The sequence below is a fragment of the Coenobita brevimanus genome, chromosome 104 (genome assembly GCF_032717465.1).
Source record: "Coenobita brevimanus isolate Jiangsu-jjx chromosome 104, ASM3271746v2, whole genome shotgun sequence".
Taxonomy (NCBI): Eukaryota; Metazoa; Arthropoda; class Malacostraca; order Decapoda; family Coenobitidae; genus Coenobita; species Coenobita brevimanus.
Window position 1 is genome coordinate 16,197,305 of NC_137057.1, and position 72,089 is coordinate 16,269,393.

The 72,089-nt window shown below is 41.6% G+C and overlaps 1 protein-coding gene across 1 annotated transcript; it reads left to right on the forward strand.

Annotated features, from left to right (window-relative positions):
* The first annotated feature begins 2,799 nt into the window (after positions 1–2,799).
* Positions 2,800–54,577, forward strand: LOC145416016 (uncharacterized). Its single transcript, XM_080285116.1, has 7 exons — positions 2,800–2,907; positions 10,212–10,435; positions 12,854–12,976; positions 18,477–18,663; positions 40,051–40,287; positions 51,622–51,729; positions 54,287–54,577. The coding sequence occupies exons 1-7, from the start codon at positions 2,800–2,802 to the stop codon at positions 54,575–54,577; spliced, it is 1,278 nt and encodes a 425-aa protein (XP_080141242.1).
* Positions 54,578–72,089: the final 17,512 nt, after the last annotated feature.

Here is a 72,089-nt window from a genome sequence, read left to right on the forward strand (position 1 = left end):
TGTACGTCGTGAATAAAGGAAATAACCTTCTCCACGTGTCTTATTAATGCCTTCTGGTAGAAGTATAGTAGTATTAAACCAGGAGCAGAAGTTAGCCATCAGGAAAACTGATGGTATTTGGAAGATCATAAATGCAGTAGTTGCGATATATATATATAATTTTTCAATCAGAATTGTCTAAAGAACACACACACACACACACACACACACACACACACACACACACACACACACACACACACACACACACACACACACACACACACACACACACACAGAACCACAAATCTCACCCTCTACTGATATATCCCCATTTTGTTTTCCCGGTTACCATCTCCTTACAAACATCCGCAACAAGGGCGGCACCTGTTGTTATATCAAATCTCAATATGCTGTTGACACAATTATAAACTTCACTTCATCCAGTTTTGATTACTCATTGTATAAACTAAATTGTCAAAATATTACCAAATATATCTGTGTAGTCTGTCGCTTCCCCAATGCTTCTTCTGAACCCAGTGTATTTGATTCCATTTCCACACAGTTGAATAACCTTAACCTTGCCCTTAGCACCGAAATTACCATCTTGGGTAATTTTAACATACATAATGTTGAATGGTTATTGCATTCTGCCAGGACTGACGACGCTGGTCTAGAGTGCGAGCTGTTTGCAGAATCGTTTAATCTCACCCAGCTGGTAAAGCAACCAACCAGAATACGTGATAATCCCGACTATAATGCCCATCTCTTGGATTTATTCTTGACAAATAATCCAGATCAATACAGGATAGAGGTACTGTCACCACTTGGATCCTCTGACCACAATCTCATCAAAGCCTCATTAATTAACCCCCCCCACACACACCTCCCCGTTCTGAACCTGTCAGGGTGACCCGATGGCACTTTGATAGGGCAGACTGGGATGGATTTAGAAATTATCTTGCTGACATTCCATGGCAGTCGCTCTTTTCTAGTGATCCAAATTCCACCCAGTCCCACATTTGCGACGTAATACTAGCTGGTATGGATTTATTCATACCAAGTCAACAGTTCACTAAAAAATCGAACTCTCCAAAATGGTTTGATGGCAACTGTGCCAGAGCAACAGCCCAAAATTCATTAGCATATAACTCTTACATAAAATAAAAAACATCTGAATCACTCTCTCAATTAAAAAATTGCTAGAAATCATGCAAAAGCTGTATTAAATCTAGCTAAATCAAACTTCTTCAAAAGCAAGCATCAGAACTACTTAACAACCCAAATGACAATAGAATATTCTGGTCAACTCTTAATTCTTTCAATAATAACTTTAACAAGTAATTTTCCATTCCCTCAGTAAAATCTTCAGATGGCAACATTACAAATGACCCACGTGGGAAAGCAGATATTTTTGCCAGTACATTTGCCAGAAATTCTGCCATAGACGATGACAGCCAGAATGTCCCAGTACTAGAATTTGACTCTCTCGAAATTGTTCCACTTAAAATACAGACAAGATACGTAAAATTCATCCTAGACAATTTACCTACCAACAAAGCTCCAGGCCTAGATGGAATTCCATCAATTGTTTTGAAAAAGTGTTCCCCTGAACTTGTCTCGGTTCTAGCAAACTATTGAGACTACAGTATGCATACGTACTTCGTTCCCAAATTCATGGAAAGAAGCCAATATCCACCCAATTCCGAAGAAAGGAAGTTCCTCTGACTCCTCTGATTACAGACCAATAGCAGTCACATCTTCTCTTGGTAAGGTATTTGAAACATAATTAACAAGCACATTGTTAAACATCTTGAATCCAACAACTTAATTAGTGATATACAATACGGTTCTCGCCACGAAAGATCCACCATTGACATACTCAGTCTCCTAACTCATACCATCCATCAGTCAATTGACCTACATGGAGAAACTCATGAAGTAGTCCTTGATATTTCTAAAGCTTTTGATAGAGTATGGCACCGCTCCCTGCTGTCCAAACTCCCTTGCTATGGACTAACGTCTTTTGTTCCTTTGATTTCCTCATATCTCAGTGACAGGAAAATAAGAGTAAAAGTAGATGATGTATATTCCAATTTCCACTCGATAAACGCCGGCGTGCCGCAAGGATCAGTTCTGGCCCCAACCCTGTTCCTGGTTCATATTAATGATCTCTTATCTGTCACCCACAATCCCATCCACTCATATGCAGATGACTCAACACTACATAGTTCATTCACACTCAGACACCCATTTACAAAGTCTAATATCTCTGCCTCTCAACTCAGTACAGCCATCTCCATAAATCAAGACCTATCTACGATCAGTGAATGGAGACAAAACAACCTTGTCTCATTTAATGCTAGTAAAACTATATATATATATATATATATATATATATATATATATATATATATATATATTTGTGTGTGTGTGTGTGTGTGTGTGTGTATTGTGAGGATTGCTAAGTGCAGCCAGGATTCTTCAGGGCTGTACGGTGGATGGACGACAGTGTGACCTGTGTCCGTGGATACGCTCTTGATACTTTACCATTTTCGTGCTTTCATTTTCATTTTTTCTGGATCATACAGCACCTCATGATTAGTTAAAGGAATGATCATGATGTTCATAATAATAATGATCATAATCATGCTGACGATGATCGTGATGGTGTTATGTTCTTCTTTTTAATATGGACTTACTTTGCATCAGTAATACAAGAAAGTATATGAAGTTGTACTAAGCAATATATATCAATAAAACAGAAGCATTATCAAAACTAAACCACTGAGAATCCAGCCCAGTGAAAGGCAGCACAGTATGTGGCTGCAGGTGAGTGGTGTGTGGTGGGGCGTGGCCTTGGTGCAGGTGGCGGGGGCTAACGGCACCACCACAGGACTGGACCAGGCAGTGGAGGCGGTCAGAAGGGTAAGACTGTCTCACACTCTCTCACCCCCAACTACTACATATTTATTCTCTCTACACCCTTACCCACACCCTCGCTTTCACCACACCAACACCACCATCCCTTGCATGTTACTAACACTGAATTTATGTGGCAACGGCTCAGGTAAATGAGAGTGTAGACCACTGATCCTTTATCATGTTAATATCAATATGAGGTACAACTGGAGAGAAACAGCACACCTTTGCTTGAAATTCACCAGTATTCTGAAACTGTGTTTGTTCGACCCTCTTGGAAGTCCGATTGAGGCCAAAATTATTTAATTTACGACAATAGCAAGCCTTTACCAAAGACGTGTCCGCACCATGTGGTAAAGAATATATAGATATGCACTAATAAGTATGGCAGTTTCATATATAGGGGCATAAACTAGGACTCATTCACCAATGGTGGGGGTAATAATAATAATGATGATGATAATAATAATGATAATAATAATAATAATAATAATAATAATAACAATAATACTAATACTAATAACAACAACAACAAAACAACAACAATAATAATAATAGTTATAACAAAAATATAATAATAATAATAATAATAATAATAATAATAATAATGATAATAATGATAATAATAATAATAATCATAAACTCCTAGAAATCGGTCTGCCAAGTTTCATCTCCAGATTACCTGTGCAGGTTGGATGGAAATCTCCAGTAGTCACTGCCAGTTTATAGGAACAGTTTTTCCTTATATGCTCATAGCTTGTAAAGTACAGACAATATGGCAATTTTGAATATACGGGCATCATCTACGACACATACGCTATCTTTCTGTGTGAGGTGAAGCCAATCAACCTGGTAGTTTCCGAGATACAGGCTCAGACGGAGACAGACAAAGAGACAGACAGATTTTTCCTCATATGGTCATAGCTCGTAAAGTACAGACAATAAGGCTATTTTACATGTACAGACATCAACTACGACACATATTCTATCTTTCGGTGTGATTTGAAGCAAATCCACCTGGTACAGTAGTTTCCAAGATACAGACTCGGACGGAGAGACGGACAGACGGACGGACAAGGGCGATTCCTATATCCTCACCATATGGAATAATGTTGGTGATAATAATTACGGTGGGTCAGTATGATTTCTATATTTGGAGAGTTCAAGGCACATCGAAGCAAGGTATATAATAGTGATCACTTTATGTTAATTTAAAATCCCTTCATATAATGTCTCCAATATTCTACGAGAGAAAAATAATTTTATACTTATTAAATTCAGGAATTGCCGTGGTTGTCAACAAAGCCCTTGCTTGTATAGAGGGATGCTTGGGAGTGTTTGTGACACGAGAATTGAGATTAAGAAGTGCGAAGGTTTTTTCGATATTGTATTTGTTCTGTACTGGGTAAATCGATGGCATTATAAAAGAACATTAGCAAGAGGAGTACGCTTATGTCAATTTAAGAAAGGTCTCATGCTTTAGAGGTTCATGAAGCCTTATCTAACCCAGTCGTTCAAAATATCGAATGATAAGAGCAAGAATATACTGTAGGAGTGAAGCAATCACAGTGAAGGTGTTAATATTGTTGCTCAAGTTCTCCGTCGCTGAGTTCATCCTGGTTTAAATCCCCTAAAGCAGGGGTTCTCAACCTTTTTAGCACTGCGCCCCCCTTTGGTCAGGACAGTATCCATAATACCCCCCATCCCTCTGACGTCGACACAACGATGTTTTTATCTGTTCCATATGGAAGCTTAAGATGCTAATGGCAACATTACATGTGGTTGCTCGAAATGGCTTATGAAGTTTCCTTATCAAAGTTTCTTATTCATGCATATCTTTGGGAATACCCCGTATGCATTTAAATGGATTAGCCCTATGTTGAACTTTGATTACCCCACGCCCCCCCTAACAATCTCAAACGCCCCCCCAGGGGGGCGCGCCCCCCAGGTTGGGAAACGCTGCCTTAAAGCTTGCCAGATCGATGCCTGGATGGATAGGACACTGTCAGGTTAGAATCGCCATTCTCCAAGGTAAGGAGAAATTCGGTGGGTTAGAGATGTTATTTATAATCTTAAAAGTTTTGCTGGGTCACCATTTTGAAAGGCTTATTTTAATATCAGCAGAATTAACTACATTCATTATAAACGGATTTCTCGTGAACCAATAGATCGTAGATATGTTACCCATTAACATCTTTGATTATTTTTTTCATGTGTTTTTTTCTCAGCTTACGAGAGTTTTCATACTGGATCGGTTTGCTGTAAGTCTCATTAACCCATTTATTGCAATAGATACTCTATCCGCCTACCAATAGCCAGACACCCTAATCCCGAATTGGTTGGCCACAAACTAATCGCCTCCATGTCACCCTGCCCTCCGCCATTTCGATGTCCTCCCCCAAACTTACACCCCCCTTTCTCATATATCTCTCCACTCTATCCCTCCATCTCAACCTTGGTCTCCCCATCGATTTCCTAGTCCCTCCAAATCACTCACATACATCCTCCTCGTCAGTCTCTCTCACATGGCCAAACCACATCAACGTATTTCTCGAAACATCCACATCTTCACCACAACGCTCCTTCACGTTCTCATTTGTTAGTCCGTTTCTTCACGTAGCTCCACAAACTTCTCTCAAATAACTCATTTCCACTGCTCTCACTCTTGATTTGTGTCCCTCCAACAAGGTCTAAGCTTCGCTTCCACGCTTCCATACGTTAGAGTGCGTATCTCAGTACTGTCATGCAGCGACTTTTTCACTTTTGTGCTCACATTCTAATTTCTTATCACTGCTTTCAATGAACCAGCAACCTTTTTTCGCTGTTGTACTCTTTCAAGCACTTTATCCTCCAAACTCGCATCCTTGCTCATCACACTGCCTATTTACGTAAATGCAGTCACATTTTCCATTTCCTTTCCAACCTCACAGTGCATTCAGTGACTTCATTTCTCTCGAAGACCATAGCTTTATCTTTCCCTACATTCACCCTTAGATTCTGTTTTTTACATACTCTCCCAGGCTCATTCACCAAGGCATGTAATTCCCCTTCGTCTTCACTTAACATTACAGTACCATCTGGAAACAAAAAATGAGGAAGTTTCCCTTTCTTAGGCTCGTCCTACATCCACTGCCCTACTTTGTATCTCTATTACAACACCATCCATATACAAATTGAACATCCATGGAAACATGACACATCCCTGTTTCAGTTCAACACTTAGACAGAAAAATTAACTAATTAGCTCACCATCCGCATGCACTGCAGCCCTATTGCCCTCATACATACTCCTCACGGCATTCAACAGCTTCCCATTTACTCCATATATTTAAATACATTCCACATTCCTTGTCTACCTACTCTGTCATATGCTTTCTCAGATCCATGAAGGCCGCATTCAACTTCGTTCCCTTTTCTAGCAACTGTTCCACTAAACATCTTAGGATGGATATCTAATCTATACAAACTTCTCCTTTCCTGAAACCTCCCTACACTTCTCCAACTAATTCCTTGGTTAGTTCTTTAACGCCAAATACATTTATTAGTATACCAAGAAGACAAATGGCTGTATGATTACCATACATTTTTTTTCCCCTTTTCCATTGTACAGGGGAATAATTCTACCTGACTCCCAATCCTCCAGGATTCTACTGTTTCTACATTCTTCCCAGGCCAATCTGCAAATCTTCCATGTCCATCCTATCATTATCTTTCCCCCGTGCTTTAGCATTTCACCACACACTCCATCAATTCCTGGGACTTTCCCCATTTTGACTCTTCATTGCCGTAGTTACTTCCATCTTACTGATAACTTCGTCCCTTCTCATCTCCCTCTTTCTCCCAGCCATTCCCCAGCCACCTATACTCGCGTTACTTTCGTTCACCGTTTAACAGTTCCAATAAGTGATCTTTCCATCTGCCCACTTTTTCCTCCCTTTTCTACCAGTAATCTTTTATCTTTCATTCGCCTACTACCTTCTTTATCTCCCTGTCTTAGTGTCTTACTCCCTTATCCTCCTTCCAGAATATTTTCTTACATTCTTTCCCCTTTACATTCAAATTCCTCCCGAACTACTCATCCAATCTCTTATTCTCTCTTAGTACTCTTTTCACGTCCTGCCTCTTCTCTACATATAGCTATCTACCCCGTTTCCCAATTTCCTCCATGCCTCTGCTTCCCATCCACTCACTATATACTTTCCCCTTTGGTCCCGTAGCTTGTCTGACCTCTTCATTCCACCACGCTGTTCCTTGCAAACCCCTTTCATCTTCTCTTCACTCCACACACCACCTCACATGCAGCACAGATTACTTCTGTGAATATCTTGCACCCATCTTCCACCTCAACCTTCTGTTCTAAGTGATATTTACCCAATCGCTCCTCCATTTCCGTCTTTCATTCTGCCCTATTTCATCCTCCTGTAACCCTCTATCTTCTTTGTAAGTACAGCTTCTTGTCCTCTCCTTTTTATCTTCCGTTGCATTTGTACCTTGACTCTCACCACCATCAAGTGGTGGTTAGAAAGTCCACATCCCCACCCCGTGTATGCTGTCGATTCCAGCACATATCTTCTCATTCATCCACACATACACATAATCAATCATTGTCTTCCGTTCATTCAGTTCACCACCCACCCTTCTCATCACTCGCCACATACACCTGTGGATCATTTTGTGCCTAAAGAAGGTATTGGCTATCACCAATCCCCTCCGCGCACAAATGTCCATTAGAGCATTACCATTCTAATCCACTTTTGCAGGCACATCCCACTCATCAATTACTCCATCCTCTTTCACATTTCCTAATTTTAGATTCATATCTCCTATCAAACAAAGTCTCTCATTCCTCCAGAACTTTTCCTTGCATGCTTCCGCTAATGCCCAGAAATCTTCTTTCACTCTGCACGGTCTTTTATCGGCACATATGCACACACAGTCGCCCATGCACGTACTCCTACTTTCAGTCTTACCCACATAATCCTTGATCCAACTGATCCATATTCTCTTATATTCTTCTGTCTCTGCCACATAGCAATACATACACTCTCCTTTACGCTCTCGTTCACACCTATTTCCGCACATATACCCAGTCCATACTCCCATTCTCACCTCACCATTTGGTTTCAGTCAATCCACATATGTCCACTTTTGCATTCTGAAGCACCTAGACAATTCACTCTCTTTCATCGTATCATTCGCGCCCCTCGCAGTCCATGTAGGAATCCTCAACATATCCTTTATTCTGTCCTTAGTCGTCACTTGTAAGTCAGTCCGAGAAAGATGCATTTTATGTCTTTTTAGTTACCGGTAGCTGTTTTCTGGGGAAGGGTACTAATCCTCCTCCAACCCACTTGTTGACAGGTAGGGACGCATGGCTTGGTCATGTGGTTACCACCCGGCGTAATGAATGATTTCTAGGCTTACGGGAAATCACTTGGCTTGTCACCCAATGTACTGTAGAGTAACCTCTGAATAGCACTACAGTGAGTGGATGACGGGCGCCCCGACCGCAAAAGATTTTTCCTAAGTTTAATATAAAACTCTGTAGAGGGCAAAATTAAATGAAAACACACTATTAAATTCAAGAGGTTAGCTGCTTTCCTGCTTTGCCAGAGGTATAATTCACTTATTTTTCCTTTTACAGTACTGTACATAACTAACCAATGTACTCATTCTTATTTATGACCCTGTAACAATGAAACACTACGTTGTTTGAGTACTGAACTTACAGTGAGGTTTTCTTTAGAAATAACTGCTTACTGTTGCTGAGCTTTGAGTGGCTTGTTTATTATTATTATTACTTTGCTGTTACTTTGTTATTCGTAATTGTAAATGCGTTAACTCATTTTCACACCAAGTGAAGTTGTTGTAACTTTTGTCGGGATGAATAAGGCCGGCCACTCTACCTCTTTTAACCACTTCCGATTCTCATATATCAGTCCAATTTACTGGCTAATAAATGACAGCTCTATAACTCTAGAACGGAGTGGTGCTTAGACGAGGACCGTCCTGGGTGCTTAGTGGGAAGGTGGCGTGTAGTGGAGTTGCGCTCAACGGTACTTCTTCACTGTTTTCCACACAGTGAGTGCGGACATAAAAAAAAAAAAAAAAAAAAAAAAATCTTCCTAGCTGATTCAGAGATGCCACCTACTGATTTAAATATTTATTGAATTAAAACAATGATTATTACCCGAAAAATCGACAACATAAACCTAATTTCATGAGCTTATTTTAGTTTTACATAAAAATTACTACCAATTTCAGTTCTAATAATACTGGACCTCTTTCCGCTTTCTTACTGGAAGGTTCCATGTCAACAGAGGCCAACTCATGGATTTGTACACATGGAATATTAGCTGCCAATCATTACAAGCATTATTTTATTCCACTTTATACAAACTATATAAAATTTTATTGCAGTCTAACTGTCTGTGACGTCAGACAAAGTAGCATGTTATATAATGGCATTTATATTGAATTATTAACCAACAAAAAGTGTGCTCGTTCTTGGGCTTCAAAACCACTTAAAACCATCAAGCCATCATTCTGTGATTAAATAATCTCCTATTTTATGGCAATTTTATATAACAGGTACTGTACACATTTACCTCCCTCATGCTGGACCTATCTCAGTTGAGGGAAAAGTTCGCACAGAAGTTGAGATATACTGTATTGGAGTACACGGTGTGTTTATATGCAAGTAAACAAATTTTAAAATGTGCTTATTTTAGCAATGCATATTAAATACATCCAGGCTCGCCATGCGAGTGCAATACAGATTCCAAGACACGGGGGACTTCTTCATTGCTGAGGATTTGTATACATCACTTCTTAGACTGTTAAATTAGCACTAAAATAATCTCCAGATTTCAGCAGCATAGGCCCCACAGCAGGGGTGGACAGTAAAAGTGTGAGCTGGGTGCGAAATATTCTGGCTAGGACAACTACAAAACATGTCTTTAACCTGAATGAAACAAGTCATTGTCACAACCACTGGCTTGCCACCAGCTGATACACATTAGGAGCGATTTGTGACCTAGTCATACGCCCTGGGTTTATGCTTTTTTTTTATTTTTCCCCCGTAATGGACTGTTGCCATCCCTACATTTTCAGTCATTCTGGAAATACTGGAGTCATGAAATGAAATGATAAGTGAAAAAATACTAAGTTTTATTAATACTGTCATTCAGGGTTTTTTTCTGCATATTTTACACAGGTCACCGGTCCTTGAAAATAATTATTTGGCTTATATAACACTATGCATTCATCAGGTGTGGTATACATTTTAATACGTGTGTGTGTGTGTGTAGATGAGGGCTGCGTGGTGGTGTGTGACAGTGGTTGCAGTAAGCAGCGATGCCAGCTTCATGGACAGACTAGCAGAGGAGGGTAGGCGGGGTCGTCTGCTTGGGTGGATGACTCGGCTGGTGGTAATGACGCGGCTGGACCTGCCCATCCTGCACCGGCTTGTGATGCAGCACTGGATGATGACTATGATGAACACTATCATCATCAATCGCGAACATGACTTCAGGTAAACCTTCACACAGTCACGTAGTATAGAAGTAATTGTTTTATCGATAGTACTATGCTATATAGGCTACATTTGGCCTGACTCCCGTGTCACCTACTGAGCACTGCCAAGCTGATGACATTGTCGGAGTTACATCCACTAAAATTGCTTCCTTCGAATCATCGGCACACTAAATGAGAATAACAAGTATATGGTAAATCACTGTTATTGTTTCGAACAAAATAAAGGAACAAATATATAATGTATCACATGTAAAAAGTTATATTATGATTGATGTGTGGTTTTCTTTAATATAACTGAAAAGGGAACCGTTTGAATTCTGTGATATCACCAAACCTAGTTCCATCTTATACTTGTGATTTTAATATGTAAAAAACAATACTGTTAGACGATACCAGTTACAAATTAAATGGTAATGAAATTTAAAAATCAGCTTGTTAGAGGATCTTTGGGATCATAGCAACTGCCTAAAAGCGCGGCAGTAGTGCATTCAAGCAAGAAATGAAGCATGCAGTGTTTTAGGATTTAAATCACTAAGCTGCAATAACAAGGTTAAGTAAATTAATAACATAGTTTTATTTAGTATTCGTAAGGCCACACTAAGATTTTGGCTTGCAGTTTTGATGTAATCTAGAATGAATGTTTCTTAGTAAATGTGCAGAGATGACGGCAAAACAGAAGGGAATACTCGGAACCCTTAGTATGCAGACGGGAAGAAAATAATTAATTTGCATTCACCAGGAAGATATGGGGTTAGGTGATTACTTGCGGTGTTTAATCGGGTGACAGGAATATATCAGTGAGATACTGAACTAGCGAGATCTTAAAATAACCAGATAGGACAGAATCTCTGATGGATTCAAATGAAATGCATTCCATCTTAGGTAAGAAATACTTTGGTGAGAGAGTAGTTGATGGAATATGCTACGCCGTTATGTGGTTGTTGCCCCTTCCATTTAAAATTTAAGTAAAGGGTATATAGGTATATGTCTAGGAAGGGTTGAATATAAAAGATGTTATAGTTACTGATTCAGTTATTGTTATTATTGTTTATAATTTTTTAAACCTACTGCACAAATCTTTTTTCCTTTTGTTATATCCTGTAAAAACCCACGTCAGGTTTTCTATACTGTGTGATCTTCAGTTTCACCTTTCCGTGCTGGGTCAAGCTTGAGGGTTTGGTGTTTGAGGAAGGGCCATTTTTTATTTAATTTTTTTTATTGTTGTCTTACATTAATAGTTTATTGACAGCACCAGGAGCTGCTTAGAATGAAACATGCTGCCTACCCTAGTTATCCTAATTTCTTATGGTTTTAAGAGGGGTAGTTCCTGAAAAAAAAAAAAAAAAAGTCCAGTAACAGCAAAAACTCTGAAAAAAACAACGTGGACTCCATCAACCTTCACCAGGCACTGCAGAATATACTCTTTTAGCTTACCAATGTATACATTACAGCCAGAGAAACAAAGAAAACATTATACAGTATACTGTATATAGCTACATAACCAAAAACTATGGCGTTATTGCACCTCCTGTCTCATTTCATCCAATTGGAAGCGACGACATAATAGCGGGCCAGATAATTCATTCCCATTTTTCCATTAAACTTTTGTTTGATTTCTCAGTGAATGACCACATTTGTCTTTTCTGCTTGTACTGGGTTAATGATGTCATATGATGGAAAAAGCTTGACACCGAAAAAAAAAGCCCATTAAACCTTGAGTCTTTCTCCATTTCCTATGTAGGAGGCGGTATTGAAATGCCCATTCGGTTTCTTCATTTTTTCAATAAAATTTTAAGGTTGTTCCTCAGCAGCTAGAGGGTGTTTGCCGTCGAGTTAGGCAAGAAAATGTTATCTATGTTTTGCAGAAAAGCGGAGGTAACAGTGTTGGGGAATTGCCGAAGAGTGGGGTTAATGACCCTCGTGTTATTAGGTTCATAACAATTGAACGTGGTTATTATGTTAGTTGTGGAATGTGATATTGCCATGGGTATGTGTGATTTTACTTTGTATTCTGCAGTAGTTATGTTTGTATTTGCCAGTATATTATAGAGGGAAAGCATTACCCCTTAGAAGAGATGAGTTTGACTTTATTCTTGCCACAGACAGCTGTAGTCTGATGCATGGATTTTTAAAAATTCAATTGCTTTTCCTTCCTCTATTCTGTTACTGTAAAAAAAAAAATCAGACAGGCCGTTTTCTTCAACCTGTTTAGACTGGGAGTAGCATCCCATGTTGAAAGGAGTAAACGCATTTCCCATTAACCCCTTCTGTATGTAAAAATCCTGTTATATTCTAACTACTAACAGAGTATTTTATTCATCTTAGGGATGGAACCTCATGCATTAGGTGTTATGATGGTCTTTCCTTATAGCTTATAATCTGTATTCATAGACACAACCACCACTTGGTGTTGCAGGTGGGTGTTGTACCAGTGGTTGCCTTACACCTCAGCGGGGGCCAAGATGCTGCCTGTCGCCATATGGACACCCAGCTTCGGTCTCATCACATCCTCTCCACTCTTTCTCTCAAAATTCGACAAGTAGGTCCCCGCCTATTTGCCTAGTGGTTGGTATAACCTACTTTGATTGATGGTTCTGCTATTTTGCTTGGTTTTGTAATCTTAGAGGAAGCTAGAAAATTTTTATTCATGCAGAGTCGCCAATGGTAGTAAAGAGTAAACCCTTCAGGAAAAATATAATCTTGTCTTCTGTGAAGTACCACAACTTCTGTGGTCACATTTACGAGTATATCACTAGCGATGTTAAAATTTTGCCATCCTGCTGCATTTTACAGCCACTTCATCCCTGCCTTCAGCCATGCAGTCTAAACACCTTAATGCATTATTGCTCACTGTTTGATGTGCGCCTGGAATATTTACGTATTTATTATCCATAGCGCACATTTTATATATATATATATATATATATATATATATATATATATATATATATATATATATATATATATATATATATAGATAGATAGATAGATATATAAGGAGTGTTTTTGTCGTCCAAGCTGAAGCTTGGGATTCGAAGCGCGTCTTGGGGCGCTTGGGTTCTGTCCGCAAAAGCAGTCCAGGATATGTAGAACCGAAAAATTACGTGCCAATCTCCAAGTAAACAGAGGGGTTCGCCGAAGAAGATCTTTTGACGAATATGCAACTTGCATGTAGCCGTTATTTGTGCTGAACTGGCTCTATATATCGTTAATATTGGCCACCTGCACACTAATTTTATGTTCATTATGCTAATTTTATTATATTTATCATTTATGTGTCCTTGGTGGCCAATCTCACTATCCCCAAGCTACACCAAGACTGCTCCCGACCACGCTTGGGTGAGATACGAAGACGGTCTTGGTTTCGATGACAGACGCTTGGGCCGGCTTCGTATCACTTTGGCCGACAAAAACGGGGTAGCTTGGTTTCACCGAAGATGGCATCGATTCCGATACCTCAGCCTGGACGACAAAAACGCGGCTATATATATATATATATATATCATCCATCATCCAATCCTACATTGCCCCATGAGGAGCGTAGGATCCCGGGGATAGGCAGTTGGTCTCGACATTTAAGATGCGAGTGACCAGCCTCACTCATCCCTGACACACACACACACATATCTCTCTCTCTCTCTCTCTCTCTCTCTCTCTCTCTCTCTCTCTCTCTATATATATATATATATATATATATATATATATATATATTTCAATGGCTCCTAACATTCTTCGGTCCCAATACCCCCAGGTTCAACTCCAAGTCAATCATTACTCCGTATCTAATATTCTCCTTGCACTTTCAGTTTTCTCTCCCCCCCCCAAAAAAAAAAAAAAAAAAGAAGTGAGTGCTTATGGCTCCTAGTAATTCGTAGTTACCATACACGATAATTTATTATTTTTTTCTCAGGATGTCTTTCTGGATACGCCTAAGAAACTTATTCGATACCCCCTAGAGGTTAAGGGTATCAAGGTAGAATGTAAGGAAGAGTAAAGTGATGGTGTTCGAGAGAAATGAAGTCAGTGAATGTACAGTGAGATTGGATGGAGAGGAGATGGAGAATGTGAGTGTGTTTCGGTACTTGGGTAGTGTGATGAGTAAGGATGGAAGTTTAGAGGGTGAAGTGCTTGAAAGGGTGCAGCTGGGAAGAAAGGTTGCTGGTTCCTTAAAAACAGTGATAAGAAACAGGAGGGTGAGCATGGAAATGAAAAAGTTACCTCATGACAGTGTTGTGATACCAACTTTAACGTATGGAAGTGAAGCTTGGACCTTGTTGGAGGGAGAGAAGTAAATGTGGAGTCACATGAAGAGACAGACTGACAAATGAGAAAGTGAAGGAGTGTTGTGGATGTGATAGGAAGCGTTAGGAGAAATACATTAAGCTGGTTTGGCCATGTGGAGAGGATGGAGAGTGAGAGACTGACGAGGAGAGTGTATGTGAGTGAGGTGGAGGGGGAGGGGAGAGGAAGGCCAAGGATGAGATGGAAGGATGGAGTGGAGAAGTATATGAGAGAGGGATGTGTGAGCTGGGAGCAGGGCATCACGGTACTAATGCGTCTGCCAATAGATAGGTAGACAGACTTTAACAACACCTGATACACACACACACACATATATATATATATATATATATATATATATATATATAATCATCATCAGCCGTTTGAGTATCCACTGCAGGACCGGCCTATCCCAACCGAAGTGGGGACGATACAGCCAATGTATCTCTACCAAGTGGCTTAGGCTGTCTGGTAGAGATTGTATGTAGGGTGAGAAGTGCTTGTAAGTGTAATTGTAGTGTTGTAGTGGCTTTGGATGTGTGTGTAGTCTGTGAACCAAGTGTAATCGGCCCGCGCAAGCCGACTTTATAGTATGCAACACTGGTTCAACACAGTACCCCGTATGTCCACCAATGCAGTTCGTGGCCGGGTGAACACTCCCAAAGTTTATTACCCTGGTGGGGCGCGAACCTTCGTTCTCCCATGTACGAAACGCACACCCTACCACTGTACCACAGAGGCTCCATATATATATATATATATATATATATATATATATATATATATATATATATATATATATATATATATATATATATATATATATATATATACAGCATACACAGGAATGTAAAAATTCGTGGATGATGACATGATTATGTATTTGGTTATTTCTGGAAGGAAGAGATTATGCCCGTTATCAACTCTGAATAATTCTTTTGCATTTAAAGTAAGGATTTGGGAGGATGCTTTCATGGGTATGTACTAGTAACAAATAACTGGCGGTGTGAAGAGTGCTAAATAAATGCACGGCTAACGTTTCGGAAGCAACAATTTTTAAGAAGACAACACAAAAACAACATACATCCTTATAACACGTAAAGTAATAATTCTTATACTGTAACAAAAATTACTTCCGGATTTGATAAGCGACCAGCAGGGAAAAAAGAAGGAATGAATATACTGTAGGCACTACCGGTACACTTGACACTATTGAAGCTAAATTAGCCATAATACAGTTGAAAGATGGTGTCTGGTCTTCCTGGGTAGTGATTTGAATGGAAGAAAACCGTCTGGTGTGAGCGAAACATAGCAACTGAACTGTCTACACTTTGAAAATATTAAAGTACCAGTATTTTCACTAAGGCTTCTTTAGCTTACTCAGGCAATTTAATCTCCATACGTTAACTTGAATAAACTATTACAGCCTTCCAATTACAGAAGTAATTTAATTTCAATTGTCGTTTGCTTTTAATAAGTCAGGTTGCCATAAATTTTTCATCTATGTTTGAGTAACTTTAGTAATGTCTAGTAATGGTAATGCCAGGTCGTTAGTAAGCCTCTGCTGTCCATATTTACCATGTCCTGTTAAGATAATCATCCAGAACCAAATTAAAAATGTGTTGCTCTTGATGCATTATTCTTTTGTATATAATGAAGCGATTTACATATGCCTTTAACGTTTTGCTGATCAGAGATGTTGGCTCCAGTACGTTGGCCAAAATATACAGTAGGCCACGTCTAATGTTCATCCCATGACAGGGAGATTTAAAATGGCATGACTTGTGAAGCCAGCTGGCGAAGCTAGCAGCCATAATGAATGACAAAGCAATGATTTTCGTAGGTCATTATTTATTCGATATAACGGTATTATTTTAAAACCATACAAAATATTCCTGAAGATGTTTGAAAGTATATAATACGAGTAAATATATTATTACCTGAGGAATAGAAAAAGAAAGGTACCCAGATGGCACAGACTTCTGTCAACGCCATTAAAGTTATGATTTACTGCTGTAATTCCTCTTTTCTACAGAAAGAATGCTTAACAGTCATATATAGTCAATTAATGCTCCGGCCTTTGTCTGCCTTGCTATACAACCGCACAGAGTTCATGCCTCCGCCAGCGCTAGTCAAATATGATTTAATCCTGCCTCCGTCTCTGGATCCACCTCAATATCTAATGCATTCTTCCTTCACCCACCTCCCCCGGCCCACCATATTACACTGAAATCCGATATCCACCTTCTGTGATATCTTTTACACAAAGAAACAAACAGATATAACCTCAATCCAATTTTATCATCGGAGGTAACGAAAAAAAGGAATCCCTTCATTATACTCGTGCACACAGCAGCATTACAAAAAGTATTTCCCAACACCAGTGCCACCCATCCTCACTCCCATAATTATCTCTCCCATCTTCACACTAGAACAAGGGTAATCGTGCCATCGTCCAGTACCGCACAAACACCACCAGTACTCTCTCAAGCAACACTGGCATCAACCGCACTATACCTCACTAGTAGGCTACCATCAGTGCTTCAGTGTAGTCATCACTGCAGAGGCACACCTGCATTTACACGTACATCACCAGACTACAGTCTTTACAAACAACTCCACCACTGTATTCCACAAAATAACAGATGTTTCTTAGACACATAATGACATTTTCTCTGCTCCTTAAACCTTGCATTGTAGGCGACAACTTTTTGTTTGTTTATTCTTGTTTATACCAAAAGTTTTAAAAGGGACAGCTTAAGTGGTTGGGAAAGCTAAATAGAACCATCAGAGGAGAGCAGGAATAAAATATATCTTTGGGCTCCGCGGGTTAATTAAGGTAGCTGTGTTATGCTTCATAGCATTATGACACCTGAGTCTGAAGCAATTCTCAACAATGACCTTGATCATAAACATACACAATTATAGAAAGACAGTTCGTCATATGGCTAGCAAGGGTTGGAAAATTTGTTTCTTGCAAGTATGACTGAAAATTGAAAGCATAAGCTCATAGAAACTCTACTTTCGACGTAAATACATCTGAATTTCCAATAGATATTCTTCTAGAAAAAAAACTTGCCATTTGAGAAACTGATAATTAGTGCAAGTCAGTGACTGAAGTATGACATCACCCGCTGGGTTCAGGGTAATTTAGTGTCGATACGTTACTATACCAATGACGTACTGTACCCTGGGAACTTCACAGATTCTTTGGTCTCTCATAATGCTAACAAACATCTACATTCTGAATAAACTGTGCTATTATAGCAACGTTTGGAAGCAACCACATTACGACATCGAGCACTACGATGAATGACTGCAGCCAAACATTACAGCCTCGCTTAATTAATATTGTTTAACACTTACATAAACAACTTCAAAATTCTCCAGCAGAAGACCAGAGAATATTTCATGTCCCTCTAGGTACATTCATATGCCGTGTAGAATTGCAAAATGTAGACTTAGAACCATAAGTATGTAATATACACGAATGATTGTAGTCACAACAATGGTGTCAGATTGTCAAGCACTTTAAATGTATGGCATCATGCAGGCTTCCTATGAATAAATCTTCTCTTTCCGTTCATATTTGACATTTTCCACTGTACCTAAATGAAACCGCCTTACGGTGGTCTAAATTAGATAAGAAGATACATATAGAGTAGAATGAAATATAGAACCTTGAACCAGTCACTTCTCTGGATACTGCACTTCCCATGCACGAAATCCATCTCTATGCAACTTTTTCTTCTAATCAGTTTTCATGGTGCAACCATACCGGTGACGATGGTGGTGACAAGGCCGCTCTTTATTGTGGAACGGGAGAAGAAGGCGAGTGGAGAAATCATCACCAGATACGATGGCCGTGAGTACCTGATGCTGCAGGAAGTGGCACGCACACTCAACTTTACCCCGAGCATCATACCTACCCCCACTGTCACTGAGGTAACTTTTGATGTGTGTGTGTGTGTATATATATATATATATATATATATATATATATATATATATATATATATATATATATATATATATATATATAAAGCTTCAGCATCCGGATCTTCTTTCCCACCCAAGGGCAGGGTGAGGAGTAGTAATGTCCAGACAGCCCAAAATTGGCCATTCCAATGGATCACGCTTCCATTCACTCATCATTCAAGTCCTCGGAATCCTGGCTCTATCGTATATGCCAAAAACATTCACCACAATCTGTAGATTCACAGAAACGTATCCGATTGAGTCAATCTGGACGCTACCACGTTAAAAAAGGGTGCCAAATCCCTGATCATGCACTTCGCCTCACAACATTCATCCAGCCAGCTCGATCTCTTGTCAGTTCCTTAGCCTCACAGACTTCCAAACCTCTCTTCCTCACGCACTCTTCCACCATATCCCTCCACCTTCTCCTTGGCCGACCTCGCCTCCTCCCTCTTTCAGATTCGCTCAGATGTACTCTTTTCACCACTCTGTTGTTATCCATTCTCTCCACATGACCATACCACCTCAGTACACTCTCTTCGATTCTGGTGTCCACAGACTTCCTCAATCCACATCTTTCACGAATCACGTTATTTCGCATCCTATCACCCTCTGTACTCCACATACTGTACATTCTTCAGCAGTCCCATCCTCATTGCTCTTACTCTTGACTTTTCATTTTCATGCCACACCATAGTCTCACATCCATATGTTAAAGTTGGCACTAACACTCCTTCATGTAAGCCTCGTGCAGCTGCAACACTCAAGCCTCTGTTTCTTATCAAGGCCTTCATTGCACCAGCTACATTTCTGCCTTGTGTCACTCTACTTTAAACTTCTTTTGCACATTTTCCTCTCTTTTCTATCACTGAACACACTCACGCACACACACACACACACACACACACACACACACACACACACACACACACACACACACACACACACACACATAAATCCATCTATCTATCTATCATCTATCTATATCTATCTATATCTATATCTATATCTATATCTATATTTCTGTATCTATCCATCTATCTATCTATTTATCTATCTATCTATCTATCTATAATCATCATCATCATCCGGACCTCCTTTCCCACCCTAGGGCAGGGTGAGGAGTAGCATTGTCCAGACAGCCCAAATTTGCCCAGTCCAATTGGCCACACTTCCATTCACTCATCATTCAAGCCCCTGGAATCCTGGCTCTATCGGATGCGCCAAAAACATTCACCACCTTCTGTAGCTTCACATAATCGTATCCGATACATATATATATATATATATATATATATATATATATATATATATATATATATATATATATATATATATATATATATATATATATATATATATATATATATATATATATATATATGTGTGTGTGTGTGCGTGTGTGTGTGTGTGTGATCATTGATTGTTCTCAGAATCGAAAATCTTCATCCTCGTTTAAACCTGAATAACCCCGCAAAGTTTTAGCTACATCGGATAAAAATCTGCCTATGTTGATCTTGCCACATAATCTTGATCTTTGATCTGTTGATCTAAGCCTAAAGAAACCACAGGTCAGCTTCGTGGATGATCCTCAACTCATCCACTTGACTCAATCCAGGTAAAAACCGTTGTAATTATTTTGTTCGCACGAGTCCAAGTTTCACCCTGCACCGTGACCTCGTCCTTTGACTGGCTGGTCTCCAAATTCTTCATTCTTACCTAGCCCTGAACAATTCCGCCAGCTTGGTTCAAACCATCAAGAGTAAGTTGATCGTGCCGTGCGACCTTGGCCTTTGACCTTTCACAATGACCTTGAATTTTGACCGATTGTAATCGGTCTACAGCCAAAATGCTTCCGATACAACAACAGTCAAACTTTACTGCCTTTGGGTCACTGAGAACGGAAATAAAGCTTAAAATGTCTGACTGGCTGTAGTTTTTAAGATATTCTACTTGCTCAGTATCCATGTCCATTGACTTTTGAGTAGCGTAGGATAGTTGTGTAATAAATGAACTTGGTTCATTGGTTCATATTTCAATCCAGAAATGATCTTAACACGAGCAGATATTTGAATGAATGTAAAAACAAATATCTTAATGGGTTTGTGCAATTTTGGCAGTTTTGCCAAAATTATGCTTGATGCAATCTGAAATTGTTAGTGTCATGCATTGCACCACATCATTCTGAGACGTCACTGGTGATGCAGTTATTACTCAGGTTACATCATTGAACATTTTGCCCTATTTAAACCCTGCAAATCATATGGTATCATTCTCTGTTGTAAACTACTGTTTGATTTTGCAAACAGACTTATTTATGCCTAACCAAAGTGAGCAGTTATGCCTCGTACTTGCATGAACAAAGTAGGTAATTTCTACTCTATCTGTGGCTACGTGACATTTGCGCCACAAAGGCGCAGTATTACTGCCGTGGTAAAGAAAGTCTACCACCTGTATTTTGTCTGCAAACTTGGTGATCAAGACAAGAACTGGGTTCCATTTATATGCTGCAACACCTGTGCAACAAATATTCTCCAGTGGATGTGAAGGAACGTTGTGGTGTGGATGTGGATGTGATAGGAAGCATTAAGAGAAACACATTGAGGTGGTTTGGCCATGTGGAGAGGATGGAGAGTGAGAGACTGACGAGGAGAGTGTATGTGAGTGAGGTGGAGGGGGAGAGAGGGAGGGGAAGGCCAAGGATGAGATGGAGGGATGCAGTGGAGAAGTATATGAGGGTGGGAGGTGTGAATTGGGATCAGGGCAGTGAAATGGCGGGGGACAAGGTGACGTGGAGGCGATTTGTTTGTGGCCACCCCGTATAGGGGATTAAGGCGTCTGGAAATAGACATATAGATAGTTAATAAAAAATAAATAAAAAAAAAGGAAATCTATGCCGTTTGTTGTACCAGTGGTTTGGGGGGAGCCAACAGGTCATAACAGCAATTGCTACCTTTGTATGGTGCCTCCAGTCAGGAAGTGTTTGTCAAAGAAGAAAAAGTGCACTGTACAGTATCCAAACATTATCAGCAATTCGCCCAGTACCCCACGGGCATGGTCTGCCTTCTCCTGCCGCACCAAAATCCTTCTCAGCTGAATTAGACGAGGAAGAGGGGAATTACGAATCATCTAGTTCTGAACCATAAACGCCACTTGTATCAGATTTTGCCCCATCCTCTTCCGCTGAACCACACCTCATAACACAAGGTGAACTGAATGATGTTGTAAGGGATTTGGAACTGCCCAAGAGTAATGCAGACTACAGTAATGGAATCTCTTGGCTTTAGCTCAAGGAAGTACCGTACTAAAGTTATGCAGTGATAAATGACTTCATGACTGGTGCCAGTTTTCAGTACGGGGATATCAAACTTATCCTAGGTACAGCAGTAGAGTACATATTAGTTTGTTTGCCTTGTAGGCTAATTACAACAGAAACTCAGCATAAGATATAATAAGTTTTATCTCTGGTAGTCTCATCTTGTAGGCCTCACTTTTATCTCCAGTGTTAAAGATATTTTTAAATAATGCCACTTTTTGTAAAGCAAAATGATGTTACTGTGCAATTATTTCAAATTTCATGGTAATGTGGCCAGAAACTGATGAATGGCAACTGAAAAAGAGATTTTAGGATAAATGTATTTTATACATGAAAACCAGACGGTACTGTTAAATCGACAGAAAATTAGTATTACGAGAAAATAAAGTATTACTTTTGTATGTATACCATCAAAATATACCTAAGTACTTCCTCACCCACAAAACATACTGATACTCTTGTGTCTCTGACAAATGTCCATTAATCTTAATGAACATTAACATCTCAGATGTCTTATCACTGAGGCTACAGCGTTCATTCGTGCACATCTTCCTTCCAGTATTAATTGTTTAATCCACTGGAGCAGAGAAGGCTGGAACAATTAACACTCGGCTAATCCTGATAAGTATGGGTGGTCAGTCTCATAAACTTTCCACAATGGCAGTAGATTGTTGTCATCTGAGGTGTAGGGGCTCTCTAAGTAAATAATTCTTTAAGTTTTGCTTCCAGAAGTGATAAAGTGGGTAGAACTGGTTGACTAGGTGTGCTCATAATTCTTAACAATGTACTTTTTTTGGGGGGGGGGGGGCTGGGGAAAATCGATCTCTTTTTTTTTTTTTTTTTTTTTTTTTTTTTTTTTTTTTTGTAAATTTACTGTGTCAGATATAGTACTTTATTGCAGCTTTTCAGTTTCTTGCATTAAGACCCTGCGTGTAAAGTCATACAGACATGGATTAATAAGGCACGAATTTAGTTTGAACCTGGGGTCCAAGGAATCAGCTAAAAAGAAGACAGAACTCTGTTCATAAGGTGACAGTCAAGTTTGGACTGACTATTTTACTTTCAGTACAACATGACTTGTACCTTGACTGCTTGTTACTGACCTCAGATTTCAGCCCTAAGACACGTAGCATGACATAACTACTTGTGACAATATTCTGACCCAGAGTGAAATTTTTTGCATCACCAAATGGTACCAATACTGCTACCAATCCAGTATGCACAGACTGACCGTGTTAAATAGGCTCAGTAATCTCTAGTTTGTTCAACTTTTCTTCAGGAATTCCCAACAAGGACTTAATCCTACTAACTTCAGATTTCCATCGTGCTGGTCTTGCTGTCTGAAGTCTGGCCTTTCCCTCTGGCAAATATGTTGCGTGAGTAGATTTTCCGACATTTGCTACTAGTGACTCAGCTTCCCTCATTCCATCTTTTACAATATGCTGCAGAGTGTGTGAAAGACAGGGATCATGTTCTGGAAGGAAACTGATTGCATCATGTGAAGACTTTAGTACACCTAGAAATTCATCATCTGATTCCGATTCATTATCTGAACTCCAGATATCTACAGTAATATTAATGTCTGGGGCAAATTTCGTTATAGAGATAGCACTGCTGGAGCTCTTCACACTTGTTTTTGTGCAAAGTTTTTTTGACTAATGGCTATGGCCTGGGATAACATATCGAGGCTCTAATGTACTGACCAAATCCTTAACTTCCACTGTTGCTGCAAGTGACAGTGGTTGTAGGGCTCCAGCAATGAAGGTGACAATTTTGTCTGTAATAAGCGTCTGGTGTGGGTGTGAAGGTTTGAAGTGTTCTGTCTCCTTCCAGGTAGATGGTATTGTGGATTGGGTAGGTCATGCTTGTACTCGTTGATGTAGAAGGAGGATCATTATCAGACCTTATCAGCAGCACTGATGCATTACTAAGCTGAGGACAAAGAGAACAAACTCCATAATTCTAATAACTCTGATCAGGTGTGCTTCCAGCATGTGTATGTCAGATGTCAGAATCCAAACGATAAACTACATTATGTACTGTACTAATGGAAATTTGCCTAAAAAGTGTAACGGGTGGGTGAATGAAAACAGTACGTCATAGGCAACAACGAAATTGGATTCTAATGAGGGTAAACGTATTGACCGTAAGGATAAATTAAGCTATTCATGTGAAATTCAACGGTTCAGCATTTGACTTAAGAAATCCAGCTAGATCTAGAATTCTCTGTCTGTCTGTCTGTCTGTCTGTCTGTCTGTCTCTCTCTCTCTCTCTCTCTCTCTCTCTCTCACTCTATGTGTCTATCTATCTCTATATACTTAGGCTGCTTCCCCCAAGGGAAGGGAGGTAGCCGAGACAGGACGACACACTCCCCATTTACTCATCCATTCAAACACATTTATTCGCATCTTAGCCCCAAAGGTGAAAAGGGACAGATCCTCACCGCACCACACCGCACGAGGGTCAACTGCTCAGTGCAATCAGTGATATCCACAGTAGGGCTCGACAGCAAAACTGGTTTATATATATATATATATATATATATATATATATATATATATATATATATATATATATATATATATATATATATATATATATATATAATAATGTAATTCTTTGTAGTCGGTAATATTGACCCATTTTGTCAGTTAACTTAGCCATTGGCATTAATTTTCTGCTTGAAGCTAAAATCACAAATTCACGCTCAGAATCCTGGCCCTACAATATCATACTCACTCACACATAAATTCAAGCTCACACATCGTATCTGTCGTGTGGGTGACAGAAGACAGACGTCCACTGACTTCACCAACATCTCACCCGACCGCACTCCGTGCTGATGCATACTAGACACGTTCAGCAGTACCAGCACAAACGTACTGGACAAACTGGATAACACCAGCTTCATACGGTTCACATTACATTTTATAGCAATGCTCTGTCCACCCACATTTCAGAGCATATTGTAACATTTCTCAATGCATTCAAACTGAAGTTAGCAGTCAAATGAATGGTTATACTTTCTTGTAATAAATCTACAACTGTTCGTCAAATTATTCGATGAATATGAATACTTTACCCAAGCAGTCGAATACGATTGCAAATACCTTGATACCAGATAATAATCTGAATAGAAATAAACATAAATACTGTATTCGAATGTATTCAGATGAAGGTACCGAATATGAATGCCTCCAAGTTGAAAAAAAATAAATAAATAAATAAAAACTGAGTTGATTATGCTAAGAAAATTTTTTATCTGTACCAGTAACCTTTCTCTTTGACCTGCTGTTAAAAAATAATGCATTAACTTATAGACACTCCGCCACTATTTCACAAAGTTGCCTAAAATCGGAGAAAAACTGTTTTAGTTATTTTGTTTCTAACACACACACACACACACACACACACACACACACACACACACACACACACACACTAAAGCGTAACATCCATTGTTGCTAGCGATCGCGAATGTAATATCTATTTATCGACTGTGGACGCTGAAGCAGTACTTGCTAAGTATCAAACATAAAACACAAAAATCCGACTACAGTGACTGAGTACGGTACTTACCTCGATATCACTGTACTGGCTAAACCCACTGCCCAAGCACACAGGTATGTTGCTGGCATGGCCTAGTAAAGGCCCTTTCACACGAACATTTTTTGATGCACAACATTTGCCGCAGAGCCTGGAAATACATGCATTGAACCCTTCATTAGCCACAAGCGTCGAATGTTTTACCGTACCAGTGCGGGTGACGTCGAATGGGTGCAAGCTAAAAAAGGGGGAAAAAAAAAATGCAAACAATTACTGGTAGAAAACGAAGGTCACTGGTACGAGTATGTTTAAACGACCCTACTCTTCCATCCCAAGCACTCAGGCAGTCATTGTATCTCGGATGTTTTCACCCATAACTTTTCATGTTAATGACTCATGTGCCGTAATTTTATGAATTCTTCCGTGAATGAAAGCTAATAACAGGATGAGTTAAAGAAAAAAAAAAAAAAACGTTCCCAGGTGCACCAGATGATTCTCTTCAAATTTTGTAAGAAAAATAAATCAATTTAGAACTGAAAAAATGGTCCTTTGGCCGGCCTGGGGTGCACGCAAATTTCTGAACCCACTGCCACTGACGGGTTGAGGCCATTCACATAAGGTGTGAATGGCAAAACTGTCGCCAAGATAGTCATCACTACATGCCTGCCCTAGCCAGGCCACCTCGCGACCGGTGAGCCCAGTGGCTACAGCGGCTGTATGTCCGAGTATACGAGCGTGTCTTGTTGGGAGACAGTTGTGTTTCAGCTGTCGGAAGGGCAGAAGCTACAGCAAAATCTTTACTCATTATGTACTGCATTCGTGTCCATGTGCGTTCATTTTTCATATCCTAATTTTATAATGAAAGTACAATAGTCAACACATATTGTATATCTATCTACTACTCTGCGGCCAGGTTGTGTTAGGAAGAATACTGCCACCGTATTCCCTGCGTGTCGTAAAAGGCGACTAAAAGGGGCGGGGTGCGGGGACTAGGGACCCCCTCCTCTGTTTTTTAGTTCCTAAAAAGAGACAGGCCAGAGAAAGGGATGGGGGATGGAGTTATCCCCGTACCCTGAAGATTGGGTCTATGAATGTGCGTGGATGTAGTACGATTGAGGCTAAAAGGGAGGAGATTGGGAGAATGTTTGTGAGAAGAAAGTTGGATGTGTTAGCTTTGGGTGCAACGAAGATGAAAGGGAAGGGTGAGTCTATGTTTGGAAGTGTGAATGGAAGATTGTCAGGTGTTGATAGAGGAAGGGCAAGAGAAGGTGAGGCCTTGTTAGTGAGTCCGGAAGTACAGAAATGTGTGATTGAATGGAAGGAGGTGTCATCGAGATTGATGTGGGTGAAAGCGAAATTTGAACGTGAGTTGTGGGTGTTTGTGAGTGCATATGGGCCTGGTAGTGAAAGGGATGAACAAGAGAGGGAGTCTTTCTGGAATGATGTTGATGAGTGTCTGCAGAGTTTTGAAGCGAATGTGAATTTGGTAATGATGGGAGATCTGAATGCTAGAGTGGGAAATGTAGCAGTTGAAGGTGTAGTTGGTATGCATGGTGTGCCTGGAAGAAATGAAAATGGGGGACGAATGATAGGGATGTGTGTTGAGCGAGAGATGGTGATTGGGAATACGTTGTTTGAGAAGAAAGATATTTATAAGTATACATGGGTGAGACAGGAGGGTGGAAGGGTTGTTGATAGAGCTTTGATGGACTATGTGGTTGTGTCTAGGAATGTAATAGGAAGATTGTTGGATGTGAGAATTCTGAGAGGGGAGGGTGGAGGTATGTCTGACCACTACCTGGTGGAGGGAAAGTTAAGAGTAGGTAAGAGATGGGTGAGAGCTAGGAGGGTTAGGTGTGGCAGGGAGGTTTTGAAAGTGAGTGAGTTGGATAAAAGAGAGAAAAAGATAGAGTATCAGGAGAAACTGAAAGATGAGTGGAACGCAGTGAAAGATCGGGAAAATGGCAGCATGGAGGAGGAATGGCAGTTGTTTAAGAGTGCTGTGGTGGGGCATGCAGAAGAGGTGTGTGGTGTGACACGTGTGGGTGGTGGTGTAAGAAAAGGAAGTGAATGGTGGTGCGAGGAAGTAAGTATGGCTGTGGCTGAGAAGAGATGTACATATGAAGTGTGGCTGCAGAGGAAGGATGAGATGTCATATGAAAGGTATAAGGAAAAGAGGAATAGAGTGAGAAGGGCTGTGCTTGATGCTAAAGTGGCAGCAGATGAGAGGTGGGGTAGGTGGCTGACAGAGAATTTTCAACAGAATAAGAAAATGTTTTGGAAGGAGGTGAAAAGGGTGTGAAAGGGAGAGTCTGGGAAGGAAGAACGAGTAAAATCAGAGGATGGAAGGATGTTAATTGAAATGGATGCAGTGAGGAAGATATGGGCAGAGTATTTTGAAAGATTGTGAAATGTAGAGGAGGAAAGGGTGGCTGAGATTGTGGCGGATGGAAGGGTGCAAGGAATAAATGTGTTGGGAGAGTTAAATGATTCTTTGATCACGAAGGAGGAAGTGGAGAAGGCAGTAAAGGAGATGAAAACAGGGAAAGCTGCAGGTATGGATGGGTGTGCTGTGGAATGCCTGAAGGGTGGTGGAGTGACTATTGTTGACTGGTTAGTAAGATTGTTGAATGTGTGCTTTGAGAAAGGCATGGTGCCAATTGACTGGGCAAGTGCTTGTGTGGTCCCGTTGTATAAAGGCAAGGGTGATAAGTATGAAAGTACTAGCTTTAGGGGTATAAGTCTGTTGAGTGTTGTAGGTAAGGTGTATGGTAGAGTGTTAATTATGAGAGTTCGAGAGGGTACAGAGGGAGTGATTGGTGATGAGCAGTGTGGCTTTAGGAGAGGGAGGGGATGCGCTGATCAGGTGTTTGCTGTGAGACAAGTGTGTGAAAAGTATTTAGCGAAAGGCAAGGATGTGTTTTGGGCATTTATGGATTTAGAGAAAGCGTATGATAGAATTGATAGGGAGGCTTTGTGGACTGTTTCAAGATTGTATGGACTTGATGGTAGGTTACTAAAAGGGGTGAAAAGTTTTTACGTAAATAGTAGAGCGTGTGTAAGAGTGGGAAATGCTGTGAGTGATTGGTTTCCCGTGAGAGTGGGGCTGCGACAGGGATGTGTGATGTCGCCTTGGTTGTTTAATATTTACATGGATGGTGTTGTAAGGGAGGTGAATGCAAGAGTTTTAGGTGGAGGTCTGAGTCTGGTGAATGTTGATGGTGGAGAGTGGAATCTGAAGCAGCTGCTGTTTGCAGATGATACTGCACTGGTGACTGATTCAGAGGAGAGATTGAGACAGTTGGTAGAGGAGTTTGGAAGGGTGTGTGAAAGGAGTAAATTGAAAGTAAATGAGAATAAGAGTAAAGTGATGAAGTGTACAAGGTTGATAGATGGTAGGGGGATGAATATAGTTTTGAATGGTGAGTTGCTTGAGGAGGTAGATTGTTTTGAATATTTAGGGTCACATGTTGCTTTGGATGGAAGAATAGATGCAGAAGTGAAGTTTAGAATAAATGAAGTAGGAAAGGTGCTGGGAGGAATGAAAAAAGTGTTTAAATGTCGTTCAATTAGAATGGATGTAAAGAGAAGGCTGTATGAGGGTGTTGTGGTACCGACTGCGTTATATGGGGCTGAAACATGGAATATGGGTGTAGCAGAGAGGAAAAGTTTGAATGTAATGGAGATGAGGTGTCTGAGGAGTATGTGTGGAGTGACGCGTATGGATCGGGTGCGAAATGATGAAGTGCGAAGGAGAACTGGAGTTGTTCAGGAGATGGCTGGTGGAGTTGAGCAGAGGGTGTTGCGATGGTTTGGGCATATGGAGAGAATGGATAATGAGTGATTGGTGAAAAAGATAACTAGATCTGATGTGAGAGGTGTAAGGCTGAGAGGAAGACCACGAATAGGATGGATGGACAGTGTGAAGAGAGAGCTGGATACGAGAGGGATGTCTGTTGAGCAAGGAAGAGTGGCTGTGCGTGACAGAAATAAATGGAGAGAAACTGTGAATGAATAAGTGATGACGCAGCCCTGAGGGGATATTCTCCTGCATTTGGTCTGATCAGCTAGTCAGGTCAGGTGCGGGTAAGGGGATGGGTCTGTTATGATGTGGCAGGGGTAAACCAGTTCTGCTGTCGGGCCCTGCTGCGGATGTCACTGATTGCATTGCGCAGTTGACCCTTGTGCGGTGTGGTGCTGTGAGGATCTGTCTGTTCTCCCCTTTGGGGCTAAGATGCGAATGAATGTGTTTGAATGGATGAGTAAATAGGGAGTGTGTCGTCCTGTCTCAGCTACCTGCCTTTCCTTGGGGGAAGCAGCCTAGGTATATAGATAGATAGATAGATCTATCTGTCTATCTATATATGTAAATGTATATCAATAGCTATATTTATAGCTATGTGTCAGTCTATATATATATATATATATATATATATATATATATATATATATATATATATATATATATATATATATATATATATATCTATATCTATATATATATATATATATATATATATTATATATATATTTATATTATATATATATATATATATATATATATATTGCCAGACGCCTCAATCCCGTTCTGGATGGCCACAAAAAAATCGCCTCCACGTCGCCCTGTCCCCCGCCATTTCACTGCCCTGCTCCCAACTTACACACCCCTCTCTCATATACCTCTCCACCCCATCCCTCCATCTCATCCTCGGCCTCCCCCACCCACTCCCCCCTCCACCTCACTCACATACACTCTCTTCGTCAGTCTTTCACCCTCCATCCTCTCCACATGGCCAAACCACCTCAATGTGTTCCTCATAACACTTCCTATCACATCCACATGCACACCACAACGCTTCTTTATATCATCATTCGTCAGCCTGTCCCTCCATGTGACTCCACAGGCTCCTCTTAAATAACTCATTTCCACTGCTCTCACTCTTGACTTGTGTCCTTCCAACAACGTCCAAGCTTCACTTCCAAACGTTAGAGTTGGTATCACAATACTGTCATGTAGTAACTTTTTCACTTCCATGCTCACTTCCCTGTTTCTTATCACTGCTTTCAAAGAACCAGCAACCTTTCTTCCCTGCTGTACCCTTTCAAGCACTTCACCCTCCAAACCTCCATCCTTACTCATCACACTACCCAAGTACTTAAACGTACTCACATTTTCCGATTCCACACCATCCAACCTCGCTGTACATTCACTGACTTCACCTCTCCCAAAGACCAATACCTTACTCTTCCCTACATTCATCTTTAGATTCCGTTTCTTACACACTCTCTAAAACTCATCCACCAAGCCTTGCAGCTCCCCTTCGTCTTCACTCAACAAAACAGTATCATCCGCAAACAACAGTACAGGGAGCTTCCAAACACTACCCTCTCTCACCAGGGCCACTCCAACATCTACTACCCTACCTTGTACCTCTTTTATTACCCCATCCAAGTACAGATTGAACAACCATGGAGACATGGCACATCCCTGTTTCAACCCAACTTTCAAAGAGAAAAATTCACTCAGTTCACTATCCACACGCACTGCAGCCTTAGCACCATCATACATACTCTTCACAGCATTCAACAACTTGCCATCTACTCCATATATTCTTAATACTTTCCACAATCCTTGTCTATCCACCCTGTCATATGCTTTCTCCAAATCCATGAAAGCCGCATACAACTTCTTTCCCTTCTCTAGAAACTTTTCTACTAAAGGTCTAAGAATGAATATCTGATCTACACAACCTCTTCCCTTCCTAAAGCCTCCCTGTTCTTCTCCAACTAATTCCTCTGTTCTTCCTCTAACTCTGTCAATAAGTATCCTACCATACACTTTTCCTATTATACTAAGAAGACAAATGCCCCTATGATTACCACACACTTCTTTTTCCTCTTTTCCTTTGTACGAGGGAATAATTATACCTGACTTCCAATCCTCCAGGACTCTACCTTCCTCCCAGGCCAAACTGCACATCTTCCACATCTATTCTACTACTATCTCTCCCCCATGCTTCAGCATTTCACCACACACTCCATCAATTCCTGGGGTTTTCCCCACTTTAACTTTCTTCATTGCTTCCACAACTTCTATCCTACTGATTTCTTCCTGTCTTCTCACTTTTCTTCTCCCAGCCATTCTCCAGCCACTTATACTCGCATTACTTCCATCCTCTATGTTCAACATTTCCTTAAAGTGTTCTTTCCAGCTGCTCACTTTTTCTCCCTTCTCCACTAGTAATCTACCATTTTTATCTCTCACTCCCCTGCTAACTTCACTTCCACCCTGTCTTACTCACTTCACCTCTTTCCAGAACATTTTCTTACAGTCCCTCCACTTTACACTCAAATTCCTTCCAAATTCCTCATCCACTCTCTTCTTTCTCTTACTAATCTTTCCACCTCTCTCTTTCTTTCTACATATAACTCTCTCTTCCGCCTCTTAACTTCTTCCACGCCCCTATTTCTCATCCATTCATTGTATGCTTTCTTCTTTTGTGCCACAGCCTGTCTCACCTCTTCATTCTACCACGCTGTTCCTTACACCCCCCTCCGTCTTCTCTTCATCCCACACACCACATCACATGCTGCACATATTTCTTCTGTGAATATCCTGCACACACCTTCCACGTCCCCCATCTGCTCCAATTCATATTTGCCCAATCGTTCCTTGACTTCTCTCTTATATATATATATATATATATATATATATATATATATATATATATATATATATATATATATATATATATATATATATATATATTTATCTATCTATCTATATCTATATCTATGTCTATCTATCTATCTATGTATATGTATATATATAATATCTACCTATCTATCTGTCTATCTGACTATATCTATATCTATCTATCTATATCTATCTGTCTATCTATCAATCTGTATGTGTATATATATCATATCTATCTATCTATCTAACTATCTATATCTATCTATCTATCAATCTATCTATCTATGCAATTAAATGACTTATTAACACGTGATTCATAGATATGCTGTTATCAACATGGAAAAGGAAACACGAAGTATGCCGAGCGCTATCGTGTATTCACATCTTAAGGGGAGAGCAAAGTATATATATATATATATATATATATATCTAAACAGGGCCAAATATGAGCCATAGTAAAACAAATGTTTAATCAAAATACACCAAAGAGTGCCATCGGCATAAGCGAAGAAATTCTTGAAGAAGAGACGGGAAAAAATAAACTTGAGTAAGAGAGTAGACTGAAGTCAATGTCACTATAGGAGTTATAAAAGAACAGAAATGGAGGTGGGCAGGTCACGTAGCAAGAACGAGGGATAACCGATGCAATAAGAGACGGACTGACTGGACTCCTAAGGACTGTAAGTGTAACAGAAAAATGCCAGACAGTAGGTGATGAGATGAGAGAGAGAAGTTTTGCAGGCAACACGTGGTAAATATAGGCTCAGTCAAGGATTTCTTGGAGAAGGATGGTGGAGGCCTCTGATCAGCAGTGGACTTGCTATGACTGATGATGATGATTTTACATATACATACATACATACATATATATATATATATATATATATATATATATATATATATATATATATATATATATATATATATATATATATATATATATATATATATATATATATATATAGATAGATAGATAGATAGATAGATAGATAGATATAGATATATAATGTTTGTTTACTTATTTATTTAACCTGTCGTAATGCTCCAGTAAGTCCTGTGGACCCTCCCAAGAAGCAGCGGCTGTAGCACTTTGAGGCTGTTGATTGGGAGTCCCTCAGGCAGTACTTCTTTGATTTTCCCTGGAATGATTACTGGTTCCATGGCCGAGAGCCATCTGAGTGTGCTTTGCACATTACAGAGGTTATTCTCTCAGGCATGGAAGCATACATTCATTTCTCATATCCTGTGACTAATATAAAAATCTTTGTATAATCCCACTTGTTCTAATACTGCCCACTACAAGGAGCAGGCCTACAAAAGGTACCGAAGCCACCCCATCCCTGAATCTCATCTCTTTTGTACTTCTGCCACGGATTTTGCTATGTCTGTTTTTTGCTCTGCTAAAAATAATTTCATTCGTACTAAATACTCTCAACTCTCCAACTCAAATTCTTTCTGCTCCTTCCGCCACCTTGCCAAAAACCTTTTTAACAACTTTACCTCATAATCCTTCCCTCCTCTTTTCCACTATGATGGTTCTGTAACTGTTTCCTATACTGATAAAGCAGAACTCTTCGCTCTGACTTTCTCCTCCAGTTCCACCTTAGATGATTCCGGTGCTGCTCCTTCATCACCTCCCCCTTCTGACTTCCTCATGGTGGACATTAAAACGTCTGCAATTGATGTATTTTCTGCTATCACTTGCCTCAGCACTTACAAGGCTCATGGGCTGATGAGATTGTTCCTGTCCTCAAGAACTGTGTTTCTGTGCTAACATCCTGCCTAGGCAAACTCTTTTGCCTTTGTCTGTCAACTTGTACCTTTTCCTGTTGTTGGAAGTTTGCCCTCAAACAGCCTGTCCCATAGAAAAGTGATCATTCCCAGCCCTCTAACTATCGCCTAATTGATTTAAACATCATGTGTTTCAAAAGTTTTTGAATTAATCATTAACAAAAAAATTTTAAAGCACCTTCCCTATCACAACCTTTTTCCTGATTGTCAGTATGGGTTCCAATGGGGATGTTCCTCTGGCGATCTTCTCACCTACCTTTCAGACTCCTGGTCATCCTCATTTTGGGTCTTTGGCGAAAGCTTTGCCATTGCACTTGACATCTCAAAGGCTTTCGATCGAGTCTGGCATAAATCTTTAATTTCCAAACTGCCCTCTTATGATTTCCATCCTTCGATCTGTGCCTTCATCTCTACCTTCCTTTCTGGACGTTCTATAGATCTTTTCCATGTGATGTCACGGGTCACGTGACTTTTGTTTACGACGCCATACTGGACGGCAAATTGTCGGACGTCTAGAGAGAGAGAACTGCAGATTCTACAATGGTATTCCACTGTTGTGCCTTCGGCTGTAAGACATGGCAGAAAAGTGGAAATGGGGTAAACTTCTGCCGGTTTCCAGCCAATGAGGAAAGGCAACAGAAGTAGACAGCTGCTGTGAATTGGGAGAATCGGCAGCTGATGGCCTACACCCGACTCTGTAGCAGGCATTTCATATCAGGTGAGCCACCCCCGCTCCCTCCATCCCCACTCCCTCCATCCCCACTCCCATCCCCCCCACCGCCAACCAACCACCTCACACACACACCCACCCAACCTACACACCCCCACCACCCTCCCAATGCCACCCCAACTCCCCTACCGCCACCCCGACCCCCCCACCGTCACTCCCACCCCACCACCGTCCCCCACCACCCATCACTCCCACCCCCCAACAAACCTCTACCCTCCATTTTCCACCCCGACCCCCCCACCGTCACCCCCACCCCACCACCGTCCCCCACCACCCATCACTCCCACCCCCCAACAACCCTCTACCCTCCATTTTCGAACCACCCACTCCTCCCACACCCCAAGTCCCCCAGCTCCCCTCCACAATACCCCCCCACCACGCAACCCCCTTCCCCTCCAACCCCTACCCATCCCACCCCTTATCACCCATCCCCAACCCTCCCCCACACCCTCACCCCCCACCCCCCAAATCAACCCTCATCCCACCCCCACACTCCCTCCACCTCCTTCCCCCACTCCCACCCTCCACTCATTCATCAACAACTCGATTCTCATTCAGTGTATACAATCCCTTCCCCCTTGGCCCCACGTCAGTAATGTACTGACTACCAAGATTATTTACATGTAATGTACTGTATGTCAATTCCAGCTAGATATATTACTCATATTTACCTTGAGGGATGTCCTGGTGAACTTTCACGGGGTGTTCACCAAACAGTGACAGAGATTGCCATATCTGAGATCTGGTTTTGGTCTCCCGTACTTGAAACTGATGAATTTCTCCCTAGGTATGGTGTCAGCGTCCAGCCTCAAACACATTATCTTGTTCCTGTACAGATCTTGGTGGCGCTGATCCAGATTCCTGCATATATCAGACAATTCAATCTCTGGCAGCCCTGTCTGGACAACCATAACTGTGAGGAGTGTGCCGTCCAATATGGAGTCGTAAACAAACCCACGTGATTTCTATGACATCACTGGAAAAGGCCTATAGCCACTGTTGTAGACTTCTTTCGTCTGCTAGAGCTATCAATAGTGGTGTTCCTCAGGGTTCCTTCCTATCACCAACTCTCTTCCTTTATTCATCAATGACCTTCTAAGCTATACATCATACCTATCCACTCATACGATGATGGCTCCACCCTTCACCTTTCCATTTACTTCCTGCAGTGTCCATCTTAGCAGTTACCTCAATAAACAAGGGATGAGGGTATGGTACACCTAATGTCTGACTTGTCTGATAAACCTGATGGGGGTAAAAGTAACCTTTTTTTTTTTTTTAATGCTTCAAAAACTCAGTTCTTACATCTTTCAACCCATCAAAATCTTCCCCAGAATTATCCTCTAATTTTTAACAACATCGAACTCAGTTTTGCCATCATCTTAATAAGTACTTGGGGTTTCATTCTCTCGGGATTTATCTTGGAAAGATCATATTACCTCACTTGTAAAATTTGCCTTCAAGAGACTAGGTGTGCTGAACCGACACCATGCCTTCATTACCCCTGCACAGTTGTTGAATTTATACACGGGTTTTATTCACCCCTGTGTAGAATACAACTCTCATGTGTGGGGAGGCTCCTCACATACAGCTCTTCTCAGCAAGGTGGAGTCAAAGGCGTTTTGTTTCATTAACTCTCCTCCTCTTACTGACTCCCTTCAACCTCTGTCTCTTCGCCGTACTGTTGCATCTTTATCTCTTTTCTATCGCTCCTTCAGTGGTCACTGCTCCTCTGAACTGTCTGTTTGCATCCCTTCACCATTACATCAGTCATGTAGCACTTGTCTAGCAACAAACTCTCATCCTTTTTCTGTCCAACACTCTAGTGTGGGAGGTAACCGTTACGCCCAATCTTTCATGTATTCAGCAGGTTAACTCTGGAGATGTTTTCCTCTGTCTGTATTTCCTACTGCCTGTGACCTCCAGTTTTTCAAGTGCAGTTTGTCCGGGCATCTCGAAATGAATAGATCTTGGAATCAGCTCTCTGTCATAATGTTTATGTTTTTTTTTTCTTGAGGGAACAGTCTTACGGGCTTCTGGCCTTTGGTTCCTGTTTCTGTGCATAAAAAAAGATGCCATATCACATTATCACTCATACTTATTTACAGTCACTAATTCAGCTGACACAGTATCCACTACACTGACAGAGTATTATGCATGGAAGGGCTGCCTGCACACGCGGATTAATCAATACAGCTTTAACCTGCAGATATCATCTATGATCTGCAGGGTCCAGTCTGGTGAGCAAAATCATTTAGTGTGCTGGAGAGGCACAGCCCATTATGTGAAGCCAGACTATATAAAACTGTGCCGTCCTGGGCAAACAGATATTTTCTCGCTTGGATGATCTGCCTCCAATCAAAATTGCTATTGTTCAGAACAGAAAATGTGCTCCAATTGTCCCTTGTGTTCATCTGTTGGCTGAGGGTTTTGGCCTCACAGCAATGGTACAAATTACTGCAGCGCTCTGTACGACTATGCATTACTCAATATCCATACATTCCTGTTACTTGTAAGTAGGACACTTATCATACCAAAGTAAAGGTATGAAACATCAGCAATAGCTGTTGGTCTTGAAATCGCATGTACAATAACGTATCTTAAGTTTTTCACTACCCTGAAGGCAACTCAAAACAAGTGGTGCCAGGTACAACAAACCTTGCCCAACAGCAGTTATTTTATTACTGTTAAATATTGAATCGGTACAGCCATTTAGTGTCAGTAAGCAATTAAAGGAAGGTCATCTAGGACTTCCTATATGTTGATGATAGTTAATATCTCACTATTTTCAACCGTTTTCAAGTTATAGCTTTGAAAATCCGTGGCCCTGCATTCAACCTGTCATGTTCATTCAAGGCCAAAGGTCATGGTGCCAAATGAAAGCCCGTATGAGACTTCCCATATCTTAATAATAGTAAATATTTCTATCTTAAACAAGTTTTGAGTTATAGTCCCCTGAATATCCATAACCTTGCATTTGACCTTTCAGAGTCACTTGAGAGGTCATGGTACCAGTTTAAAACCCATATGGAACTTCCTATATGTTGATAATAGTAAATATCTATCTGCAACCAGTTTCGAGTTATAGTCACCTGAATATCCTTGACCTTGGGTTTGTCCTTTCTAGGTCTCTTAATGTCAAAGGTCTTGGTGCCAAATGAAACCCATATGGGGATTCCTATCTGCTGATAATAGTAAATATCTCTGTCTTCAACCGGTTTCAAGTTATAACCCTCTGAAAATCCGTGACCTCGATTTCGAGCTTTCAGGGTCACCTGATTACCTCCACAGTTTAATCACTTACTTTTAGGACCAGTGCCCATATATCTTGTAAGTTTCAGATAATTTCATTCAGCCATTTTCTGTAATAATAGCAAAACAAATAAACAAAGCAACAAACAAACAAATTCTACTGAAAACAATACCTCGCCGGACTCCGTCTCGGGCGAGGTAATTAACCGACTTGAGATGTGGGGCGGCTGTAAAAGTTAAGAATCATGACAACTGTATCTAAAGTGCAAATAAAAATGTTATTGTAACCTAACTTCACAGCATCTTCTTGGTGAATAGTAGTGGTAAACATGTGCCTGGCTTTTTATGCGTGCATGGGGCGAGATTAGAAACGTTAGTCTGACTACTGATGCGTCGCACATCAACGATCTGCCTAGTAATGACTTGCTTATCAGATTCAAATCTTACTGTAGTCACTAGTGTAAGGAATAGTTCTGCTTTATAGCTATTGCGACGTAAAAACCCCTGCCAGTTCCCAAGAAATGCACAAGATGAATCAGTAGGTCAATTAACTCCCTGTCCTGTCATCCTATTAGTATCGCCTTTCAGAATGTCAGGTGGTGCACCTCCCAGACGATGTCCACTTTTGTGACAAGCTTCAGCTGCGATGTATTACACGGCACAAAGATGCCATTGACGATATTTTGGAATGTTCTGGCAGAGCCTGGTCGAAGAATGCTCACAACGTCAGCATCATCAAAAATAAATGATTGTGCGGTGGATCTGCACACCTTTTCTTGCACTAGCTCATAATCTTCCAAGCAGTGCACCAAATCACTCTGTCATTCTGACTGTTCATAAGTGGCATTGCTATTAGATATTCCTTTTTTTTTTTTTTTTTTTTCGATCGGAATAACTCGTCCAAGTCACCGTCTGCTCTCTGGGAGTATAGGTAAGTACAGCCTGGAGATAAGAAAGCGGTTGCGTTTCTTGACTGATGTAGCTGTGTGTATGATTTCTCCTACAGTTCAGATCAGCAAAAGAGGGGGAAGTTGGTCCAATTAACATGATCGTTAATGGATGTTGCTAAATTATGAGTCTTTTGTGAATATATATTTCATAGTGATCCTGTCCAAGCATCTACTGAAGTACGATATGTTTAACACGTGTTTCAATACCCTCTCCCCCGTCAAATGCCATGAGCTCTTTAGTTTTCTAATGCAAAAGGTACTCCAACTAGTCTGTCGTTGTGCTTGGTGATCAGCCTCTAGTATAAATGTCATCTACGAGTACACATGCAACTTTCGTTAATGGCGCCTCCCGTTAGCGCAGTAATGTTTTTTAGTTTATAGCCGCCAATTTTCTCTGCAGAAAAGCAATCTCAGGGCCAGATATCATCCAACAATATAGAGATGTTGTGTTGCCTGTTAGAACTACGGCCCCAAGACCACTTTTCATAGGTGCATAAGTCTGCTCATGTGCTTGGCAAATGGGTACAGTAAAGTATGACCACTAGGATTTCTTCACTACAAACGTCCCCTTCATCAATTAAGCATGAACATCAGGATGGCAGGGCAGTGCTGAAGTGAAACCACATGAAGGTAATGGACAGGTACCCATTTGGCATACTGGGTGATGTTCGTCAAATCATGCGACAATTTTGATTAGAGTTCAGTGTATACTTGCAAGTCTGCCTGTTGTACACCGCACACACAGATCATTCATTTCCAATGTTTTTTTTTTACAGTGAAATGAGTTGTTTGCCCAGTAAAACAGCCTTCATGATAGAACTATTGAGATCAGTTTTTACATTGCAATATAATGTGTTCATCTGTCACCTGTGGATAGAATTCTTTAATTGAACGTGCCTTAATTATGTGCTTGATTTCATACTTTCCTCGCAACAGACACAGTTTATTGAAATACTTAACCTGTCTGCTGTAATGTATGCTTCGTTCTTCTTCAGATAGTAAAGTTCGAAAATATAAGAACTAAGAAAGGCATTGTAGGTCTGGTTGTATCCTATGCTCCCTTCTTGGTTAGGCTGTGACAAATGTAGCGACAGGGAAGGCACTTCTGATGTCTGTCCGGCTGATCCTGTTGCCCAACTTCCTCTCGGTGGTGGACTACGCCGTCTGTACTGACAAAGCCTCCCTCACCTTTACCTTGGCCAAGCCACCCCTGATGCCGCAGTGGCAGAGTCTCTACTACCCCCTTCAGCCCGCGGTGTGGGCTGCCGTCCTAGTTTTCATCATCACCCTCCCACCCACCATTATCAGCGTAAGTATTTCTCGCTTTAGTCTTTGCATCACGTCCCGTCAGGGAAATCAGAGCTTGTACTGTACTGTAGTGATGAGGCATATTTGTCAAGAAGCAGCACACACACACACACACACACACACACACACACACACACACACACATTTTCGTTGTATGTATTCAGTCGTTTGCTTTTAGAGGTTCCAATATGCTTTCATTCATCAGCCTTTGTTAAGTAATGGACACTCTTCAAGCATCCGATCTCCAGGAGCTTCTCCATTTGGTCCCATTCTCTGCGGTCACACTCTATGACCTTCTCCTCGGTCTTTTTTTGGTCTGCTTCTTGCCATCCTACTCACAAGGTTCACTTCTCTCACCCTCCACACCCTCTCCTCCTCTAAACCTCACCTTCTTTTTTTAACTGAGACTCAGCTGTCTGAGGCATCTGGCAGCAAACCCTTTTCTGTATCCTCCTACTTTCTCTATACTCATTTCAAAGCCAAAGGTGGCTGTTGTGTATATACAGTATATGCAACGACTTATCTTGGTCTCGTGTTCCTGAACTCGATTCTTCTGAATTCTCTACACTCTTGCTTCGGCTTTCCTCTCATTCTCTGACTAAATATGTCTGTGCTATTTACATATCCTCTAATTCTACTGACTATCAAAAATTCTTCGACTATCTTACTTCTACAATGGAACACATTCTATCCATTTCTCCTTTCTCTGAAATCTCCATTTTAGGAAATTTCAATGTTCACCACCACCTTTGGCTCTCCTCTCCTTTCACTGATCCACCTGGTGAACAAGGCTACATCTTTTCTATCCTTAATGACCTAGAGCGGCTTGTACAGCACCTTACCCATATCCCAGACTGCCTTGGAGAAAGCTCCAACATACTTGACCTCTTCCTTACAACTAATCCTTATGCTTACACTGTTAATCTTTTCTCTCCGTTGGGCTCCTCCGATCACAACCTTATCACCTTAACCTGTCCTATCACTCCGGTACGGCCTGTGGACCCTCCAGGGAAACGTCGTCTGTGGCATTTTGGAGCCACGGATTGGGTGGCCCTCAGGCAGTACTTCTTTGATTTTCCCTGGAATGATTATTGCTTCCATGGCTGGGAGCCATCTGGGTGTGCCTTGCGCATTACAGAGGTTATTCTCTCGGGCATGGAAACATACATTCCTTTCTCATATCCTTTGACTAACGCAAGAAAGCCTTGGTTTAATCACGCTTGTTCTAATGCTGTCCGCAGCAAGGAGAGGGCCTACAAAAGGTACCGGAGTCAACCCACCCCTGAATCACATCATCTTTATGTTTCTGCTCGGAATCGTGCTAAGTCTGTTCTTCGCTCTGCTAAAAATAATTTCATCCATACTAAATGCTCTAACTCGAATTCTTCCCGCTCCTTCTGGCACCTTGCCAAACACCTTCTAACAACTTTACCTCTTCGTCCTTCCCTCCTGTTTTCTACTCTGATGGTTCTGTAGCTATTTCTTCTACTGATAAAGCAGATCTCTCGCGCACAGACTTTCTCCTCCAATTCCACCTTAGACGATTCCGGTGCTGTTCCTCCATCACTTCCCCCCTCTGACTTCCTCATGGCTGACATTAAAATTTCTCCAGCTGATGTATTTTTGCCATCACTGGCCTCAATACTAACAAGGCATATGGGCCTGATGGAGTCCCTCCTGTTGTTCTCAAGAACTGTGCTTCTGTGCTTACACCCTGCCTAGGCAAACTCTTTTGCCTTTGTCTGTCAACTTGTACCTCTCCTTCTTGCTGGAAGTTTGCTCTCATTCAGCCAGCCCCAAAGAAGAGTGACCACTCCCAACCCTCCAACTATCGTCCAATTGCTTTAACGTCCTGTATTTCAGAAGTTTTCGAGTAAATTCTCAATAGAAAAATTTTAAGGCATCTTTCCTATTGCAACTTACTTTCTGATCATCAGTACGGGTTCCGTCAGGGACGCTCCACTGGCGATCTTCTTACCTACCTTTCAGACTCCTGGTCATCCTCCTTTCGGGATTTTGGCAAAAGCTTTGCCATTGCACTTGACATCTCAAAAACTTTCGATCGAGTCTGGCATAAATCTTTAATTTCCAAACTGCCCTCTTACGGTTTCTATCCTTCTATCTGTGCCTTCATTGCTAGCTTCCTTTCTGGTCATTCTATAGCCGCTGTTGTAGACGGCCATCGATCTTCTCCTAGATCTATCAACACTGGTGTTCCTCAGGGCTCTGTCCTATCACCAAGTCTCTTCCTTTTATTCATCAATGACCTTCTAACTTGTACATCTGAACCTATCCACTCATACACTGATGACTCCACCCTTCACCTTTCCATTCGGTTCCCGTAATGCCCATGTCAGCAGTTACTTCAACAAACAAGGGATGAGGCTATGGGACACCTAATGTCTGACTTGGCTCGTATCTCTGACTGGGGTAAAAATTATCTGGTTGTATTTAATGCATCTAAGACTCAGTTCTTACACCTATCAACCCGACAAAATCTTCTGCAGGTATACCCACTAATGTTTAATAATATTCAGCTTTATCCTGCATCATCCTTGAACATGCTTGGGGTTTCATTTATGCAGGACTTATCATTGAAAAATCATATTACGTCTCTTGTAGAATCTGCTTCCAAGAGATTGGGTGTGCTAAGCCGACTCCGATCTTTCTTTACCCCTGCACAATTGTTGACTCTATACAGGGATTTTATCTGCCCCTGTGTGGAGTACAACTCTCATGTTTGGGGAGGCTCCCCACATACAGCTCTTAATAGGGTGGAGTCAAAGGCTTTTCGTCTCATTAACTCTTCTCCTCTTACTGACTCCCTTCAACCTCTGTCTCTTTGCCGCACTGCTGCATCTTTATCTCTTTTCTATCGCTACTTTAATGGTCACTGCTCCTCTGAACTGTCTGCATGCATTCCTCCACCTCTATGACGGGCGCTTAGCACCCGTCTAGCAGCAAACTCTCATCCCTTTTCTGTCCAACTCTCTAATGCAAGAGTTAACCGTTATTCCCAGTCCTTCATTTATGCAATAGGTCAACTCTGGAACTCTCTCCCTCTCTGTATTTCCTGCTGCCTATGATCTCCAGTCTTTCAAACGCAGTGTGTCCAGGCATCTCGAAATGATCAGATCTTGAATTTGGCTCTCTACTGGATTTTGTTTTTCTCTTGGAGGGAACTGTTTTTGCGGGCTCGTGGTCTTTGATTCCTTCTTCCTTGCATAAAAAAAAAAAAATTGTCATCCTTAATCCTCTGCACATGCCCAAACCATCTCAATCTATAACTTCTCATGATAACGTTAATACACTAAAGACGTATCCTTCTCTCAGCTCTTCATTTGCAATCCTAACTTCTCCCTCCAGATGGCTGTCATCCAAGAACAACTAAAGCCCGTGTCCCATATTCAAGTTCATCTTTGAGAACGGCCCCGATCACTACGATCTTACCCTCGAGGTATGATCTTGGTGAAACGCCACAGTAGGCTTAAATGACCATTTCACGACACAGTCACGTTAGTACCAAGACACACAAAGACATTGCTAGGACATCCCACGACACCCTACGGAAGCATCACGTTATCCTGACGACACACTACAATCATCCCTCAGTTGAAAAATAACTGTCACGTTGACTCCACGTCACGGCAAGACATCGCCACGACAAGCAACGACAACCTACGACAAGCTAAGACACGCTAAGGCACTCTAAGTCACAGCTAAGACAAATGACGTTACCGTCACAACAAGTCACGTTCTCCTCCTTGTTGGCGCCCACGCCGAAAATTTTTGAACATTCCAAAAACTATTGAAGTGCGCCAAGAACTGCGAAGATTGACCAAGTTCTTTACGTCAGCACTACGTCAGCACTAAGTTACGCCACGTTACTCATGAAAATATATGGCGATACACGAAGCGTTGAAGATCATGGCATGTCATGGGAAAGTTCCTGACAGTGGGACACAGGCTTAAGACATCCCCCATCAATAATTTTTATCTCTGTACGTTTGAACCTGTGAATATCTCTTGACTTTACTTCCCAACTATCACTACTAGAGAGCAATATACTCGTAACACATGGTGCATACAATATCCTATTTGCATGTAGGGGGAACCATTTCGATGCCAGTACAAGCAACGGCTCCCTGAACTTCTTCCAACCACTCATTATCCTAGACAAAAATCTACTTCAATGCTCACCTCTAGCACCTATCATATCCCCAGATAACTATACTCCTGCACACATTCAAGAGACTCTCCAGCCAGGTCAATCTTTTCCGGCCTCTGTCTCTACTTGCTCTTACCTATAGAATGCACACATGAAATCAGCATTATTTTGCAGCCTACCTCTAATACCTCTTATGCATCCACTAATCACACATATTGCGCAAGATGAAGCAACCTTCTACACCCTTGTGGCAAACTACACATGACCACATTCCCTCTGCCTCGACAGTACTGCCACTAGCCCTAGATATTGTAATTTTTGTATTACCTGTGTTTACTTTTAAATTCTTATACCCGTTCCATATCTCCTCTTCTTAAAGCTTTCCTCCACGACCCTCTCACTCTCTGCCATCAACACCAAGTCATCAGCAAACAACACCTCCCATAAGAGTCCATTTCTGAAGTCACATGAGAGAGCTTCAAGTACCATGATAAACAATGAGGTACTTAACTCTGTCTCCTGAAGCAAGCCAGCATTCACGGAAAAGTCATCCATCAAACTTCCATTCACACCTACTTGGGGGTTAGCACCCTCATACATTGCCTAAACTATTCTAACCAGCCACTCCTCGATCCCGAGGTTTCTCATTGTCGACCTCAATACCTCCAGACGGACTCTGTCAAAGGCCTTCTCCAAATCAATAGAACGTAGTACAACACTCATTTATTTCCGTGATAAATTTTTAAAAGCTGCTGGGCAATGAGTATTCCATAGGTGGTCCCTTTGTCTGGCATAAGTTCAAAATGCTTCTTATTAATATTTGTTTCGTTTTGTTTTTAAGGGCTCGAGCATGCTAGCATGTGTCGGCCTTCGTCACCTAATGGCGGCTCTCCATGCTGCTTGATCTCTGGCAGCCTCCCTATTCATTCACTTATCCCTGAGGTCACACTGAATGACCTCGTCCCAAGTCTTGTTCGGTCTGCCTCTCGCAGTCCTACCCATAACGTTAACACTTCTCACTTTCTGCACCCAATTATCATCCCCCATCCTCTCCACTTGCATAAACCATCTCAATCTACCTCTCCTCATCACAACGCCAATACACTCCAGCCCCATCCTACCTCTTGACACTTCCATCATAAACCTAGCCCCTCCAGACCTCACACTCAAGGACGCAATGCACATCCACGTTTGAGCCTGCAAGTATCCTCTTCCTTTACTGCTCAGAACTCACTACAATACAGCATTACATTCCTAATACAAGCTGCATACAGAGATCTCAAAGCACAGAGGGAAAGTCCTTTCGCTGTCAGGAGAGGCAGCAACTCCCTGAACTTCCTCCAACCACTCTTCACTCAAGCCACAGAGCTGGCTCCAGTCCCACCTCCAGCACATATCTCCTAAATAACAAAACTCTTCTGCACACTCTAGAGACTCACCAGCAACATCAGTCTTTTCACGCCTGACAATCGCCACATGCTTTCCCCGACACACCACACACATGAAATCATTATCTCGTAAACTACCTCAAATACCAAAACACCTTTTTTTTTTTTTAATGCTAGGGAGAAGGAAACAAAGGTCACGAGCCTGCAATAACTGTTCCTTCCAAGAGAAAAACAAAATACAAGAGAGAGCCAAATTCAAGATCCGATCATTTCGCGATGCCTGGACACACTGCACTTGAAAGACTGGAGATCACAGCTTGCAGGAAACACAGACAGAGGAAGACAGTTCCAGAGCTGACCCGTTGCACAAATGAAGGACAGGGAACAACGGCCAATTCCTGCACTAGATAGCTGGACAGAAAAGGGATGACAGCCTGCTCCTAGATGGACGCTATACGCCCGTTGTAGAGATGGAGGAATGCAAGTAGACAGCTCAGAGGGGAGGAATGCAAGCAGACAGCTCAGAGGAGCAGTGACCACCAAAGCAGCTAAAGAAATGAGACAAAGATGCAACAGTGCAGCGACGAGACAGAGGTTGAAGTAAGCCAGCAAGAGGAGAGCTAATGAGACGAAAAAGCCTTTGACTCCAACCCTCTGAGAAGAGCTGCATGTGAGGAACCTCCCCACACATGAGATTTGCACTCCACACAGGGGCAGATAAAACCCGTGTATAAAGTCAACAACTGTGCAGGGATAATGAAGGAACAGAGTCGGCTTAGCAACCCCAATCTCTCTGAAGCGGATTTCACAAGAGATGCAATATGCTCTTTCCAAGATAAGTCCCGAGTGAATGAAACCCAAAGCACGTTAGGGATGATGCAGGTTTAAGCTGAATATTATTAAACATTAGTGGGTACACCTGTGGAAGATTTTGTCGGGTTGATAGGTGTAAGAACTGAGTCCTTGATGCATTAAAAACAACAAGATTACTAATACCCCAGTCAAATATATGAGCCAAGTCAGACATTAGGTGTGCCATAGCCACATCCCTTGCCTGTTGAAGCAACTGCTTAGATGGACGCTGCGGGAACCAAATGGAAAGGCGAAGGATGGAGTCATCAGTGTACAAGTGGACAGGGTTAGATGTACAGCTTAGAAGGTCATTGGTGAATAAAAGTAAGAGAGCTGGTGATAGGACAGAGCCCTGAGGAACACCACTGTTGATAGATCTGGGAGAAAAACGATGGCCGCCTACAACAGCAGCTACAGAACGACCAGCAAGGAAGCTATAGATGAAGGCACAGATAGAAGGATAGAAACCGCAAGAGGGCAGTTTGGAAATTAAAGATTTATACCAGACTCGATCGAAAGCCTTGGAGATGTCAAACGCAATGGTAAAGCTTTTGCCAAAGTCCCACTTATCACAAACACGGCACTATATGGAATTTTTTCCCACGCCTTTGTGGCAAACTGCACATGTTCACTTTCCCTCTTCTTTAACAGTATCGCCACCAGCCCTAGATACCGTTAGCTTTGTTTTATCTGCATTTACTCTCAAGCCCTTGTGCTCTATACTATCTCTTCTCTTCCTAAATATTTCCTCCGCCTCCCTTCCATTTTCTGCAGTTAACACCAAATCATCGGCATACAACATCTCCCACTGGAGCCCTTTTCTTAAGTCACGTGAAAAGGCTTCAAGTACCATGATAAACAACAAGCGGCTCAAGACTGAACTTGATGCACACCAGCATTCGCGCAAAACTCATCACTCAAATCTCCATTCAGTCTTATCTGGGTCTGAACACCCACATACATAGCCATAACCACCCTAACCAACCACGCCTCGATCCCAAGCTTTCTCATCGTCCACCTCACCACCAGTCTAGGGACTCTGTCAAAGGCCTTCTCCAAATCAACAAGAAGTACAGATCCCTTTTCATTCCTTTATATTTTTCCTTAAGCTGTCGAACAATGAATATGGCAACAGTGGTCCCTTTGGCTGGCATAAACCCAAACGACATCTCATCAATATTCACTCTTTCTCTAATCATATAGAATTCTCTCCATTACCTTCATTATCTGGTCCGAAGCTTTATGCCTCTGTAATTTCCTCTTTCCAAGGCATCACCCTTCCCTTTGTACACATAATTTTACCGTCACACTCTTCAACCAATCATCTGGGACAACGCCTCGCATGTAATCATATTTATCAAGTCAGTAACTAATCCCACTCCTCTATCCCCTGAGGCCTTCGGCATTTCAGCAGTCAACCCAGACACACATGCTGCCTTTCTCACTTACATCCTGTCTATTGCCCTGCTCACAGTAGCAGAGTCAATCAAAAGCCAAGAGCCAAACGCTGGATCTGCTGGCTCGAAACCTTCCTTGTACAAACTCTTCATTCAACAAGGGATTGTAATTCTCTCTCTAGGCGACTTTAATATCCCCACTGTTCACCACTGCCATCCGTCATCATTCTTCACACGCTACTCACTTATGATATCCCTGTTTTCCATCTTCATCTGATTTGTCACCTTATATATCATTTTCTTCCTTTCCACACTATTTAGGTTATCAGTAAAAGTCTCTGAGACTCAGATTTTGTCCTGTAAACCTCTTATTTAGCCGTACGCTTGACAGCCAAGAATTCTTTTTTGTTACCACAGTTTTTCCATTCCCTGAAAAGCCTTCTTTTCTTCCTAACTGCAGCTTCTACACCCTCATCCCACCACCAAGCTACTTTATTTCTTGGGGGGGCCCCTTGTCCATCCAAACACTGAATCAGTAACTCTGAGGATACTGTTCTTGAGAACTCTGTACTGTTCATCAACACTTCTCTCAACAGCTCTCTGTTCAGCCGCTGTAGAAGGCATCCATTACTGCTTGGTTTGTCAACTTCCATATTTTCCTCTTAGGTGCATGGGTCCTCTTTTTCGTCACCTGCTCCTTAAACACCATATCACATATCAATATTATTCTCCCATTATACCTTCCAGGACTCTCCATTATCTTCTACATTTGGTCAATTATTACATCTTTAACTTCCTCTTCTTAGGGCATCATCCACGCCCTTGTACACATTTACAGTCACGCTCTTAAACCATTTGTCCGGAACGACACATCCATATAATTATAATCTTACTTATCAAATCAGTGATTAACCCCGTTCCTATACCTCCTGAGGCCTTCAACATCTCACTAGTTAACCCAGACACATCCTCCTGCTTCCCAAATTGTACCAGGCATCTTGACGATTGCTCTGATCATAGTAGTCAAAGGCTGAACACTCGATCCACTGACTCGTTTCCCTGACCCATTCATCTTATTTAGCGACCAGTTAATGACACCCTCTCCAAGCATCCTTAATATCCTCGCTGTCCGCCTCTCTCTCTCTCTCTCTCTCTCTCTCTGCCTGTCTGTCTGTCTGTCTGTCTCAGAGATCTGTATCTGTCTTTCCCTATCTCGCTGTCTCTCTCTTTCTCTCTGTCTCTGTTTCTCTCTGTCTCTTTGTCTTTCTCTGCGTCTGTCTGTCTCTGTCTTCCTATCTTTCTCTGTCTCTGTCTGACTCCGTCCGTCCGTCTGTCTGTCTGTCTGTCTCCGTCCGTCTGTCTGTCTGTTTGTCTGTCTGTCTGTCTCTATCTGTCTGTCTGTCTGTCTGTCTCTATCTGTCTGTCTGTCTGTCTGTTTCTCTCTCTTGGCCGGTGTTAGTTGTATTTAGGCCTGTATTCAGTCAAGACCTATCTTGGGGTTCTAATCTCCTTCATCCTCCAACCCTCCAACAGCAGCCAATGTCAACTCACGGTGCACAACATGGAATGGGACGTTCATACTATTTTAATACTATTTTTCATCTTAAGTAATACCCTTACCTCAAATCCCATCTTTTTGTTTCTTACTTTACTATTAATTGGATATATCGCGTCCCTTCCATCACTTATTAAATAAATTGAACATGCCCCTAACTGAGCCTCTTACCCCTCCTGTGGAAATAAGTTCTGCAGAGACTGGTTCCCAAATTCGATAGACCACATGCTAACTGGTTCATGTGCCTGACAAATGAAAATATCCAGTGTGTAGAAAATGTTATCAAGCGTCATCAGTACGTCCTGGAGGACTTAAAACAGGAACTAGTCAAGCTAAATGAAAACCCACTGAGCATGACCCCAGTCGATCAGCCAATTCAGATAGTTAAGAATATACGTAATTCTACTCAAACGTCCAAGAAAATGCCAGGAATTTCTGCATCAAATAGGTTTCCCTTTTTTGCAGAAGAGGAAAAATCTACTGGCGGCCAGACTGTATGTTAAGGACAAAGTTGGTAGGTATGTTAAAGATGAAGGCGATAAGCTTCACCAGGATACAGAATTCAGTGCAAACGAAAATACCACACTTGTGGCGAGCGACTCTATTCTAGGGGGTCAAGGCTCTACCTTTGCATCTAATAACAAAGGGAAGAAAAGATCAATAAAGACTGTACCTGGGAGTAGGATAGACATAATTACTAAGGATATCGAAAGTACACCAGTCAATAGAGATAAATGTCTTGTTATGAAGTAGGTATAAATGAAGCTCATGAAGGAGGTAAAGTTTCCACCAGAGATATCCTTAGACCTTTCATGTTTGGTCGTGGAGAGTGCAGATGTGTTTTCGAGTGCTCTTTCCTCTAGCTTTTTAGGGCTGCCCCATCGGCATTATTATTTTCTTTCACCCTTCTTGTGCCTGCTAGGATTAGCTAGTTCCTCATTTTCCTCCCCTCCCTATTAGTTTGGAACAGTAGCTGTCTGTACCTTTGTTCTGAGATTACCTTTGCTTCATCTGCTTCTGCCTCTGGAGGCGTCCCCCCACTAATCGCTCTGGGTGTGAATAGACACAGACGCGGCCTCCCGAGGGCAGTTTGAGAGGGTAATCTCAGACTTAGGTGTTTTACCCAGGGTGTCTTGTCCTTTGCTCGTATATTCTGTTTCTTCCTCCCTCCCCCTTGAGAGGGAAGTGGTTACTATGGCGGACGTCCCTGCCGCTTACCCCCCTCTTCAGAGGGGTAAGGTGGTCATGATGGACAGACTAACACACGGGCTGACCGTTCCCAGACTGAACAGCCCCAGACTCGTACCCCGCCTAACACACCGGTGAACAATGCTCAGTTTGCCACCTTTCATGCAGTCGGTTCCATTCCCTTGAGGAGTTTCAATTCTTTCATTATGAAGGTGATTGATGGCTGTGCTAGAGTGAAGGAACTATATATACCCTATTTGATTAACTTGTGCAGCTGAGATGCATGGGGCGAGTTGGGTGTGTTTGATTTGTGGCTGTTGGCTGGCCGCCGATGATGCTCTTCTTATTCTAACACATAATTATATATCTAGATTTTTAAATTGCGTGCAATATAAGCAGCCAGTTTAAATATGGTATAATTTCCGAAACTGAAGAGGTCAAAATTAGCTTTAAAAGTTTGCTGTTATCAAAGAAAATTAAAGTTGAATAAAAAAAGTTTTATAAAACGATGAGTGACGTTTGAAGTAAATTATCCACCTACGGTGTAGACCCGTGGCCGCATGTTGCACTGCATCCACCCACGGTGTACACCTACGTCCGCATTTTGCACAACAATACATGCCTACATTTACTTCAATGACAACATTGGCGGCCAATCAGCAGCCACGAAACAAATATCCTACTTGCCCCGTACATCTCAGCTGCACAGGTCAATCAAATAGATTATAGTAAAAAAAAAAAAAATGCTAATGGAGGCCTTTTAGTAAAAACTGTCAACTCCTGCCAGGTTATGGACTTGCTTAAACTTCGTAAGTTCCACTATTATGATGTCGAGCCAAGGATTCCACATTCCATGGATTCCAGCAAAGGTGTCATCATCTGCAGGGACCTCATGGTATGGAAGAGGGCGAGATCATATGTGAACTTGCTCAGCAGGATGTAACTGAAGCTTGATTTATAACTAGATTCTCGGATGGCATGAGGACGAAGACTGCCATTATTATCTTGACCTTTGGCAAAGTAACTCTCCCGGTCCATGTCAGAGTTGGCAGCGAAAACTGTTAACGTAAGGCCATATATCCCTAACCCCCTTCGTAGTTTAAGATGTCACTTATATGGACATGATGATAAGACCTGTCGGGCTTCTCAGTCAGTGTGTGGCAAGTGTGCAGCAAAGGGTCACGATGCTGAACACTGCACATGTGAGACGGTATGTTACTTTCACAGCAAGGGTGCTCACTCCCTTCCCCGAGGGATTGTCCCAAGTGGAATGAGGAGAAAGAGGTCTGCACAGTGAATGCAACTTAGGGCATCTTCTACTACGAAGCCAGGAAAAGGGTGAAAGTGTAGCATGCAACTCCCACGCCGAACATGTCCTATGCTTCGGTGGTGATGTCACGTCCTGTGATGCGCTCTGTTGAGACAGACTCACCCTGCCCCTGCTCCTCATGCCACTCACCCTGCCTCTTCGTCTCAGCCTCCTGTACGTTCCGACTCACTGTCTGCTATCCCTTCATCTACTTCATATTCTCAGGCTGCTGCTGCCTCACATTCAGTACGACCTAAACCGATGTCTGACAAGTCTGGTAAGATTAATCTAACCACCCTCACGAAACAGTCATGTCCTCATGTTATTCCTGCTACATCGACGGAGAGAAGAGTTAGCTCTTCCTCGGGGGAGTCTGGGTGCCTTGTTGTTGATGATAAAATGAGGGTTTCCATCAGCAAGCACCAGGATAGGTCCCTCAGCAGTCGTTCTTTTGTTGGCTGGCTGCCTAAAAAGGCCAAGCACACTGAACCTCCTCATAAATCTTAAACCATCGCATTCACTGTGTTACAGTGGAATTGTAGGACTCTTGGGAATAAATTACACAATATCGCAATCCTGCTATCAATACACAGGCCAGACGTTGTTTGTTTACAGGAGATGGCTGATCCTCCACAGTTCAAATACTACCACTTTTATGGTAGATATGATGGTTACGGAGCTGCCATATACACCCTCAAATCACACCCACTAACAGAAGTGGTTCTAAATTCTGCTTTGGAAGCTGACGCATGCAGAGTACAATTTAATAACAAGAATCTGTCTATTTGCTCTCCCTACTGTGTTCCACATGGCACCATTGATAATGATGCTTTAAATTCACACTTTGAACACCTTTCTGGAAATAAATTGGTTCTGGACAATTTTAACGCTCATCACAATCACTGGGGTAGCTTGAGGATTGAAAAGTCGTGGGGAGCAAGTAGCTAACCTAATACTACAGTCCAACCCAGGGGGGTGAACCATAAATGCCTCCACCATCCGAAGACATCAATTGAGGAAGTAGGGTGCTATAGAAAAAAATCTTCTTGTGCGAAATGTGGTCCGTGGAGAATTTATAGTAGGTCAATGGGAAAAACGCATCCATTGGAAGAATAGGTCCATTAGAAATATAAGACTATATGGAAAATACCTCAATGGGAAAAAAATGGGTCCATGCTGAAAAAGGGTTCACTGCATAGGATAGGTCCAAGGGGGAAATTGGTTTGGGGGGAAAAGTAGGTCCATGGTCACAATGGAACCTACAGGAATAATTGGTCTTGTGAGGAATTTGTCACTATATGACGAGGTGTGTTGACGCTCATGGGGTGTAGCCGGAGACTGATCTATGTGCTATTACTTATGAGGCAAGTGACAGGAGGACAGTACAGGGAAGAAGGTACTATGAGGAACATGGAAATATGTGTGTATGCAATGGTATGTCTGTCTTTCACAGTTTCATCCTTCACAGTGATGACACTCCTTGTGCTGATAGTAGTGGCAGTGATAGTGGATATGATAGTAGTGACAATGATAGAATAGCAGTGACGATAGAGGTAATGATGATGGTTATAGTGGTGATGCAACATAAAAAAAGGTAGTGATGAAGTTTGTGGAGATGGTAGAGATATTTTGCTTTTTCCTTTCAAATACGACATTTGACGCAGTGGTAGACCTGGGCCCAGCTCGGCTGTCATGCAGGGTGGGACCAGCGTGAGATGCACCTCACATGAAGCAAGTATTAGGCAAGATTGAAACCCATGGTGTTTCTCCCACCCCACGTTGGGGTAACTACCAGGAGGTCCCAGACCATGCCTGTATGGAGACACACACACACACACACACACACACACACACACATATATATATATATATATATATATATATATAATGGGAAGTGCTGTGTTTTCCTGGCAGCTGTAAATAAGGATAGATTAGTTATCTTGTCTCTGTAAACCCATAATACTCTTTTTGTGTGTGCTACAGTTACAGTAATTTCTTTGCTGTTAAGCTGCAAGTTCTGTGCTGCTATTTCGAGGACTCTGCCAGAAAAGAAGGTTTCAGTGTAAGTCATTCTGACTGACAGATAAAGAAAAAAAGGAAATTTCTTGTGTCCTCATCATCTGTGCTCTTTATCTGTCTTCAGATAGGGCAGGTGAGCGGCAAGAAGGAGGGTGTGAGTAGGGCAGGAATGGGGACGGTGCGGGTCCTTCTGGCTCAAGATTTGGCTGCGTACCTCCCCAGGGCAGCCCCGGCTCGGCTGGTGTTGCTGGGGTGGATGGTGCTAGCCATGGTGGTGGGGCTGGCCTACCGCAGCAACCTCACAGCCTTCCTCACCGTTCGCAAGTACCCCGGGCGGCCTGAGACGCTGGAAGAATTTGTTCTCACCAGTCACGAGTCAGTCACGCTCTTATTCAGCACTTACATTTTCCCCTAGATTCCTTTGATGCTATTGTTTGCATGTTCTTGTTATCTCCATGTGAAATTATTCAGCCCAAAGGAAATTTTTGGATCCAAAAAGGTTAGATATATATATCACTAAACCCTTCACTACTTGGCTACTCTCTTAATTTTTTTTTTTTTTTTTTAAGGTAACGAGAATAAAGTATTAAATACGTCAACGAAGTCAACGGGTTAAGCCTTCTTTTTAGTTTCCATTCTTAAACATTTTCAACAGTAATCAACCCCTTCAGATCGGGGACTTATGTTTTATTTTTATTTTTGGATCAGTCGATTTATTTTAACGCAGGAAAGACCAGTTTTACTGAAACTGATGATGACGGCTGTACCTAACCCTTCCAGTTCGAAAAATCACTTAAGCTGAGTAAAATAATAGAAAAATGCCATGCCAGAAATAAACTATATATTACATCACTAGGTTAAGTCTAAGGGGTTAAAATTATTAATAACAGATACTGTAGGTGTAGCCAAGCCCTTTTTTTCTGGAAAATTTCTGAGGTATGTGATGACAGAATGTGTCTTTCATTCTGTATCGTGGCTGACTGAACACTGACAGGGGTATGCAGGCTCCTCACATCTGACAGAAGCAGGTGTTCCAAAAATGACAGTAAATATTTAGAGATTGGCTTACACTTTTGCGCCCTTAGTTTTAATAATATGGCAGAAAGACCTTATTTTCATTTTTTCTGCTTGGATTTCTGTTATTCTTCCTTCTTCCCTTCGGCTCTTCCCAATACCAGATGTTTTTAATCAGCCTTGGAAAGCGCCACGGAAGTAACTGAATTAATGCAGCTTCACTGAATGGAAGGGGGTGTCATAGAGACTGATGTGGGTGAAAGCGAAATTTGGACGTGAGTTGTGAGTATTTGTGAGTGCATATGGGCCTGGTAGTGAAACGATGCAGGAAAGAGGGAGTCTTTCTTGAATGATGCTGATGCGTGTCTGCAGAGTTTTGGAGCATATGTGAATGTGGTAATGATGGGAGATCTGAATGCTAGAGTGGGAAATTTAGCAGTTGAATGTGTAGTTGGTATGCATAGAGTGCCTGGAAGAAATGAAAATAGGCAACGAATGACAGGGATGTGCATTGAGCGATAGATGGTGATTGGAAATATCTTGTTTGAGAAGAAAGATATAATTATACATGGGTGAGACAGGAGGGTGGAAGTGTTGTTGATAGAGCATTGATGGACTGTGGTTGTGTCCAGGAATGTAAGAGGAAGATTGTTGGATGTGAGAGTTTTGAGAATGGAGGGAGGAGGTATGCCTGACCACTACCGAGTGTGAGAAAGTTGAGAGTAGGTATGAGGTGGGTGACAGCTGGGAGAGTCAGGTGTGGCAGGGAGGTTTTGAAAGTGAGTGAGTTGGATAAAAGTGAGAAAATGATAGAGTATCAGGAGAAGTTCAAAGATGAGTGGAACGCAGTGAAAGATCAGGAAAATGGCAGTGTGGAGGAGGAATGGCAGTTGTTTAAGAGTGCTGTGGTGGGGCATGCGGAAGAGGTGTGTGGTGTGAGACGATGGGGTGGTGGTGTAAGAAAGGGAAGTGAATGGTGGTGCGAGGAAGCAAGTATGGTTGTGGGTGAGAAGACACGTGCATATTAAGTGTGACTGCAATGGAAGGATAAGATGTCATATGAGAGGTATAAGGAAAAGAGGAATAGGGCGAGAAGGGCTGTGTGTGATGTTGAAGTGGCAGCAGATGAGAGGTGGGGTAGGCGGTTGACTGAGAATTTTCAACAGAATAAGAAACTGTTTTGGAAGGAAGTTAAAAGGGTGCGAAATGGAGGATCTGGGAAGGAAGAACGAATAAAAGCAGAGGATCGAAGGATGTTAATTGAGATGGATGCAGTAAGGAAGAGATGGGCAGAGTATTTTGAGAGATTGTTAAATGTAGAGGAGGAAAGGGTGGCTGAGATTATGGCGGATGGAAGGGTGCAAGGAATAAATGTGTTGGGTGAGTTGAATGATTATTTGATCACGATGGAGGAAGTGCAGGAGGCAGTAAAGGAGTTGAAAACAGGGAAAACTGCAGGTATGGATGGGTGTGCTGTGGATTGCCTGAAGGCTGGTGGAACGACTTTCGTTGAGTGGTTACTAAGATTGCTTAATGTGTGTTTTGTGAGCGGTATGGTGCCGTTTGACTGCGTAAGTGCTTGTGTGGTTCCTTTGTTTAAAGGTATGAGTGATAAGCATCAATGTACTAGCTTTAGGGGTGTAAGTCTGTTGAGTATTGCAGGTAAGGTGTATGGTAGAGTGTTATTTTCGAGAAAGAGGGTACAGAGGGAGTGATTGGTGATGAGCAGTGTGGCTTTAGGAGAGGGAGGGGATGCGTAAATCAGGTGTTTGCTGTAAGACACGTATGTGAAAAGTATTTAGCAAAAAGTAAGGATGTGTTTTGGGCATTCATGGATATTGAGAAAATGTAGATAGAATTGATGGGGAGGCTTTGTGGACTGTTTTGAGGTTGTATGGACTTGATGGCAGGTTGTTAAAAGGAGTGAAAAGTTTTTATGTAAAATAGTAGAGCGTGTGTAAGAGTGGGAAATACTGTGAGTAGTTTCCGGTGAGAGTGGGGCTGCAGAGGGATGTGATGTCGCCTTGGTTGTTTAATATTGATATGGATGGTATTGTAAGGGAGGTGAATGCGAGAGTGTTAGGTGGAGGTTTGAGACTGGTGAATGCTGATGGTAGAGAGTGGAATCTGAAGCAGCTACTGTTTTTGGATGATACTGCACTGGTGGCTGACTCGGAGGAGAGGTTGAGACAGTTGGTAGAGGAGTTCGAAAGGGTGTGTGAAAGAAGGAAATTGAGAGGAAATGATAATAAGAGTAAAGTGATGAAGTGTACTAGGTTGGTAGATAGTAGGAGGATGAATATTGTTTTGAATGGTGAGTTGCTTGAGGAGGTAGAGTGTTTTAAGTATTTAGGGTCACATGTTGCTGTGAATGGACAGATGTAGAAATGAAGTTTAGAATGAATGAAATAGGAAAGGTGCTGGGAGGAATGAAAAAAGTGTTTGCAGTAGATGTCGTTCGCTTAGAATGGATGTAAAAAGAAGGCTGCATGAGTGTGTAGGGGTACCGACTGCGTTATATGGGTCTGAAACATGGAATATGGGTGTATCAGAGAGGAAAAGTTTGAATGTAATGGGGGATGGATCCATTATGATGTGACAGAGGTAAACCAGCTCTGCTGCCGGGCCCTGTTGCGGATGTCGCTGATTGCACTACGCAGTTGACCCTCGTACAGTATGGTACGGTGAGGATCTGTCCCTTCTTCCCTTGGGGCTAAGATACGAATAAATGTGTGTGTGTGTGTGTGTGTATGTGTGTGTGGATGAGTTAATTGGAAGTGTGTCGTCCTGTCTCGGCTACCTCTCTTTCTTTAGGGGAAGAAGCCTGGGTATATAGATAGATAGATATCTAATCATATTAAAAGGAAAAGTCTCTTCTTAGCTGAATTTAATTGTCTGTGCAAGACTTTATTAGAAAGATACGCCATGTGACCAGAGGGACTCAGCCGATAGTAAATAACAGAAAAAACGATTTTTTAAAGATTATATACCTAAAGTTGACTCTTTCCAGGCCACTTTACAGCACTAGTTTGGGTGATATAAGTTACGATAGTTTGGAACCCCCCCCTGACTTCAGTGATACCACCATTTACATTTGTATTTAATATTGTCGCTTTCTTTTGTTGCAGTCTGAATGCCTTTTCCCTTTCCTTCTTAGAGTTGTGAGGTACTGTTGTACAATGTAGAGGATGAACTATACACACATCTGAACAAAATTTTCGGTCATGAAGATGCTATATTATAAGTTAAACCTGAAACTCTTTAGGTATGAAGATCCAAGTCTGGCGAAACAATTGTATCTTGCCCAAAAGAAGCCTTTTCCAAGAGTGAATATACATTTATTTATTTATTTATTTTTTCGCGAGAGTGTGGAATGACGTAAGATGTGCCGTAATAGCTTTTCTTTCTTTTTTTCTGTATCACCCTCTTAATATAATTCCTAGCGTTCCAGTGTAATGAAATAATCTCAGCAGTAATAACTGTTTTGTAGCTCTGATACAGGCGTTTAAGCAGCCAGTATCTTTATTACCGGGAAACATTTCGAAACATCACTCTTCTACCATATTTCCTATCTACCTCATCCCTTGGTTTGTCACTCTGTTTCCCTTCGTTCCTTTAGCCTAAGGACGTCTTGATTTATTCAGTTTATGACCTCCATTCGTTGGTATGGATTCGGCAAATTTCTTCTACGCGGGAAAAAAGCATCTGAAGGGAACAGGGAAAAAAAGGAAAAAGAAGCAACTGAATTTAGTTGTTTATCTCCATCTACTGACACTTATTTGAAAAACGTCGTCGCCCATGTTTGTTATGAATTTTTGATACAGGAGCGTGTCTTGAAGCGGCCGTTCAAGCAGCCACACCCTAAGGTTTCTCAAAAGCAAGGTGCCTCGCCCCCGTAAACTTTAGCGACACCCCATATTACGGTCTTCAAAGTTCAGTATCTCTTTGGTTCATTTTTTTTTTTTTTTTAAACTCTGGTGACAGAACTAATTTTGGGGAGAAAGAGATGGGGAAAGTATTTTTATATGCCCCTTTGAATAAGTGGAGATCCCCAGAAACAAGTGCAACATCGTAGTATCAGTGGGCAGGAATTCTTATGCTGTATCAAGGCTATCATATTCTGAATATTCCATGCATTACTTATGAACACTAATCTATGTCTTATGCAGTCATGAAACAAGTATGTTGCATTAAATAATACACACACAATAATGACATTCACCAGTGCTAAAACACGTCTCATCTGGGGTGAGGGTGAAAAATGCTTAACGTAGTCCCATGCAGTGATACCATCAACAAAATGCCAGCAAAATTTTCAGTAATAATTGGCATTAATTGCTGTACTAATAATTGTACTTTTTGCAAAGTGCTGTAGTCACCATCCATTCACAAGATGCAGAGCTGCCTTCAAGTGGCTCTTGTAGCTCAGGAAACCACTTACTAGGCTGAGCAATACTCGCATATTCAGATAGACGCCTACTGGTCTAGTGGGCCTGTTAGAGTTTAAATCTGAGGGTTGATTGAGGTTACTGTATTACATCGTGCCACTCACGGGAGTGCAAAGCCTCATTCTCGCTGTAAATGTCAGAAATGATTAGCCTAGCCCAGGGTGCCTACACCACAGATGGGTCAAAAAGGATTGGATGATAGACAAACAGACAGACGGACAGTTAGATAGACAGATATGGTAGATGAATAGACAGATAGATTCATAGATAAATAACTGAAGCGATTTTATCTTGTGTTGAATAATTTGAATAATATAATATTAAGGTTCTTAATGATTTAAAGTATTTATTACTTTGTATAAAAATGTTTGCGACGTCCGTGCAGATGCTACAATTGGCTATAAGGTTTCCTAGCATTCTCCATCCCTACTTAACGGAACAGAATTTTTCAGCAATAACAGTCAGCAATTGGAGAAATGATACAGTGCAAAGGTGTAGTATAGAATAGTACGGGAGATATTAAAGAAACCTCATAATTTTCCTGTATATTTATATACAACTTGTACCAGTTAACTCCTTGTCGTGTTTGTGAATATCGGTGCCAGCAACACTATTCGCTCACACTAAGCATAGACACACCATTTTGTCCCTTCATTTCCTTTTCAGTCCGGATCACCTCGTCCCATTGTCGGCTTCGGAATTCCTCACAGTCGCAGACAAATCATGTTTTTTTTTTTTTCCCCTCCGCCCACCCTCTCCTCCACGTCTAGTCCTCTTCCTCCCCCTCCAACAGCCATTATTCAATTATCTCTGCACCTTTATTCTCCTCCTCCTTTAACTCTTCCGTCAGGTGTTACAACTCATCCCAGTCATGCTTTCGTAGCTCGGCAAACTCGTCAACAAAACCTTCTTCTATTTCCTTTCTCCTCTGCTTCTACTGATGCATAGACTCACACTTCTCCAGTTTCTCCTCCGTAATCCAGTTCACTTCCACTTCAATGGCTGGAAGGGTCTCTAAAACATGGACCTTAAGGGGAGCAGACTGTTGTTACTTATGAAGGTACAGTCGTGGTCATAAATAATCACCTATCATCCGGTACCCCGTGCCTCAGGCTGGCTCCTTTATGCGGGGCAAGTCACAGTGGAGTAAGAGGGGCTGAGAGGGAGGGGCCAGAGAGAGAAGGGAAGGTGGGTGGGGGGACGAGTGATAGTGCGGGGGTGGAATGAAGGAGGGGAGGGAGGGTAGGTAGGAGAGGGAGAATGAAATGCGAAGTGGTGGTGAGATTGTCTATTTCCTTTCATTCAGGGCATGATATAAAGGAGTTAATATTCGGTAGATAAAGCTGCATTACACCTTGTATTGAGGTGTCAGATAACAAGCTTTAGATAGGTGGTGTTATCAATTGCTGGCTCGTGAGAGTAACAAGCTTTAGATAGGTGGTGTTATCAATTGCTGGCTCGTGAGAGTAACAAGCTTTAGATAGGTGGTGATATCAATTGCTGGCTCGTGAGAGAAATATACTGATATGACAGATCAAACATTAGTGCAGAGCCATCAAATCTTTGTGGGCCCAGATCGTCAACACATGAGAGCCAGAGAACGAGAGGACACAGGCCCGCCTCCTCCAGCACACCACGGACGCGGGATCTGTTCAGACAAACTGACGAAACCAGCAAACCATCCATTGCTAGAAACATTTTGTAGAATCACTTTCGGCGATCGCTAAGACGACTTTTGTTGGATCTGTTCTTATCTCATTGATGTCCTCAAATCCCGAACCCTTCAGCGTCATCTTCCGTTTAGGAAATAGCCAAAAGTCGCGAAAAGCCATGTCAGCAGAGCACGACCTTGGTGATCCTGTATTTGCTCAAATCTTGTGGATGAGATGGGAGGAGTGGGCTGGAGCATTGTCGTGGTGGAGGTGCCAGTCCAATGCCCTCCCACAAATTTCGTCTCTTGCGAATGCAAAGCATTCCGCAGGTGATGGGGGAACTCCCAGGTAGTTCTCTTTATTGCCTGGTTAGTCATCTGAAGCGTAATCCTAACGAACAACGCCCTGGTAGTCGAAGAACTGTCAGCATGAACTACATTTTGCTTCATCTTCCTTCACCCTGATTCATCGCGAAAAGCCTGCCAAATCTTCGTGCTAGTTTCAAATTGCTTGTCACCAAGTTTCTGGCAAAATTTGATGCAGTAACGCTACTCGATTCTCTCGGTTATTGTGGCACAAAACGAAGATGTGGTGAGCAAAAAGAACGTGTCCTGGAACACACGCTGCTCGACACTGACTGAACTGGGCTGCAGCGCTGAACATAATTATGAGAGCATGCATACAGCGATCCAAGGTCACGCTCTACTGAGCCGCATCCCCTTGCTCCTACTGGTATACGAGGAAAAAAATATGGCTGGATATTTTTTTTTCAGACCTCTATTTACTAATTAAAGTAACAACATTCCGAGAGGGACGCCTTCATGTGATGGCATCGACATAGCCGAGCAGTTGGGCTATCAATTATGGTTATGTCCATCAGATCCCTCCATGTTTCCCGAAAACAGAATGGTGGGTTGCAGGAGCGTGACAATGTCAGCCTGCCGCAGATACTGCTACAGTTATTATTATTATTATTATCTTCCTTCTGCCCGTGGGTGACTCTACACTGAGTGACAAGCCAAATGGCTTCCTGTACACCAGGAAACCATTTACTATGCTGGGTGATAACCATATAACCAAATTTTGGCGCCTGGTGGTTTAGTGGGTAATTATTGTGCTCCAATCAGATTGAGCCGGTGAAGGTTTATATCCAAGGAGTGGTTGGGGTTTCTTGCTCACGTATTGCCACTCAGGGATGAGTGAGGCTGGTCATTCTCATCTTAAATGTCAGGACCAACTGCCTAGCCCCGGGCTCCTACGCTCCTCATAGAGCAACGTAGGATTGGATGATGGATGGGTGGATGGATTATTATTATTATTATTATTATTATTATTATTATTATTATTATTACTACTACTACTATACTACTACTACTACTACCACCACTACTGCTGCTGCTGCTACTACTACTACTACTAATGCTACTGCTGCTGTTGCTAATGCCAGTTGGTCGAGGCATGTTTTGGAATGAAATCCTTACCTTTTTGCCCGATCAGTTCCATATATTTACCGTAATTTGGCAACGACAGCCTAACACAGGATCTCGTACAACCCTAACACGGTGTTTCCTGAAAAAGGTTTTATCGAATGACTTGAAATGTAAAATGGTCCACTTTACAAGGCACGATTAATATTACTGTATTATATACCGGCGGTAGATATTCACATTTTAAACTCAGCTACCGTTTAACTGTGGAAGCAGCAACTGAACGATGGTGGATTGTGACCGAGGGGAAGTTAGTTTTCAGTGCAGTCGTTATAAAGGAGAGAGAGAGAGAGAGAGAGAGAGAGAGAGAGAGAGAGAGAGAGAGAGAGAGAGAGAGAATTTGTAAAGCTATGAAAACTGTTTTGCTAGAGACAAATCAGTTGTAGTCTAAACCCCCATCCCTCCTGAAGTTCTCACATAGGATATTAATAGCATGATTTTGGAAAGTACTTTCGGTATATCTAGTATTACGGTCGGAACAGTTATATCGATATACAGCATTTGAGATCATGTCCGCTGCAAAGCTGAAACTGAAATTCCTTATTTAGGCTGATCATAATGTTTACAGAGGCAGATACAAACTTAATCAAATATTGGCTGAGAGTTTTGAGAGTAAGTGCGCTTAAAAAGGCACGTAGTGATATTTCACAAACGTGCTTCCCACACATCATGAATTAGTATGATTTAGCTTTTCCATATGTACATATTTTCTTTTTTTTTCCTGAGCGCCAGTTGAGTTTTATTGGTTTATTAAAACAGTCTAGACATTTAATTTTCTCATGCTAAGAACTGTATGCATGAGCACAACAGGTCATTAACACAATTCAAATTATTTTGCACACACATTTATATAAATATGTATAGACACATTCACCTTATATCTATTTACTTGACATCCACCAAGCCAGTAAATTTTAGCATTAAAAACATTTATTTTACAGTATCGCCGTACATAAATATTAAATCTTTAACAGAACAATCGTACTACATATTACTGTGGTATATGTCATCGATACATGTTCAACAGATATTTCTTCAGAGATGACATAAAGCTGGTTATATTTTGTTTTTGTTACATAGGCTGAAGTAAGCCGTCCCACCTGAGGTTTGAAACTGTTGACAGCATGAAAGGAGCCTCCAACAATGTAGTGTGTCTTACATATATATGGTGTACACGGTTATATAACCTATTATTACCTAACTGATTGTTTGGGGATTTGTAAACAAAAAGGGCACAACAATGTATGGGAACTTTGTTACGCTAAGTTGGTGCATATTTGTTCAAGATTCGTTTGTGTGTCCCTACCGGTATTTATGTACTACATCTCTGTTTTGTGCAGTCAGAAAGGGTTTCATTTTTGTTGCATCAGCTGTACATCATACTTTTGACGACAGAATATGCCAGGGTAAACGTATAGATAGTACAACCACTTTAAAGATTCACACTGAATTATTTTCTTGTAAGGTAGATAATGTCACATCGTTTGTTTACTGTATTAACGATATTCTGAATATGTCTAGACCAGGTTGCTTTCCTATCCGTGTCACACCAAGAAATTTTATGCTTTCTAGTTACTTAAGAAATGATTTACCAATTCGTACTGTGTCTGTATTTTGGGTCAACTTTATTTCTGCCAAATATAAAGTTGTGCCAGTAGGATTAGATTAGTGTTTTATAGTGGAAGGTGTGAGGAACATTCAAGAAATTAAATGTTGTGCTATTAGTTTAACGTTTTATATATGGTGATGTGAGGAACATTCTAAAAACGTTGACATGTCTGTCTAATATTTTTTCTCCCTTACAACAGCAATAAAGTGTCTACTGTTATTCTGTATTGCTAACATAAGTGCATTATTACATGAGAAAATGTAAATTATTTCCTAGGCTTTAGAATATGCATTACTGCGCGTTAAATATGAGTTCTCTTCTATACTCTGGAGTGTTCTGGGCTTTACTGGTAGAGGGTGTCGGTGGTATTTAAGGGAACATCCAATTTCCATTATAGTTTTTAGTCAGCCAGAAAGTCTGTAATGGACAGAGTGAGTGTTGTGCGCGGCAGCCAGTGGCAGTTAGGGTGCAAGAACCGGTCAGACAGTGAGGGTAAGGAAGTCAGTAATGAACAGACAGTGAAATGTGAGTCAGTTAGTGGCAGACGGACAGTGATAAAGAGAGTCGGTGACAGGTTAGTGAGCCAGACAGTGAGAGTTAGTGAAGGATGGAGTAGTCAGTCAGAGAGTCAATGAGTGTGTGTCAGTTTGTCAGTGAACGGGCAATGGTCGAGCTGTAGTGAGTGGGGATGGAGAGAGAAGTCAATGATTTGCAAGAATACCTCAGCTGTGCTTAGGAGCAGCCTTTGATTAACGTCCTGACCTGTCAACACGTCGTTCTCGATGTATCATCGAAACACTCTGGTGTAACACTTTGGCGTCAGGAGCAGGAATACGTACTGAGAGACAGAGATGTGTGAACAGACAGACAAAATGGTGGATGTATCTCTGGCACATATCTCTAATTAGGGTAAACGTAATCTTGTTGTTTTAGTGCATAAAACTCAGTTCTTAAATCTTTCAAATGGTCAAAATCTACCACAGGAATATCTAGGGTGATGAGTAATCGTTCTAATAATCTTTTTCTGGGCTATATGAAGCTAACTTTAGATTTACCGCCGGTCCTCCCAAAGGGAGGAAAATCTAAAACAACAACTTAGATTTACCAGAGTTTCCCCATACTGTGTGACACTTGAAAAATGTTAGGGTACACTAAAGAATAATATACTAGTTTGATAACGCTAATACTTAGTATATGAAGAGTTAATTTCATTATACCACATTGCTTGTTTGCCCTATTAACCACATTTTGAATGTGTAAATTCCAGGCAAAATATTATCAACTATCACACCCAGAAACTTGGTATTGTCTACCTCCTTCACCACACACTCGTCAATTTTTAGTGGATCCCGATATTGTAGTGTGGCTTTCCTTCGATTAAAATGGATAAACGTTGTTTTATTAGTATTTAGTGTGAGTTTATAGCTAATTATCCTTCTGTTAATGTTTATCAGTTCATTGTTCATAATTTGCATCAGGGAGTGATGACTCTGGTGACTAGCATAAATTGTACAATCATCAGCAAATAAGACAAATATGAGTTTCTTACTAGAGTTAACAATATCATTAATGAACAAGCATAGCAGCGGCCCCAGTATTCTAATTTTTACCAATGCTCAACTCAATTCTGCATCATCTTTGAACATGCTTGGAGTTTCATTCTCCTGGGATTTATCTTGAAAAGATCCTTGTACCTCCATTTAAAATCTGCTTCCAAGAGATTAGGTGTACTAACTCAACTCCGTGCCTTGTTTACCCTTGCACAGGTGTTGACTTTATAGATTTTTTTTTTTTTTTTAAATCCCTGTGTTGAGTACAACTTTCATGTGTGGGCAGGCTTGGGGAGACGGTGGCTCAGTCGGTAGAGAGGTGGCCTGAGGTCCTACTAGACTGAGGTTCAAATCCCCGCCGGGGCAGGGAACAGTTCAAGGATTTGAATTTCATGTAAAAGCAAACTTTACCGATCTACCAGAAGACCCGCCGACATGTCATAAAAGTACCCCCACTATTACCGATACACCAGTCCTCAATGAGACAGCCCTAGCATGTATTCAATATGGACGGTGGGTGTTAACGCCGAAGAGGTGTATGATATGTAGGAGGACTACTGGGCCTTGGGAGCAGGCTGTGAAGCCTATGCCCAGAGTCAAACACATAAAAAAAATATATATAAATATACGGCTCTTCTCAACAAGGAGTCAAAGGCTTTTTGTCTCATTATTTCTTCTCCTCTTCTTGCTGACTTCCTTCGACCACAATATATTTGATGCACTGTTGCATCTTTATCTCATTTCTATAGTAACTTCAGTGGTCGCTGTCCTCTGAACTGTCTGCTTGCATCACTCCACTGCTATGGCGGGTGCACAGCACGCGCTTAGGAGCAAGCAGTCATCCCTTTTCTGTCCAACTCTCTAATGTAAGAGTTTAACCTTACCACCGACTAGTCCTTCATGTATTCAAAATGTCAACTCTGGAACTGTCTCCCTCTGTCTATATTTGCTACTGCCTTTGATCTCCAGTATGTTAAAAACACTTTGTCCAGTCACCTCGAAATGAACGGATCTTGAATTTGACTCTATAATCTTGTCTATTTTTTATTAGGCGGAACAGTTTATAGCCTTGTAGCCTTTGGTTCCTTCTTTCTTGCATAAAAAATACTAGCAGTTTGACAGCACATCATGGAGAACAAAAGAAATATTATGAAGAACAAAACAAATATTAGGAAGCACAGCAAGAACACAAGAAATATTAGAAAGCACGGAGAGAACAAAAGATGTATCGAGAAGGAAAAAAGAAACATTGAGAAGAAGATGAGGAAGCCTAAGCACAACACCACACAAGTCCAGAGGAACTGCTGAGTGGGCAGAGACAGAAACATTGCCAGCTATGTGAGGAACTGCAGGACGGGACAAGGAAACTGAAGCAACAACAAAAGGTGGCACACAGCAAGATAGAGAGAATAAACAGCCAGTTAAGGGAAGAGAGGGATGAGATTTCGTGTATAGTGAAGGATAAAGTGAGAAGTGAAATGGAGGTAACGAGTAAAAAGGACGAAGTCTTTGAACAGTGTATGGAAAGGGTCAGCACCCAGCACACCCCCCTGGTGCCAGTGACGGGTGCACAGAGGGGGATGGTGAGATTGAGGGAGTAGCATGCCCAGTGGTCGTCGACGCAGCATCAGAGTGGACTTTGGTGCAGCTGGATGTGGTGTGTCATCGGCAGTTTTGGAGGACTTTGTAGTGGCTGTCTGGAGTATCAGGGCGGTGTGCAGGGAAGTGAGGACCTGTGGATCTCAGGACGCGGTGGGCAGGAATGGAGAGACCCAAGTTGTGTCTGTTGCCAACGATGGGCCATGTACTGCTGTGGCGGACATAAGAAATGCCGTGGTTGACCCAGTGTCAAATACTGTAAAGTATGCTTGCACCCAGTTGGCTTGCGTGGACCAATTACACTTGGTTCACAGACTACACACACGTCCAAAGCCACTCCAACACTAAATCACACTTACAAGCGCTTCTCACCCTACATACGATCTCTACCAGACAGACTAAGCCACTTGGTAGAGATACATGAGCTGTATCGTCCCCACTTCGGTCAGGATTGGCCGGTCCTGCAGTGGACTCCCAAATAGCTGCTGCTGATATATATATATATATATATATATATATATATATATATATATATATATATATATATTATAAGTCAATCGGGGTAAATAAAAACATAGGGCAAGTTGGGGTAAAAAGTAACAAAGCCCTGCCAATCTTTGTGTTGCCTAATTTTTCTATTGTTGATGTTGTGAGAGGCCTACCTGTACTCCATATCATGTGTATGCAGATTTGCCCAACAATGATCTGGTGCCAGGTTATGATCATTTAACTTTTTTGGCGTTTTTTCTTTAAGTAATGTCATTCCAGGTGCTCTGAAAGCACTGCATTCATTCTGCTGTCAGGTGATCAGTGACAGTTGCCCTTAAGAGTCAAACCAAGAGACAGGACCTGCTTTCTTTTGTAACTCCAGTATAGATATGTGTTTTTTTACCCAGGGTACAGACACCCCCAAAAGGGTTATAAAAAAAACAATGTTTCTTATTGCATCTAAAAAACAACAAAGCAGAAAATACAACAAAACAGCAGTGTGAGGTCCAACAAAGCCTCACATTGAAGATAAACTTCATGGAAAGCAATACAATTATTTTTCTGATGAAGCAGAAGTTCACGAATGCTTCAAAAATGTAGTTAAGTTTGGATTTCCCTCTCCTAAAAAGGCAAAACATTAGAAGAATGTGAAGTTTGCATGGATCAGTCCAAACAAGTAAGATACCAGTATATATAAAGGATAAGACGGCACTCAGGAAGCGCATACCTCCGTCAGTGTGATTGCAGGATCCTGATCCGGATCTGCCCTCAAATTAAATCAATTCTTTTTTGGCCCATGGCCCACTCTTCCACAAAATTTTATTGAAATTCATCGAGAACTTTTGGAGACACTGTGTGGACAAACAAACAAGAAACACACAAACACAGGTTAATACATAACCTCCAACTTCGTTGACGGAGGTAAAGCCTTGGTTCGTAACTGAAATCGTGTGCCTATATTCAGAATGTATGCTGTATTTTTTTCCTTTTATCTAATTATAGGTTATGTATAAATGTGTTGTACACATAAACAAGGAAAATTCATGAGCATTTGGAAGCTGTATTTCCATTGGTTTCAGAGTCTTTGCTATTATTTTTTTACCCTGAGAATGGTTTTCGTTTTCCCCATTCACTGGGGTAAATAAAAATCCACATATTCTTGAAAATCTCAGCACTGACTGGTTGTAGAACTTTCATTCATATGTCATGTTTTAGGTTGTTATGTACCCATTGCCATGTGATATCCAGTCTGCCCATTTGCTTTGAAACAGGATCAGTGAAGCAAAGTTAAGGTAAATTGTTTTTATTTACCCCGATTGATTTATATATACTATAAAAGGTACTCACTCAGTTACCCAGCATACAGTAATCCCTCCTATATCCGATGTAATAGAGCCAAAGGCATGTCCAGGAATTGGTTTTGTCTGGATATTGGGCCCCTGCCTCCTGGACTGGCACTTATGGACCCTAACCCAGCCTAATTTTGAAAGCCACCTAAATAACTCCCTACTGGACATGCATAGCATGTATTTAAGACCCTATTCACACCAATAATGGACATAAAGCATGAAAAGGAACCAGAAAATAAGGAATTAGAAGTCTATCTATCTATCTATTGCCAGACGCCTCAGTCCCGTTTGGGGTGGCCACAAACAAATTGCCTCCAAGTCGCCCTGTCCCCCGCCATTTCACTCCCCTGCTCCCAACTCACACCCCCCTCTCTCATATACCTCTCCACCCCATCCCTCCATCTCATCCTCGGCCTCCCCCTCCCTCTTTCCCCCTCCACCTCACTCACATACACTCTCTTCGTCAGTCTTTCACCCTCCATCCTCTCCACATGGCCAAACCACCTCAGTATGTTCCTCATAACGCTTCCTATCACATCCACATCAACACCACAACGCTCCTTTATATCCTCATTCGTCAGCCTGTCTCTCCATGTGACTCCACAGGCTCCTCTTAAATAACTCATTTCCACTGCTCTCACTCTTGACTTGTGTCCTTCCAACAACGTCCAAGCTTCACTTCCGTACGTTAGAGTTGGTATCACAATACTGTCATGTAGTAACTTTTTCACTTCCATGCTCACTTCCCTGTTTCTTATCACTGCTTTCAAAGAACCAGCAACCTTTCTTCCCTGCTGTACCCTTTCAAGCACTTCACCCTCCAAACCTCCATCCTTACTCATCACACTACCCAAGTACTTAAACGTACTCACATTTTCCAATTCCTCACCATCCAACCTCGCTGTACATTCACTGACTTCACCTCTCTCAAAGACCATCACTTTACTCTTCCCTACATTCACCTTTAGATTCCGTTTCTTACACAGGGTACTTACAGCACATCTGTGACTGCCTCCCCTGAGGCTCTGGCAGTGGTGAAAATGGTACTGAAGCACTTACTAAGGATTTCAGGGGCAGTGTCCAAGTGTTTTTTTTAAATAACGTCTCAACAAAGCGTCGGACAAGGATTTAACTTTGGCGGTGCATGTTTGAGACCCCGACCTAATTTGTAAAATTATGCTTTTGTACCAAATGTGTATGATTAAGGCATTTATAAGAGTAAATGTAGGGTAAACTTAGCTAAAATCGTCAGAGGCATGTAGCGAGGCTAGCTTCGGTCACGATACAAGCCCCGCCCACAATTCGGAACGTGACGTCGGTGTGATGTAGTAGTAATCACCGACGCAAGTGGCAGTTCTGTCTTTATGTAAGCTGCTTCAGATTCAATGCCTCAGGGTTACTCATATTTCTGAGCTGCGGCTGATTTTTAGAGTGACTGTACATCCCTCCAGACTCCCTATTAGTACATAGTATATGCATCGCCCTCTTACACATATTGTGACGTCAATATGACTTATTCACTTCTGAAGAGTAGTAATCACTGCCTGAGCCGGCACCGCTGGGCGAGGTGATGGCGAGCATAGATAGATTTCGCAAACATTCTTCTCATATAAGGACCATACTGAATCTGTAGTAGGGGTGAAATATTACTTCGGTGTGTGTGTGTGTGTGTGTGTGTGTGTGTGAGAGAGAGAGAGAGAGAGAGAGAGAGAGAGAGAAAGTACAGTATGTGGGGGGGGGTTAGAAAGATAGAAATGCCACTTGTGTCGGTGATTACTACTACGTCACACCAACGTCACGTTCCGAATTGTGGGCGGGGCTTGTATCGTGACCGAAGCTAGCCTCGCTACATGCCTCTGACGATTTTAGCTAAGTTTACCCTACATTTACTCTTATAAATGCCTTAATCATACACATTTGGTACAAAAGCATAATTTTACAAATTAGGTCGGGGTCTCAAACATGCACTGCCAAAGTTAAATCCTTGTCCGACGCTTTGTTGAGACGTTATTTAAAAAAAACACTTGGACACTGCCCCTGAAATCCTTAGTACAGTAATCCGGTGTTGTGCTGCACTTAATTCTTTGCTCTGTGAGTTATAATTGTTTAACACTGCACATTTTGTTCTTAATTGTGCCACGCCAGTTCCAACCGCCAGTTCAACCGCCAGTTTGCACTCCACACTTAATCCTTTGCATTCGAAATTCTAATTTCTTAACACTACACAACACTGTAAATTCCCATGTGGTCTAATGGTGAGGTATTGCAGTTTATTCACTGTTTATTCACAAAAACGAGCACTTCCGGCATCCATTGCGATAAGCATCTACTCACTATTGTAGTTAGGCGGTAATTGAGGAGGGGGGAGGAGGGAAGGGGTGAAGGGGCCGTGTGTAAACACAGCTCTTCAGCACCATGCGCCAATTTCAAGTTACAGGTGGGAAAATTTAGGATTTTTTTTTTTTTTTTTTTGACCATTTTTGGGCTCTGAAGGCCCAGGCCTGGAATGTCTGGAAATTGGGGTGTTTGGGAATTGGACGTCCGGTTATTACTGGGATTACTTTATTTTAGTTAACTCCCACACTAAATAATGCGAAACGCCGGATATTGCTTCTGTACTCCAAGTTGGCTATCCATTCGGCTTTGAGCTGGATATGTCATTACCCTATACTGTCCATCTCTGCCGTCTATCCTAAAAAACTTTCCAACACTATTACCCATAAGTAAAAT

Excerpts from the sequence above, each read along its gene's own strand:
- LOC145416016 (XM_080285116.1), top strand. The coding sequence starts at position 2,800 with ATGTGGCTGCAGGTGAGTGGTGTGTGGTGGGGCGTGGCCTTGGTGCAG. Across the intron at positions 12,977-18,476 it reads TTTCTCTCAAAATTCGACAA|TTTTCATGGTGCAACCATAC; the intron begins GTAGGTCCCCGC and ends TCTTCTAATCAG. Across the intron at positions 18,664-40,050 it reads CTACCCCCACTGTCACTGAG|GCTGTGACAAATGTAGCGAC; the intron begins GTAACTTTTGAT and ends CTTCTTGGTTAG.